This window comes from Canis lupus, chromosome 36 (assembly GCF_048164855.1).
Source record: "Canis lupus baileyi chromosome 36, mCanLup2.hap1, whole genome shotgun sequence".
Taxonomy (NCBI): Eukaryota; Metazoa; Chordata; class Mammalia; order Carnivora; family Canidae; genus Canis; species Canis lupus.
In genome coordinates, this window is record NC_132873.1 from 7133914 (window position 1) to 7205073 (window position 71160).

Sequence of the window (71160 nt, forward strand, 5' to 3'; positions counted from 1 at the left end):
CAGACCACTCATTGACCGTTCCATTTGACAATCATTAATTGTCTGCTGTGTGTGAAGCACTGTCCTCTGTTAGAGTCCCTGCTCTTGTGAAGATTGAATTTCACTAAGGGAGAGACTCAATACACAGCAAAATAGAACCCTAGGGGTGGAGGATGCTATGAGTAAATAAACTTGACTTTGGTGTAAGAACTTGACACAGAAGCTGATCCCTAGGAATACTGCACAGGTGTTTCCCCATGAAATGTAAGGCATGGTTATGCAAAGCAGAAGAGGTCTCTTTCATGCAGGACTTGTCAGAACCTTGGCTGTGCTTCTGGGGCTATGAGCCACCCTTCGGGGGTTACAAGTTGCAGCATTTGCCAGCTTGGCTTCATGGATGGAAGGGTAAAAAAGTAGGTGGGAGTCCTAGGGTGAAGACCCAAAGGTTCTGACGTCTGCATTATTGAGATAGAAGTAGAAAAAATCAGAGGCGTGGAAAGCCTAATCCAGAAAAGTAGCTGCTCTTCTTGGCTTAGCTCCTGCTTCTTTGCCCCATCAACTGTCACCTCCCCTTCCCCATCCCCACTGGAAATGAATCCACAGCCACCAGTGGGGCCTGCCTTAGGGAGGAGCTCCCACCTCTGTCCTTCTAGTAGCGGGCCCCACTCCTGGGCTATGGAGCAGCAGGCCTGGTGTGGCAAATAAACAGGCTTCTCAACAACTTGTTCTTGGCCAGACTCTTGAGGGAGTGGTTGGAGCCACCTGAGTGCTCCCGCTGAGACACAGGCCTTCAATTCACCTCATAATAATGTGGCATTAATTAGGCTTCCCCAGGGGTTTGTAAACTGTGTTCCATGGAACCCCAGGATTCTCCAAGGTGTCTTAGAAGTCACCTTGGTGACTCAGTGGAGAAGCTGAGGGGATGGGGCTCCAAGCCCCTCCCTGTCTCAACCACAGAAGACCTTTCTGCTCCACTGAGGCTCTGCAGAAAACTGATCTAAAAGCTAGAAAGAAAGACATATTTCCAGGGTTTGCCCCTGATCCCTACAACTAGCCAGCCAGCCACCTCCTAAACTCATCTTGCTCAGTAATAATGAGTAAATAGCAATTTAATAATTAAGTAATAATGGTATTCAACAGCCTTTGGCACAAATTAAGCGGTTGACCAGATGTCCCTCCTCCCACACTTGGATCCATCTACCTCCAGGTTCTGGAACAGGAAGGCAGAAAGTGGAGAAAACTCAGGTCCAGGAAGAAGCAGCAGAGTGAGGATGCCCCAGAAGAGCACCATCAGTCTCTCCGCAATCTGACAGCCCCTGTCCACCCCCTTGCTCCCAGCCACAGCCCCACCTCATCCCAGGGCTACTACCCATGATCTCATGGAAACCCCTCTCTGCTTTTTGGCCCTACTTCTTGGTTTCACTCACAGCTGACTTGGCCAAATTTTGAGCCAGCCCTGAATGACAACCATTTTCCCCAGGATTAAAAATCCCTTTAGTTGAGCCATCATGCCACACAGGCTGAGCCTGGGAGGAACATCTGGGAAGACATCTGGTCCATCAGCCGACCTCCCTCGCAGATGGGGCCTTCCTGGGCATTAGCCCTGGTTCCTGCCACAATACCAGGAATGGGGCTTTGGGTTCCAGCTTGAGCCAAGGACTTACTCAGTGCCCGAGGAGAGTCAACAAATGTCTCCAAGCCCTGTTTCCACCTCTTTGCAATGTGGGGAGACCCTGCCCTATCAATTTACTTAAGTATGCATTATAATAATAAGCAAAGCAGTGGCCTCAAAGATGGTCCATTTCCTCAATAAAGGCAGAGAATTAGCAGTAATTCAAAATGTCAGTTATCTTGCAATACTGGTGAGAGCTACAAAGACACATTGTTTTGCTCTGTGGCAGGCTGAGATAATTTCAGCCGGGTTCCTCTCTCTCCCCCCAGCAGCCACCCATAAGACAGCCTGACCTTGACAGAGAGGCTTTCGCCACTATGATTTTCACAGAAATTCTAGATAGGCACCCTTATCTCTCTGGGGAATAAAGTTGCTGAGGACTGTTTGGGAAAGAGGGAGAGCCGAGCCCAGGACTGGCGTTTCCTGGAGGAGAGATGGCGGTGGCGAGGGGGCCATGGTGTATGGGGGGGGGGGGGGTCAGCCACGTGAGCTGCTCCATTTCTGGCGGTGGCACCACCAGTAGACCTCCCTGGAGCCAGTCAGTCGAGTCAGACTGATTAGGCCAATTCACTCTTTATCTGGGACCAGTAGATAAGGCTTCGAGCCCAGAGGGGTGACTATGGGATGTGCCCAGTGGGAAGGAGATCTAAGGATCGCTGTAGCCAATGGGGAGGGCAGGGAAGAGCAGAGAGAGTGCTTGCAGGTTCCTCCTCTGCGGCCCCTCTGTGGGTCCCCAGCACTTTCCAGTCAAGATGGAGATGCTGGTCTTCCCTCCATGCGCCACCTGAAGACCTGAGGCCAGCGGCTCTCCATCTCTGGGGAACATCAGAGTCACCTGGAGGGCTTGTTAAAACACAGATGACTGGGGAGTTCCTGATTCCCTAGGCTGGGGAGGGACCGAGAACTTGAATGTCCAAGTTCACAGGTGACTGATGCCACAGGTCCAAGAACCACACTTCAAGAACCGTGGTTGAAACGTACAGCCTCAGGTCCATCTCCCTTCACCACCTCCCACACTACTCCTAGGAGACACAGATCACAGGAGACCCTGCACACAAGAAAGCCCCTAACAAGAGGAAGGACAGCCATCTCTCTCCCCACAATCCAGGGTGTTACTATAAATGACCTGCAGGCCTCATCTTCCCCGTTTATAATGTGAGGTGGGTGGACCAAGCCACGTTCAGGCAAGCCCCTTCCCGCACTAGAGTGTTCCAGGGCCCTGAGAGAGACAGAGGGCCTAGTTTCATCTGCACATGTGCCAGGGACCAGGCTCCGTCTCTCCATTAACCTGGACATCGTAAGAAACAAGTGGAGACACCTCATAACAATAAAAGAATATCCCCCATTCCTCCTCCCATCCCTTATAACATTGCTATCATTCATTTTTCTTATTCATAAACCATAATTACCAAATACATTGTGGGTACTATAATTTTGAACAAACTGCTCTCTGGTAGGTCAATTAAGAATAATAAAAATAAAAATTTGCTTTATTTCTTCTCTAATGCTCTAATGCTTCTTTTCTTTATTATTATTTTTAAAAAATTCTTTTGCTTCTTTTCTTTATGTAGCTCTGAGTTTCTGACCTATACAGTTTTCCTTCTCTCTGAAGAACTTTTAACATCTCTTGAAAGCCAGGTCACCTGGTGACAAACACCTTCCATGTTTGTTTGTCTAAAAATGTCTAGTCTTTACTTCTCCTTCCTTTTGAAGGATAATTTTGCTAGATACAGAATTCTAGGTTGGTGGAGTTTTCTTTCAACACTCCCCTCCCAAACTACTCATCCACTCACAACCATACCACCAAATGGCCTGTCTGAAGATGTTACTTGCTTTCAGCTTTCCCCTCACTTGCCTCTTCTCTGTGTCCTCCTTCTCTGGATTTAAGGTTTGAGCAAAATATTCATGCTGATGATGAAGGTGTTTGATCAACTTTTTAACATCTCATCTCACCACCTTTTACCTGGGGCCTTTCTCCCAGCCTTGGTGCCCGAGCACAGTAGGACCTTGTGTCTGTAGTCATCTGCCACAGTGGTCTGACAGATGCTCCCCCGCCACTGTCACCCAGGCACCCAGAGGCTCCCTGCTCCCCTGATCATCCCAACCCTGACCTGAATCACAGAGGGGAACCCTGGCCCCAAGCCCTGCCCTCTGGATTGCTAGCAAGATCTCTGGCATTCATGCTGAGGCCTTGCAAATCTCCAGAGATTGCTCAGAGGAGTGATGTTTCTGCAGCCAGACACCCTACATCCCAACCGCAGCTACTTTCAGATCACTGCCAAAGGGCAGAGGACTCCTTGCTCTTCTTCATCAAACCATATTTTCTCCTCTCTCTAATGCTGCACCCACTGTACCTCCTACATGAAATGTGGAAGGGAACTCAGAGGATGTGGGCTATAATTCTGAGCTTCAGTCCCCACAGGGCAGAGGTGGGCAGTGCCCACAGACCACCACCTGGGCTGGCATTCTGTGGCTTCGTGGGTCACCACACAAAGGTGGCTCGAGGACAATCCCTTCCATTCTTCAGGTATCCTGCCAGACACACGGGCTTCCTTTATTTGACCATCACCAACAAGTCATGAAGCTGGCCAAAGGCACATATCCTGGCCCTACAGGGGAGAAAAGCTGAGATCCCAAGAGGAAAAGATTTGCCCAACTTTGCATAGCTAATTATCAGTGGGACTGAGAAGAGAGCCCAAGTTTCTAATACTTGAACATGCTCTTTCCCTCACAGCAAGTTGGTCCTTGGGGATGTCACCTGATGGATCTAACTGCATGTGCCCACATGGGTGGTGCTGGGGCCAGGGAGGATCTCACTGCCCCAACGGACTATAATGAATGAGCTTTCCAAGCCCCTCAGCTGGGGAATAAGAAATACCCTATATCCCATTCTCAAGGGGCCTGCCACCCCATCCCAGGCTCTTGGGCCCCTCCCCATTTGCAAAGCACAAGGTCCCAAACCTCTTCCTACTATCCAGTCCCTTATTGCCCCTTCTTCCTGGCCAGAGGAGGCTGCTCAGTAAATAGGTGTGTCCTCCTGGGGTTCACGCTACTTGCTGCTGGAGACAGGGTTCAAACTCCAGACGAAAAGTAGATTCTCCAAAGTCAAAAGCAAAGCTGGCAGAAGATCCGTACAGAAAAATGTTTCTCCAAAGGCATTTCATAGAATACCAGCAATTTTCCTCAAAGCTAGAGTGCTACAGACAAACACGCTGGAATCTCCCAAGGTCTGGTTTGGGAGAGACATGGTTCCCATCTACAGAGGCCTGTGAAGTCCTTGTAGGAAGGGATCTGCTTCCCAAACTTATTAGATTGTGGCACCCTTTGTCAACACTCTGAGTGATCTTCTGTGGAATTAGGGCTCAGCACGACTCAATCTAGGCCCAGAATTAATTTTGGAGACATTTAAAACAGGTAACAGCCAGAGAGAGCATCTAGTCCGGGGGTCAACACACTGTGGCCAAATCTGGTCATGGCCTATTTTTGTACAGCCTCTTAACTAGCTTGGTTTTTTGTTTTGTTTTTGTTTTTGTTTTTTTTTTAGTTAACATTTTTAAAGAGCTGGGGGATCGGGGAAGGAAAGGAAAAGCATATGCACCCAAAACGTATGTGGCCCTGCAAAGCCTAAAATATTTACTGACTTTTCCTTTACAGAAAAACAAAAACAAACAAAAAAATACTTGCCAAGCCCTGACCTGCCTTCCCACCTCCCATAGGAGATGTGGCCACAGGCATCCTCCAACTAGAGAGGAGGAGGGAGCAGGGCAGCAAAGATGCGGGAAAGGAACGGAGCCCTCAGCCCCGGGTGGACGGGAGATCCCTCTGAGGCGGTGAGACCGCGTCCTCCGAGCATCCCCTCGGAGCCTGCACCCCCTAGTCCCCTGGTCCAGGGCTGGCTGGGGGGAAGCGAGCTATGTCTGGACCCAGGACCGACGGAAGGCGGCGGGAGCAGGGACAGGCCCGGTGACAGCTCCCCCCTCCCCCCAGGAGAGCCGGAGGCGGCTGCAGCTGGGGGTCCCGGCGGGGTGGGGGGTGGGGGTGAGGCCTGCGGGGGGCCAGGCTCGGCGGCGGGCAGAGGGGCCGCCCCGCTGCACCAAGGGAGTCGACGGGATTCGGTTACAAGCTGCACCAGCCACTTCCCGGAATCCGATGGGAGTGAGTTCTGAGAACTGGACGGGGGAGGAGAGCGAAGCTGGAGGAGGCCTGCGCGTGTGCGCGTGTGCGCGTGTGCGCGTGTGCCCTGCAGGTCGGCCACGGTCCCCGCGGGAGGCAGCCCAGGCCCTCCTCGAGCCCCCCCGCCCCCCCCCATGGTGCAGTCTCAGCCCAGCCTCCCTTGCCCCAGGAGGCCGAGAACTAGGGTCGCGGGCGCCTGCGGCCTTTCCCTCCATCCCGTCCTCCTCCGCCTCTGCGAGCCCTTCCTTCCTCCTCCTCTGCCCTGCCCTCCCTCTTCTGTTCCCTCCCTGGAACTTCTCTGCACCTGAGCCTCCCTCCCTGGGGCCGCAGGGACAAGGGCGCAGCTGGGCCTCAACACCGAGGGGAGACGGGAGGTCGGAGCAGAGGAACAGGGAAGCCTCACTTCGCGGTGCTTCTGGAGCCGCCCCTGCGCTCTCTCCAGCCAGACAGGAAATCAGAAGGAGCCCTAGAAGGTGACACACAGTAAAGGCTGGATTTCCCAGCCTGCTTCCTCCCAAGGCAGAGAGCCTGCTTCGGAGCCCAGCTGGTGGGCAACCCAACAACCCCATTTCTCCAAGCCACCCCACCACCACCAGACACACTTCATTTGCCTTTTTCCTCCCCTTTCCCTGTCACCCACCAAGACCAAGAAGGATGTTGGGACCACTCCCGTGCCTGGACCTCTGTGGTAGCCGCGTGCATCCACATGAAAACACCCCATGATAAGACAAGGTGGCTTCACCTGCTGTTAGCAAGCTTCCTGAGAGGACAATGTGTGGCTTGTGGCAGTGGGGTACAAGGCTACCGTGGCTGCACTCCCAAAGCAATGCATCTGCACCCGGGACCATCCTGGAGAATGTGTTACATGTGGGGATCGAGCACATGCCCCCAACCAGGTCTGGAAAAGATCTGGAGTAGTTTGAGCAAGGTGTGTCCAATTGCTTCATTGTTTAGCTAAGGAAATCAAGAGGACACGCTGTGAAAATCTGAAGGGACTCATTCCCCACATCATACATCACAAGCCTCCTGCTGTGTGACAGCCTATCATCAATTGCAGATGTACCTAAAAATATAAACTAAGTCAGGTGTCCCTTCCAGGAGGAGCCAGCAGACAGGGTGCCATCCCAGGTTCATCTAAAGTGAGTACAGGGAAGCCTGATCCCTTTCTTCAGCAAGCACATCTTCTTGTTTCCACCCCAACTTGCTCCGGGGACCTGCTCGGTGTGTGTACCGTGCCTGAGTCATGTATACAGATACGACTCCAACACACAGAAGCAAAGTAAAGACTCTGGCAAGTTCCTTGGATTCATGTAGGAGGCTTCCCTCAAGTCAAGTCTGTGTTCCTGGACTTGCCTCAACCACTCTTCTCTGGTTTTCCAGCCTGGAAAGCATGTCCGCCTCTTTCTGCCTACCTCTCCAGGAGATATTCTCATCTTCCTTGACTTGACTGATGTTTCCCTGCCACGAGCTCCTGGAACACCACTTGCCGGGATCACACATCTGGCCCCTAAGCCTCTGTGTGGGGTAAACTAGATTTTCCAATGTCCACATAGTGGAAACCACCAGGGTGCTGGGCAGGTCCCTTCAGATCCCTCTTACTGGTTCATTGCATGCTTTTCCAGCTCTACTGGGTTTCTTCTTCCCCAGTGCTTTGTACTGGCGTCCATTCTCCTCTGGAGGACTACCCTTGGCCTTGGACTACCCTTGGTGGAGCCACTTCACCTGCACACAAGTAGACAAACTGGCATGCCTAGGATTTTATGGCCTCATGGGATGACCTCTGTCTTCCTTGTTATGGGACCTATATCAGTCGGGATCTAGGCTTGGGAGACAGAAAACACACGAGTTATCTTCACGGAGAGAATTTAAGGAATAATTAACTTAGTACTAAGAACCGAAGAGGCCAAGGGGAATATGAAAGTGGCAAAGAGGTGACAATTATTAGAAGTACCTACGTCTCTCAGTGTGAGGGATCGAGAGGGAGTATTAGAATTCTGAAAACCTGAAGGCTTGAAGGAAGACACCTCCAGATCTGAAATTCAGCCCCCTCAGAGAGGCTGCTCCTTTGCTGGAGGAACCCAGAGCCCTGAGAAGGGACTGCCAGCCCACCAATAATGGCATTTTGGAAGGGAAGAAATGGGCCTCCTTTGGAAAGTGTTGGAAAAGCTGGAAGCTGCAAAACCAGCTGCTCCTGAAAGGAAATGTCAGTGTGGAACAGCACCACTAAGTCATGCCCACAGGAGCCGTGAACATAGGAGGCAAAAAGGGAGGAGCCCTGGCTACCCCAAACCAGGGGCTGCCTGGCAGAGGGGATTAAGTTTATCCCCCTAGGGACATTGGAATCACTTTATCTTCCATGTCGTTGAGTTCCAGGGGCCACTTGAAATGAACAGGGGTGGGGCCAGAGCTAAAAAAAGAGAGCTTGTGTCTTGTTTCAGCATGTGCATACTCACTCTGATGTGGGCTCAAGAATTGGACTGTTTCTCTTCCACGTATGGGTCAGTTTATTGTGGGAGGCAATAAAGACGACTCCTACTTCAGACACTTAACTACCCAGGTCCTTGAATATGGAAACTACAGAACATCCCAACTAGAGTGGACTCCAGTGACTAGCTAGTGAGATCTCCCTTTCTCCTCCCACCCACTAGTACCCAGATGGGGGGCCTGAGTCCCAGAGAGACCAGGGAGGGTCAGAGAGTGGCAAAACCAGCCCTGGAACTGGAGTCATTCCTCCGTTCAGCAAGTATTTATTAAGCACCTGCTGTTCCAGCCCTGGGTCTAAGCCCTTGGAAATATCAATTAATAAGACATTTTAGGAATGGGCAGACATGGAACGTAAGCTGTATAGTGGCAGCAATGTTTCTTCTCTATATCTCTTCCTTCTGGAATGCTATTAGTTTGGGATGGATTCTTCTTTTCACTTATTGTATCTGCAGACCTCATCAAGAATCAAAACATTTAGAGCAGGGATTGGGGTGAAAAAGGGGAAATCTAGGGAGGCAGCAGCTTACAGATACGATAGAAACTACATTTTCCTCCATGGACATTGGCCACCATAGTTCTGGAAACTCTAGGGCCATCCCAGTTTCAAATATTCTGCTTTCTGTGACTAGTATATCCTCCGTACTTGTGTCCTGTTGGTTTGCATATACCTACATCTATAGCCACACTCCCCTTAGAAACCATCTTGGTGCTGGCACTGGGCAGCACAACAGCTCCCCCTGGTGTTCTGGAGGAATGGCCTGTCTCAGACACTGGTGGGGACCTACAAGGGTTGGAAATCAGCTGTTTACCAAGTTCTTTCATGAAACTAACCAGCTATCGGTGTTGAGAGCTTTAAAAGATCTAGCAGGAAGCCTCAGAAGAACTGGGGAAGTCAGAATTTATTCTGGGTTTGAGAATCCTTAGATTCTGTTCCCCTTGGTTCCGGTGACACCCAAGCCCATTTCTTGTTGATGACAGATGTGAATGTGCCCTGAGCCTGTAAGATAAGAAAGGCAAGGAGGTCAAACACGAAGACAGAGGAGGTGCTGGAAAAAAACATAGATGTGGCTGCAACTCGTTCACCTGAGTTCTGATGGAGAACTATGGTCCCTGCTCACTAGTCCAAGGGCTGAATAGAAACCCAAGTTATCTAGATCTTTGTTTTGCCTCTTTTCTTGACCACCTTTTAAACAATTTTTCATTTATTTATTTATTTATTTATTTATTTATTTATTTATTTATTTAACAGAGAAAGAGCACAAGCAAGGGGAATGGCAGGCAGAGGGAGAGGGAGAAGCAGGCTCCCCACTGAGCAGGGAGCCGGATATAGGGCTCCATCCCAGGACTCTGAGATCATGACTTCAGCTGAAGGTAGACACTTAACTGAGCCACTCAGGTGCCCCATTTATCTCTTTCTTTGATTACCAGTCAACTCATGGGAAACAGAGGAGACAAAGGAAAATCAAGTCCTTCCCAATCCTGATGATCAATAGCTTGAGAATTTTCCTTGTCAGACTTTCCTCAAAGCATTTGGTAATGTATACTGAAATTCCAACAATCCTAACATATATCTGGTTTATGCTTTTCCACATAGTCATGGAGATTTGAACACAGACTACCTGGGAATTCATTTATTACATGGATCAACAGAAAATAAAATGGAACACATGATGGCACCTTTGAAAACTCAAATATCCCCAAACTGGGACTCTTTGCTAAGAATCTGCTCTCTGGGGGATCCCTGGGTGGCTCAGTGATTTAGCGCCTTCCTTCAGCCCAGGGTGTGATCCTGGAATCCTGGGATCGAGTCCCACCTCGGTGTCCCAGCATGTAGCCTGCTTCTCCCTCTGCCTATGTCTCTGCCTCTCCCTCTCTGTCTCTCTGTGTCTCTCATGAATAAATAAATAAAATCTTAAAAAAAAAAAAGAATATGTTCTCTGTGTTTAATGTGTGCAGATGGATGGGCATGTGCTCTTTCCAGCAGATATAATTTAAAAAAAAAAAAAAAAGCATGCTTGTCATAGAGAGATCGGTGAATCCAGAATGAGTATCATCCATCCCTTTTCTATTTAAGTAGAATAACCCCCTAACCTACCTTAACCTATCCTAAATAAGTAGATATCTCTACTATGCTAAAAGTTCTCTAAGCAATAAGATTTACAAACTGTCTTAATTACCCATTCCTGGTCATTGCCAAAGTTCACTGTAAGTACTCTCTCACACTGCTGTTGGGAGGATAAGTCAATGAAACCTCTAGAAAAAATGATTTTGAAAAAAAAATGTAATAAGAATCTTAAAGATGTCATCCTCTTTGACTCTGTAACTTCACTTCTATAGCTGTATCCTAAGAAAAATTTTAAAAATATTAACAATGCTGAATAAATATGTATATTTCATACGCATTTTTCAATAAAAGCAAATAATTAGAAATGCAGTAAGTTGGTTGGTTAATTATTTTATGTAAATCCAAATAACAGAGTATTAAGTAGATCCTGCACTACAGATATGTATCTAATAGACAATGTATCTAATATATAAATGCAGAAATTATATATGTGTGTATATAAAATGCAGATATAAATAGATTAATCATATATACACGACATTAAATCTTAAAATGATGCATTTTCCAGCTCATTTTTGGCTGAAGCCCAAAGAATAAAGAACAGAATAACAGGGAGAAAGTATTCCCACATACCAAAGACTGTAGACAGCTGGGGAAGGAAGCAGTTAACATTCCCTAGGGGAAGCCTTCAACTAGTAGGAGATGAAAATCAATCAATGGATAAATGTCCCAGCCTCCCATCATCAGGAGGGACAATTCTAAGGTACATCTTATATAGTTTCTACCTCCCTTGCCTATGACAGTCATCAGCCCCGTAACATACTCTATGCTCCCCCTTTCCAGGCCTACACTCTCAATTCCCACCATTCCTGCTTCCTAGAATCTACTTCATAATATAAAACCTGTATGTACTCAAGTCCTTGTCTCAGGCTCTACTGGAGGGTGAGAAAAGTCAAGTCACTCCCAAAATGTAATACCTTCTTGAGCACCGGTTTTTAGATATCGAAAACTCAGGAAGGAAGCAATCTTCAAAGAGCTTTTGTTTTGTCCCCCAGCCAAAGCAAGGAAACAATAGGAAAATGTGGCTCTAGGATTCAAACAAGGAAGAGGAAATGCTCAGAGGATTCACACAAACTGATAATTCAGTGAACTCTCCTGTCACAACATTATCATCAGTGCTGCCATTGTTACTGTCAAACACCAGAGATGCAGAAGTCAGACAGGGTCCCTGCTGGGCGGGCATTCAGGACAGTGGAAAAGACTCCTGGGGCTAGGACCTGTTTCAGGCAGTTCCTCTGCTTAACACAATTACCTGGCTGCTCCAGCTGTGTGGAAGGGGACTGTTTTAGAGACCACAGTGGGATACCCATCAAAATGTAGTGCTGAGTGTCAGGGATGGGAGGACTCTGATTTGTGACGAGTCTCTCATTCCCAATATAGAACCCGAGGCACATCTAGACAGCTGGCTCTCTTCTTTTTCCCCCATGGATTTCAAACTGTGCCTTAGAAACAAACAGGGATTCTGAGGCCAGGAATGAAATAGCCCCAATGATGTGTGGTCCTTGGGATCTGAATAGGAAGCCAAAAGAGAGCAAACTGTTGCGACTCAATCCCAGGCTCTTACCCTTAGCTCCCCTGCCTACAATACCGAACTGGCCCCTAAACTATTTGATAAATATGGGCAAGAGAGAAGTGGAACCAACAAAGTCAGTAGTTGTAGGTTCCAAAGGTTTAGGAGAGAGGTTACAAAGTCAATGTCTTCAGGGTTCAGGCCAGTAATATGTGAGTGAAACAAGCAGAGATTTGCAGAGACGATGGTGAAGAGTACATGCCCCATCTCAAAGGTACTTCTGAACTCAAGTGGGATGCAGCGTTGTAGAACAAATTTTTAAGAGCAACCAAGAAGTCAAAAAATCCAGATTGTATATGAAAGTCACTGACTTCAGTGGTGGCACCTAGTTCGAATATTTATTGCTCACCCCATGTTGGCCTGCATGGTCAAAACACATCTGTGGACTAAAGTTAGCTCCGAAGCCATCAGGTAAACATAATCATGGAAGTAAGATAATCTGCTGTAATTGGAGAGTATATTGAAATAGACATCAGATGGCATAGTAACAGACAACTATAAAATTTTTAAAAAGTGGAAAGAATGGAGAAAGTCTTTAGAAAATGGGTTGTAGACAGGCAGAAGGGATTGCACTTGAATTAATAAACTTACAAACTTCAATTTGGGGCCAGTTTCAACATCTGCTATTATGAGGTATAAGGATAATGGTGACTTTATAGAGCATTATGACCACATTGCATCACATAATGTCCTGACCCTGGGAATAGCCAGTTAGCTTTCTTCCTGTCACTGGCTTAACTGCCTCAGGACACCGGGTTCAGGACTAGTAGGTTCTGTGCTCTAGCCCCAATCGCCTAGTCCTACCCTCAACCCCCCAAATGACCTCTTTTACAAGAAGCCTGACTACCACCAAGACAAGCAGAAAGACGGCCCATTGCATGAAGACATCCAGACGGAGTTGAAGGTCCATAAATAGAAAGGATAAACTATCACAAAGGGTTTAGAAAAGGAAAAGTGAAGTTGACACTTACACAATACCCAAAGAAAGAAGATCCTGGTCCAGGCAGAGCCAGGATGAGTCCCAGGGGCTTAATGAAGCTCAGGGGACTGTGAGAGTAGAAAGGACACTCCATTACCTCTGCCTTTCAGTGATTTTTTTTCAAGTTAATCATTCACTGTGTTTGTTCAGTGTGTTTCAGTTGTAAATTTGATATCATTGTTACAAGATAAGTGAAATAATAGCACAAGTTCCAGATAAAGTCTTGTTGGAATGTGGCCATATAGCCACTCACTGTGGCAGCTTTTGCCTGCAAAAATTAAAACATGTACTATCCAGCCCTTTATTTTCCAGGTCCCTCCAAATGGCCCTGTCACCTGACATAACTCACAAAAGCTGCTGTGAGGTGTAACTTCAGTCATGATTTTTTCACTTCATACAGGACTTTCATCAAAAAATATTTAATGCCTTAGACACTATGATTCAAAGTTCTTGCACTTAATTTCAACCTTGGGGCACCTGCTAGGCAGGTGTCCCTGTGCTGTTACTTTGACTCTGTAGACTATAAGCCCTTCAATAACACATGCACGTGAACAAGGCCAAGTTCTATGTAAATCTGGCAAAAATGGTGAGCATGGTATAGGTGACTGGCACCAGAATGAAGCAGGAAAACCTAATGACCTCCTTTGCTTTCTCCTTCTCTCCCAGACTCCACCAGTGTGTGCAAAACATGTGACTACAGCACATTATTACAAGATACAGTAGAGCATTACAACATGGTACCACCTTAAGGCAGAACTATGGCATATTACTACAGGACACCACGGAAAATATATTTAGTTACAATGTTATAACTAACCTTTTACTGTGGGGTCCCACTGCAAGATCTGCTTCTATCTACTGTTATAACTAACATTTTATATTAAAGTACCATCATAAGATATACTTACATCTGGTAATGTAACTATAACATTATTGCAAGATGCCTCTGTTCCTGGGCCCAGGGACACCTGCCATAACACCTTGAAACTATAATCTCTCCCCACTCCCATGCTAAGACCTAATGCACCCACCAAGAGCAAATTGGCCATTAGAGAAACCCATGTTCCAGCAGGAACAAGTGGCTCATCAATATCTAGAAAGTAGGACAAAACACAGGGACCTACCTAAGTTGGCTCAACAATAGGTTCTGCATCTTTCAGGTTGCAAAGAAGATGGAAGAATTGGGTTTCGAGGCCTCAATCTTATAGATCAACTTTGGTCTGGCTGGCATATGATTTTTTAAAGATTGCAGAACTTTTACGATTTAAGGGTAAAATGCATTGGGGGTAGGAGATGATGTGGTACCTTCATGTGAATTATTTATACAAGTTTCAGGTTCAATGACACAAGGGATTCCACACAGATATCAGAATTACTTGACCCCAAGGGTCCCAAGACTGTATTATATCTAGGGTATACTGTCAGAAGATGCTTGGGGATGTCATCCTTTAAAAAAAAAAAGTTCTAAATACTCATATGCCATTCTAGGCCTCTGTTATGTTTTTGCCCTTCCTCATGTTCACAGTTCCTGGGCTCCATCTTGACAGGACCTGAACTAATTTCTAGAAAAACTGAGCATTTTCATTACTAATTACCAACAAGTGAAGCTAGAAGTATAAGCTGATGATCTGGTCATGGATTTTCTGGCTGTTGTACCCCAGACCAGGCAGCTTAGAAGATCTCTTTCAAACCAAGTTAAGTTCTTTTCACATCCAGAAAGCATCTCATCCTATCCCAAGCCAAAACCCAATCATACATTTCATTAGCAAACCTCTTAAGCAGGAAGTGTGTGTTTCCCCCTGACTCCCTTGTTTATCCCTCTATCTATTATACCTCACTTATCCTGTTAACATGAAAAAAAGGCCAGGGTACTCCAGGTTGTCACTCTCCAGCTAAGCAAAAACACACAAAACACCATTCCTCAGTGAAAGGAGACAGATTTTACTTAGAGACCTGGGGGCAGAGAAGTAAAATCAAAGATGATTATGGTGGTCTTGGGCCGGCCACATAATAGGCTTTTCTTTTTGCTGGCCGTGGAAGAAAACAGGACATGGAAAAGCATGACGTCAAGCAGTGTCTTCAACCAGAGCATTGGCGTATGCTGCTGACTAAGGAGACAAGAATGAGAAAGTGTAAGATTTATGCTCAGGAAACCCATGTATTTTTTTTATATAGGGAACTTCTCAGCTCAGTTTCTCAGATTTCGTGAGACATAGGCCAGAAAGTTTGAGAAATCAACCTTCAAAAAGGTAGGTCTAGTGGTTATGTCACCCTCTCTACTGAAAGGGAAGATTCATGGGAGGCTCTAGCATAAAGAAGACAAGTAATGAATGCAGAATGTTTAGGGTTTGCTTTTTTGTTTTCTTTTGTTTTTGTTTTGTTTTGTTTTTAGGACTGGTGGGAAAGTGGAAGAGAGCTGCAGTTTTGCAGGGAGCAGGGAGGCTGTCAAAGAGTTGGAGGCAGTCTCTGGAAGGCAAAAGGAGAGCTTTGCTTTGACAAAGGCATGACACTTTGGAACACCTGCAAGCTAGGATGGCAGCTCCTCAAGTCTGAGAGTCCCCTTTTGTTATCAGAAAATGTCATCAATACCTTGTCTTCCTGTTCTTTTTCTGGCATAATTTCCTTGCTTTTTTTCTCTGTAGTAAATCCTTCAGATGGCACGATGAACACTTATATCTACAAGCCTGCACCATCTTCTTACATTTCCCAATTCTGGCCAGCCCCAGGGGTCTTGTTGCAACAGCAGCCTCTGTCTGCTGTCCCCCTCCTTCACCCCAGGTCCATGTATCCAAAGCAGCCCACCCATCACTCCCTTTATATAGAGAGACAAGTGGCCATGACATGGGAGCTCCTGGTAAAAGGACCTGATGATTGGTGATGCCTTGTCACAATGGCTGAAAGTCAACAGAAGAGCTTGGTTGGGTGGTTGGGAAGCACTGAGACATTTGGATGAAATCAAGAGAGGACCTGTTAGGACTACTAGAATCAGCTGGCTGCCCATCACTGTAGCCCATACAAACCACCCTGTAGGCTACAAACCAAGTAAAATTGTACTAGTCTTTCAGACTCCGTAACTTCAAAGCCTTTATTGGCTGGCACATTTAGGTATGCATTCCTGGTCCCATCATCTTATTTATAGAAAGAACTTTTTTAGCAAGGATTTGAACAATATGGATATTTTTAAAGAATGTATTGAGGACAATTGACATACAATAAACTGCACATATTTAAATGTACAATTTGATGTTTTGATATAGGTATATGCCCATAAATCTATTTATATAAATCGATAATAAACATATCCTCCACTCCCAAAAGTTGCCCTGTGATCCTTTGTAATCTCTCCTTCCTGCCTCTCCCCACCCCCAACTCCAATCTCCAACAATGTAGAGTTCAAACCTGTAGCTCAATTTATCTTGATTATCTACTATCCCTGCCATGTCCCCCAGAGCCCCACAGAAATACGGCTTCAACCCCAAGAAACTGTAAGTCTGGGAAGAGAAGACATGCATACAAAAAAATTCTGGACAGAATATGATAAATGATGTAAAATGTGCCCAAAAGATGAAGAGTTTGTTGAGGAAGTAATTATAGAATTTGGTGCCTTTGTTTTGAGTTTTGAAGGACACATAAAAATTTAGTAAGTAAAGATGCTAAAAAATAAAAAATCAAGTAAGATACTGAATTTTTCATGAACACCTGTACTTTTTCTGTTTCAAATAACTCAACTTAGCTGGAACAGCAGAGATTACCTGAGGTGGAAAAAAGAAGACATGGCTAAAAAGCAAGGTTGAGGTTGAGAAGGCAGATATGAAACCTTGTAGGGTGGTAAAGAGTTTCCCAAACATTCTGAGCAAGAGTGACATGATTAGTCTTGCTTTTGAAAGTTTCACTGGACAACAGTTGGCAAGAAAATAGAGACCCAAGTAGCTTCCTCAATAGTATGTCCAAAATTAACAAGTAATGGTCAAGGGTTGCCACCCCAGAGCATGAAAATGTCAGGATCATGAAGGAAGATTCAACATGGACAAGAAAGGAGAGGGAAGAGTCCAGGAATACACTTGGATGGTTGCTAGGTAGTGCCAGAAGGCAAAGACCTGCAGGGAGGCCCCAGGGGACAAGTCATCTCCTCTCTTCCTTTAAAGCTTGGTTTCAAACACACTTCCTGAACAATGGCTCATCCTCTTCAAGAGGATCCACCTTTTGCAGGGGCAAGGGAGATGATAATCCAAGCGCCTCCCATAGTCCCTCTAGTTTCCTGCCTCTTGCAGACACTAGAAGGCAAGAAATTCTACAATACTCTTGTTCTTGGGCAGCCTGGGTGGCTCAGTGGTTTAGTGCCATCTTCAGCCCAGGGCGTGATCCTGGAGACCCGGGATCGAGTCCCACGTCAGGTTCCCTGCATGGAGCCCGCTTCTCCCTCTGCCTGTGTCTCTGCCTCATTCTCTCTCTCTCTCTCTCTCTCTCTCTCTCTGTCTCTCATGAATAAATAAATAAAATCTTTTAAAAAAATACTCTTGTTCTTTTAACGTAAGACCTGTGGTTTTAATACTAGGGAATGCAATAAAGGTTGAGAAGTTAGAGAAGAGAGATACATAGAATTGTTTTTTAACTACCTATGTACACATATGTGAAGTTGAGTTTAATTTATTCTATGTCCTCTTTCATCAAAAGTTACTAACAGTCCAGTTGTTTCCATACCTAAAAATTGAGATCTTTAAACTTAAAAGATTAGAGTGGATGATCATGATATGCCCTAGAGATGATTTGATAGAACAACTGATTTATTCATCCAAAATTGTATTGAAGATCTGCAGTGGCCTCTGGGCCTATATGTTTCTGTGCTCTTTCCTATGCATTCACGGTGGTGTGGGTCAGAGTGAGGAATGGATAGAAAGGAAGTGATGGAGCCATGTTTGTGAGATCCCAAATTATGACAAAAATCTACCTAAGAATTTACCAGCCTAAGTACATATCAACTTGGATCCCCCTCCCTTACACACACCAAATACCTGAATAAATCCTCACTTTGTAAATAAGATATCTTTGTTCAAGAACTTTGTTTTGACAAATAATAGTGATCCACCTCTCGATTAGCAGGGATTTCTTGAGAATTTCTTGAGTGCCTATCTTTATGCTTAGCATTTTTTTTTTTTTGCTTAGCATTTTTTTAATGTAAAATATGTATGAAACAGTCTTACATGAGAAATTATTCCAGTTTCTTATGCAAGAACAATTCAGCTCCTCCATTTATTAGCTGCAGAGTCTTGGACAAATAACCCAACCACCCTAGTCCTGTAATGCAGCAATAATAGTACCAACCTCACAGGGTTGATATAAGGATTAAATAAATAGGTAAATATCTCTAGAGTACTTACCAATTCCTGCCACTGCTCCAAGCACAAGCTATTATCTTGGCTCTGTACTCCCAGAATATAAGTTGCCTAAAGGAAGACACAGAGTGAAATAATAAGGACCAGTCAAGATTGGATGTCCATCCCAAACTACAGACTTATCTCTAAAGGAGGAGGTTGAGGGCAGGTAGAGGAAAAGGACACATGGGTAAAGTGAGTCTGGAAGAACCTTCTATGTCAGAGCAATAATGGTCGAATAAAGCCTCTTTAGAGAAGCTTGGCTGTAAAGCAAAGGAGAGAGAGGTTGCCACAGAGAGGGTTACCTTCTTCTGCTCCAAAACAACCTCCACTCTCCACTACCTCACCTCCTGTCTCTCCTCTACCCACTGCACTCCTGACCACACCCCCTCCTCCTCTGTCTTTGCAGGAACCTAACAGTCACGTGCTCCACAGGGTCAAATAAGGATTGGAAAGCAAGATGACCCTCCTCCAGTGCTCTGCACAGTGCTTAGCACTCAGTAGGTCCCCAGTGAGTAATATGAGCACCCCAGGTCTGGCGCTTCCACGTATGAACTTCATATTGTTACTTTGCAACCTCACTCTTTTTATTCTGCTGTCTCTTTCCAGCTACGTCCCCTAAAACGTCCAAAGGCTGATGACAAATCCTGTAATTTTGCCCCTAGACCATCTCTTCTACTCCTGTAGTTTCAACTACACAAAACTCTACTTTACCAATGTTCTACATCACCAGCCCCATTGCTCTTCTCAGCTAGTTATCTATATCTCATTTGTTCTCTGAGCACATGAGTGAACATTGGGTCTATTCAGTAGGCATCTCCATCTGTGCAAAACTAAAACCAGCGCTTTATATACAAATATAGGTGCTGCTTCAGTATCTACTGGTTATTCACTCAGGACAGAAGTCTAGGACTCAAACTTTCCCTTCATAGCTCTTCCCTTTACCTCCTCAGTGTTTTACAATCCATCCCTTCTTCTCCATCCCCATCACTGACTTGGATCAGTGTTCTCTGGGTTTTAATATTCAAGCCTTTTGTCCACATCTGTCCTCTTGATAAACATGAAGTGTGTGTCACTCCCTGGGTGATGGAACTCCCTGCCCCTATCCAGCATAGCAGAAAATACATGAGGAGACACTGTGCAGAAGCACTAAAATTAAGTAGACACAGATTTAATTCCCACCTCAGCTATTTAGTATTTATGTGTCCTTGAGCAATTTCCTGATGCCTTTAAGGAAGTAATTTCCAACTGGGCATTTAGTTCCCTCATTAGTAAAATAATAGGATTGTCATTAAGTCCCTGTCCTTCTGGCTTTAACTAAAAGAAGATTTTTAAGACCAGAGAAATGAAATAATCTGTCCACGTTTAGTAGATCAAGAGGCTTGGATCAAGAAAATCAATCTGAATAAATGCTGAAGGAGATCATCCCAGGTCCTACTGCTCAGCCCCTCTCCCATAGGTTTGGTCGCTGACCTCATGTGGACTTTGTGACATCCCAGAGTGGGGAAATCCAAGTCCACAGTGGCCTGGTTTCTTCCGATGATCCCCCTTTGCCCCATCTCAAGGCTCAGAAAATCATTTTCAGGTAAATAACCAGAAAACCCACATTGGGATTCTAACATCTACCATCACTGAGTGCAGCCACTCTAGGATATAGCATTGTTGCCCATTCCTTAGGACTCAGAGGGCTTTCTTCAGGAATGTAGAAAAATGTACCACCAAGGAAAGGGGGGGAGCAACTGTCAAGTTCTTGAGTATGTGGTCCTGAGGGAGTGTAGACATAAAGGGAGCAGTTGGGGAATGTTTTGTAAAAGGAGGAGAGAGAGGAAGTAGTGATGGAGGCATTACTGAAGAGGCTTCATTCATTTTCAGGCATGAGGCATTGCTTCAGTGAGAAGCAAGGCATTTGCAAATATTCATCAACCCCCCATTATGAATAAGACATCGATCAGCTCTCCTGGACTATAAAGATAATTAGATAGAGATTCTCTGGATCTGGATGTTTACCATTAGAAGCGCCTTAAGTGAAAAGGAGCTTCAGAGGCTTATAAACAGCCCTGTACTCAGGGGACCTGAGGCTTGGTTTATGCTCTCCTATCATCATCCGGAACATATCTTTTAACAAGAGGCCAGTATAATCATCTTGCACTGGATCCCACCCACAATGTAGCTTGTTCCGGGGACACATGGCCTATGAGGAACAGGCATCACAGGAAGTTTCAAGTAAGTCAGGCCAAACTATAGCTAAAAGGGTAACAAAACCATAAAGGAAAACCTGGAAAATGTCAAGTTGGCCTTATGTGCTCACCTAAAGAACCTTCTGAGACTCTCCTACCCTAATCAGGGAAGTTTATAACCTCCATTGTCTTTGCTTCCTTACAGCATGGCGAAACCACCCAGCACTATTGCAGGACAGTGGTCTATAGGACATACAAATATTTCCGCACGGTGATATAGTCCTTACCAGAACTCCAGAGCACCTCTGTGGCATTACCCTCCACGTTTCCTCCCAGAACAAAAATAAGACTGCCCATCATTGACAATTTTTTTGATCAATAAAATCTGGTCACTGCAACACACAAAGAATCTGCATCTTTGGGGTGGAGGACTGGGGGAAGGGGGTCATTATCGAAAGCAAAGCCTTTGTTTTGAAGATTTCCCTAGGCAGTCATCCCTGCTGTCCCAGGATAGGGTGCGAGGGGGACAGGGTCACCAGATCTTTGTGTTTTGGACCACAGAATTCTGAGATTTGTGAAAGAGTTACTTTGTTCTCCTTCTTTAGTATAAATACAGCTAAACTTACTTTTCAAAATATGAGCAATTCTGCCCAAAAGAACAATGAAGAAACCAAATAGGCAACAAGTCTATCAGGCAAGATTTCTTTGTCTCTTCCAATTTTCAAGATCATCAAGAGCCAAAGTAAAATTGTTCTTCCAGCATATCTTCTCTCCTTCACCCTTATTGCTCATCACTAAGAGTAGGAAGTGGAGTTTGGAGTTTCTTCACAGCAAGCCAAAGAGATATAATTGGATTATGATGTTCTTTCTTGACCAAATATTGGTCAGTGGAGTTATAAGAGACAATTATACAAAAGATAATCCCAGAAATACTGAGAGTCTCCTCTGGCCAATGTACCCTACCAATATGTTGGTCACAATGCCTTGCAATCAATTATAAAGGCATTGACCCTCAAGTGTGACAACACTCTGTCACTCTGATCCTTAGCCCCTTTGGGTGTCAACTCTTCTCCCTTTCACAAGGCAGGTACTCTCAAACTCAGTGACATGATAGTGCTTGGTGGGTGGGATAATATGAAGAGGGCAAAAGTTCATGGCTTGTGGCCTTCAGAACATGAAGGGTGAAAAGAAAAACAGAGAAAGAGCACAGGGGAAAAATTAAAAAAAAAAAAAAGGCCATAAATCTCAACAGTAGTACCTCATGGCACAGTGGCAAGAAGCCTGGCCTGGAGATGAGGAGATCTGGGCTTGAGATCTAAGTTTGCCTATAATTTGTGACTTTGGCCAAGTTACCCTTCATCCCCAGACCTATTTATTATGAAACTGTTCTCTAGCAACCCTACCAACTCAAAGTTCCTTACTCCGGTTGGTAGATGGATAAAACACATTTGTTCCTAAAGACCACATGAGGCCAATGATTGAATATGTGTGATATTTTCATACCATAACACCCCTTTTGTATTCTGAGGCCACAGCCCTGTTTTTGCCTTATTACTGAAGGGAACTGTATCCCCAGTGCATTCCAGCAAGAGACAGCTTTTTCTTCATTACGGTATAGACAGGGGTTAAGATCAGTGGGGTCAGGGGAGTAGCTAATGTGGAAACTTTATTTGGAAGCTTCTAAAGCCTAAAATTTAGAGTTACTCTGTGCACTATTACACCATGCAGCCTTATCGCTAATAGTTACAAAACGAATGGATGTATTCAAACAACATTTTGAAAGTCCAAAAATAACAAAAATAAAACTTTGAATTCTTTCCAAAAGGAGAATCTCAAATTTGTGCAGAAGACCTCCAAATTCTCACACCCTACCTCTAAGAATTCACTATCTTCCCCCACCCAGTCTTCCATCTTCCTTCAGTATTAGATTCCTTCACTATGGCCCTAGTGGTACCTGTAAAAGAGAAAAGGCAAGCAGATGGAAAGTGAAGGCCACATCTACTCCTGTCTAGCAAGGAGGGTAGTAGGGAGCAGTAGGCAGTCTCTGGCATGGGAATCAACAATCCCCAGTCCAGCCATAGCTCTTGCACTGCCAGGGTGCAGCCCTTGGACAAGCCTCTTGACCTCCAGAAGGAGGGGGGAGGGTCCAGGTGACTCCTGAGGAACTTCCCAGGGCCACTGGTCTTGTGATGTGTCTCCTCCCTTTTAGCAGCCCAAACTCTCTCTTCCTGGAAAACAGAAATTGTTTATGGAAAAACAGTTTTGGGAAAGCAATTCAAATTCAAAAAGGTTGGGAAAGGAGCCTGGAGGACAAATGGGAAAGAATCCCAGCAAACCTTCAGGCAGAACCCAGTCATCCTCAGAACCAAGATGCTTCCTTGTTTCCCAGAACTAGATGGGAAGAGGCAAGTGGAGTTGAGATCCCTTCTTCTTTAGCTTTGGGCTCTGGGTTCTCTTTATTCCCTACAGGAGACAGCAGATGAGTCTTGAGCTCAGAGACCTCTGCCCCTGGTGGGACCACTCTCCAGCAGCTTTCCCATCCCATTGCCTGCCCCTAAGCCCCCTTCGCCTGCCCAAACAGCAGCAGCAGCAGCAAAAGCAAAGGAGACAGGGCGTGCATGTGAACAGGGTAGAAGGTCCCCACTTCCCAGCTGAGGTCAACATCTGGAGAGACTTAGGTTTTAGAGAGGGATTCAGACTGAGTCATCAACATGTGTAAGGACTGTCAGCAACTTTTCCATTTTCCTTCTCAATAAGCCCCAATTCCCTGCCTGCTGGGGAGATCTAGCCCTGGGAAGACATCTATTGGACTAACCAGGAAAATTATGGAATGAGTTGGAATTGGAGAAGTGAGATGGGACCCCACCAGAGATCTGACTTCTAAAACAATGATGCTTAAAGCCCCTGCCCCTTCCTAATCTAAGAAAAGGGCCGTTGGGAGTACTGACCTCCAACCCCTTCCCCACAGCACCACTTTGGCCATCCCTCCAAGAGATAAAAGACTACTATTCTGTTTATCCACCTGTTTTCAGGCAAGATAACACTCAGCCCAAAGACAGAGGGAGCTGATAGCTCCTCTTCTAAAAAGACAAGAAATTTAGTTCTCTCTCCATGTCCCCTTAGCAATACCAGAAAATATCCATTTCTATTCAAGAGAAACAAAACTAAGACTCACCAGGGGTCAAGCCAAAGTATGGAACAAATAGTTTTACTGGGCATCTCTGCTATTCCTGTGCTGGATTATTTGAAGGAGCTCATGGAACCACTCTGTGCCTCAGTTTCTACATCCAAGAAAGAAGAGGAATTGGGCAGCCCAGGTGGCTCAGCGGTTTGGTGCCTGTCTTCAGCCCAGGGCCTGATCCTGGAGACCTGGGATCGAGTCCCACATCGGGCTCCCTGCATGGAGCCTGCTTCTCCTTCTGCCTGTGTCACTGCCTCTGTGTGTATGTGTGTGTGTGTGTGTGTGTCTGTGTCTCTCATGAATAAATAAATAAAATCTTTAAAAAAAAAAAAGAGGAGTTAAAAAACAGAATTAGAGATAAGAAGACAGTCAGCAGACTGGATTCACAAACACTCTGCAAAGGTTAGCTCCAGTTCCCCTAAGGGTCAGGAGTGAACTCCTTGTGCTCTATCTAAATCTCCCTTGGCTCACGCAACACTGAGGCAGAAATGGAAAGAGAAACAGAGACGGGCAGCAGTGCCTAATGCTCAGCTCCACTCTGTCCTCACTCCAGGAGGCCTGACCCAGAAGCCAACCCAAACACCCACAGCCCCAGCCCCGACTGGCCTGCAAGCACCTCCCCCCACACTGGACTCTGCTGCTGGAGTTTCTCAGCATGAGTGTCTGAAATCAGAACTTCTCCTCAATCCTAGGCAAAAGGAGACTCCTCTTTGTTCATCAGTTCTCAAGTGTGACTGCCTTATTCCCTGTGATGTCAGCTTCCCGTTGGCAGAGTGGGTCTTTGGGGATGGGATGGACTTAGGGCACTGGGGAGAGAAATATTATCCAGTCTCCAGGACCATCCAGAAAATGTATTTCCAACTAACGAGGCCAGTTCCTCTGCAAATGCTTCAGCCAGCAGGCTCAGGAATAATGGGGCCTATGATGGAGACAACATCTTTTTCACCCTTCCCTGTCTAGAAATGCTCTTGTGTGGTATCCAGAGTCACTTTGTGTCTTACTGTCTGTCTTCATAATGCCCAAGAGGCAGGAATGAATGAATGTTCATTGACCACCTATCGTGGACTCTGTCAGTACCCATGGAAAACACAGTAGAAACTTAAAAACACAGCCCCTAACTACAAGCAGCCTACTACAAAAGTCTGAAAATGTCAGGGATCACCTAACCCAACCAGTTTATTTACAAAAGAAAGGACCTGAAGTCCAGAGAAGTGATGCTTATGGTGTACTCAGGACTGGAACCAAGACACTGCCTCCTCTTGAGATCACACTCGCGCACACTACACGGCAACATGGGCATGGATCAGGGTGCCACACACTTAGATTTGGTTGACTTTGAGAACAGTATTAAAGGACCATGGGCCCTGGACAAATTACCAAGAAAAATGAGAATTTGAAAAGTCAGGAGCACCTTCCCTGGAGAGGTGGGACAAAATGGAGAGGAATGAGGCAGTTGGAAAAATAGAAGGACTTTTTATTTATTCAACAAATATCCTACACATCCTTATCAGGCTCCTGCTCTGTGGCAGGAATGTTCAAGGCCTCAGGAACATATAGCAGCAAACATAATTTTTAAATGTGTGCTTTCACGGAGCTTGCTTGTAGGAGGAACAAGGCAGGGGTGCACAGGAAAGTCCCAAGATACAAAATGACAAGGCTGCAGCCTGTTTCCTGGAGCTCCTCCTTCTTTGAGCAAATCAAGGTCTCCAACAGAACCCTCCTGGAAATAGGATAATAGAAAGTATCATTTCTGATGGCTTTACAAGGAATCTAGGTTTCAAAACATGACGTGTACTTTTACCTATAGACATCAGAAATGCCAAGAGTAGAACTTGAATGAGTTCTCTTTTCTATTCAAACCACTTTTGCTAAGAGCCTGCTGCATGGAAGGTGCTTGGTTCTTGAACGAGAATGATAGCAGTGGAGAGAGAAGGGGGAACAGAAAGAGGGAATTCTTTTGAAATGTTTTTCCAAAAGACTGAATATAAGGTATGAAGGAGGAAGAAGAGAAGGTTGGATATTGAATCCATTACTGGGAAAGTTGGAGATGGTGGTGATCTCTAACTCACACTACCTGGAGCTCCACGCCCATGTACCCAGCAATCATGCAATATCTCTATTTGGAAATATCAAAGGCACCTCAAACCTAAAATGTTTTCAACCAAAATGCATGATGACCACTAGCCTTTAAGCCGGTGTGTGGCACCAGCATCCAGCTAGCTCTATTACACAGGAACAAAAGCCACACTTTGTACACCTTCTGCTCTCATCAACCAAAACCAGTCCATCCATCACCAAGTCTGTGTCTGTTGCCCACATCTCTACATCCTAATCAACACCCCTTCTGGCTCAGGCCTGAGCCACAATCAAATATGCCTCTCTCCTGAACCACAGCAATTGGCACTAGACTCTCCCTTTATTCATTCTACATCCCCATCAATCCACCTTCTACCCAGCAACCTCTAATCTCATCACATTACCCTCTTAAACAATTTTCTGTAGCTTCCCAATGCACATGAGCCTAGTCTGGTCTCTGCCTCTCCAACCTCATCCTGCACCCTGTCAAGATGTAATTATCCTGCACCATGTTGGGAAGTTATTGTTTACTGATTTGTGCAGATTTCTGATGACTTTTTCCCTCCCTGATGAGGCTGAGGGCCACCATGAAACCAGGGTCTATGTCTGGTTTTATCCACAATGATTTTTCTAACACCTAGGTGCATAATGCATACTATGTGATCAATAAATATTAGACGACTGAATTTTTTTAAATGGTGAAGCCAATGGTTCTCAACAGAGGGTGATTGTGCCCCTCCCCCAAGGCAATGTTTAGAAACATTTTTGGTTGTCACAGCTACTGGCATCTACGGGTAGAGGGTCAGGGATGCTGCCAAATATCCTACAATACATAGGACAGTCACAAAATTAGCCCATAGTGTCAGAGTTAGATGAAAGAGAAAGAATATTTATATTTTGCTCATATTGAATTGGGTTTCCTAGAGTCACATCCTTGCAGAAATACATTTGTGATCTCCCAGTGGTGTAAGAGAGATTTAAACACACATGCACGTACACACACTCAACAGTCATTAAACTTCCTACAGGCAGGAGATACCTATTTTAATGGTCTCTTGTACTCCCCCAGAGGCCTGACACAGAGCAGAAATTGAGTTGTTCAATAACACCTGTCTGGAAGTCCTCATTTAACATAAAAAGGGCCTCAAAATTGAGGATAGCCTTGAGCTGCACTCAAGGGGCCAGCTTATTTCTCCTATATGACAAGTGTAACAAAGCTCAGTGACATCACAGTGGAGCCCCACCCACCTGCTAAGCCACACCCCTTCACAGTCACAATGGCTAAGGCCTTAAATACCCAGACTCCTGGCCTCCCGGCCCTGCAAAGCCCCTCATTTTGGCAGAAATTACAATGTCTACCAGCCGCAAATTAAAGAGCCATGGCATGAGGAGGGGCAAGAACCGAGCTCCTCACAAGGGAGTCAAGAGAGGTGGCAGCAAAAGAAAATACCGGAAGGGCAGCGTGAAGAGTAGGAAACGGGGCGATGATGGTAAGGATGAGCAGGCGAGCAATCAAACAGGAGCCCTCCCTCGTGGAGAATTTCCTGTTTAATTTCTACTGGGGCAGGAAGAGGAGAATGGGGACGTTCCAACTGCTGTCCCTGTTGCAAACCTGTCCTTCCCCTACAGCCAATCGCAATTACCGCTCCCACTTGTGATGCCACCCGTGGGCTCTGTCCTGGTGGACTTCACACAGCACCAGGCAGCAAAGAGAGGATGACGGCCAGAGAAGAGCCTATCGTGTGGGTTAAATGCCAATCGTGACGAAATGAGGAATGTATATGTTGGCTGTTTCTTCTTAACATCTCAATAAAACTGTGAAAACTGAACATGTTTTCTTTTTGATCTGTTGGCTGGAAAATGGGCTTGGGCAGACTTGGGAGAGAATTGGCAGGTATGAAACCATCCAACAGGTTGGGAGAGAATTGGCAGGTATGAAATCACAGGACTTGGAAAATATCAAGAGTCGTTTGTCGTTGACTCTCTCCCCATGCGCCCCAGCACTGGCTGGACACCATCACCATACTCAGGTCATGCGCCCCAGCACTGGCTGGACACCATCACCATACTCAGGTCTTTGTTTCCATGTGTGATCTCCCTCCCCACCATAGAAAGGGACCAGTGCTAAGAGACCACCTGGAAGAAATGCAGGGCCAGTTCTGAGCTGTAAAATATAAAGAGAGACCTCGAAACTAGGGCTAAAAGTAAAGCTAAGAGACAGGTCCCAGGTGTGGAGACACTCTGGCCATATGGGTGACCATATGGGTAGGACTAGCAGACTGTTGGCCTTCCGGATTGTCTCCCCATCTCTAACAGTCTGCTAGTCCTACCCATATGGTCACCCATATGGTCAGAGTGTCTCCACACCTGGGACCTGTCTCTTAGCTTTACTTTTAGCCCTAGTTTCGAGGTCTTTACACTCTGGGTAGCCAACATGGTGTTCACCCTATGTCAGCAGGGATATTGCCTGTGTGATCCACTGGTGCACCTGTGATGTCATAAATGAACCTCAGCCAGGTGTGTTTATATCACACCTTGGTTATATCTCCAGCCAATATCTCTGGCCAGGGATCCAGCACCTGTGCTCAACATCCCCCCACTAAGGGGATATTTTGCTTGAGTTACCTCCAAGGTAGCAGCCAGTACCAGGGTGGCTCCAGGTGGCATTGAGACTCCCCTTTAAACCAAGCCATGCCTTTGGGATCCTGAAGGGGAAGCAATCAGGAAAAGGGAGAAGAGGGAATGAGAGGACCGTGGGTATAAAGTTTTCACCAGCGAGGGAGCAGGTGGCAAAACCACTAGTTAGGAGCCACATGGCGATACAGGGGTGGTCAGATGTGGCGACACAAGCCACAGAAAACGTCTAGGTCATGGAGCAAAGATTTTTTTCCTGTTTCCTAACCCTAGTGAATGCACACTGTTTCAGAGCAAAATCTCACCTGATGTTAAGACAGACACTTCTGGATGCGACACTTCTGGATGCTTCTAACTCCTCAAACTTGTGTTTCCCTCCAGTTTCTACTTTTGTAAAGAGAAAAAAAATACTAAAAATATATATAAAATGTACTCCCTCATCTTCCACGGTTTTACTGACACTTCTGGACTCTCCTAACTCTTCAAACTTGTGTTTCCCTCCAGTTTCTACTTTCGTAAAGAGAAAAAAATATCTAAAAAATATAAAATGTACTCCCTCATCTTCCACGGTTTTACCTCCTCTAATATCCCTTTTGTTTGTTTTGTTTTGAACCCTCCGGGTTTGCACAAAGCCCTGCCGTCCCTAATCAGAAATGACAGGCTTTCCCTACATGGAGGCAGAGCTCCCAGGGGGCACGAGAGAATGTGAGGGCCGTCAGCTGCCTTCCCGGAGTTCTCTTTCCTCCATGTAAAGAAAGCTTGAGGGATCCTTGCGACATGTCAACCTTCTGCTGCTCTGGATATAAATAGACGAATTTATTGGGTTCTGAGGACACAGTAAGATGGAGTTTGGGTGCCAGATGTTTGATAGAGACCAATACTCAAGAGTCAGGGCAGTGCGGGACCCAGGGCTCAGAAAGGAGGTGAACAAAGCATCGTCCATCAGGGACCCAGCTCAGGTTCCCACATGGGACCGAAGCCCTCATATTCCCCAGCCACCCAGTCAGGCTGCTCTGGTTAAGAGAGGAGCTTGGGCAGAACTTGCAGGCCCCCCACCCCCGGCCTGCTTTTCCTTTTCCCCTGCCCAGTGCCCAGCTCACCGCCCACCACTCCAATGCCTCAACTCAAGACCCTTGACTTCTGCCTTGACCCTTGACCAAAGTTGCTCCAGAAAAGGTGGAGCAGTGGGCAGGTGCAAAGGGGTGAAGTCAGGAGTCAGGAACAAGCGAGAACAGCAACAATGCTGGCAAGGGCAGCTCTGAAGGAGCGGAGGAGCAAAACAGTGTCCCAGGAGCCCCACGAGAGCCCCAACTGTGTGTGTGATGCAGGAACGGGGAGGCCGCAGCTGCCTCCAAGTGGGAACAGACTGGAAAAATCCCAACATACCTCTCCCTCAGCCCACGGGTCTCCACCTGGTGCCTCCACTGGCCAAACTCGGCGGGAAGCCCTCAGGTCAGGGGTCCCCGGTGATACAGAACCCAAGGCCCAGCCTCGCAGGGCGTCAGGAGTGGTAGCTAATGCAACTCTGAAGGAAACTCTCTTCGTTAGCCGTCCTGTTTGTCTGATGCTTCGTCACAGACCAAGGTCTCTTCAGGAAGTGACCAGCGGAGAGGCCCCAGACCAAGTTACCTCAGGGCTCCAGAACCCTCGGCTTCAAAAGCCTGTTTGCCCATCATTTGCCAGACTCATGTTCTCCCCAGACAGAATGTTCGAATACACTGTTGTATTTCAATAATTCTCTCAGCATTGAAACAATCGAACTAATTGGGGAACAGCCCCAGGCTAGTCAGGGCAGCCAGACCCTCGCCTAGTGACTTCAGTCAGGTTGTGAAAGGAATAGCAGCCGCCCGGAAAACTCTGTTTTGCTGCAAGAACATTTTCCAGGCCCACATGCTGGAGCTTTTCCAGCACGAGTGTTGATTTAGTCCCTGCCCTCCAGGAACATTCATTCTGCCTCTCTGTTGACAGCTCCTTGCAAGCTCAGCACCCACCAGGCAGGCCCTGGGAGCTGAACCAGCACAGGGGTCCTCTGACCACGTGATGCTCAAAGATCTCGCCCTCTCGGTACTTGGTACTTTTGCTACATCTCCCCGAGCAAGGGGGACTCTGTTCCTCCCTCCAGTTGTTTCTGGAACGCCATGTCCTGAAGTCATCACTTACTTGGCCTTTGTGGAAAGTCAAAAAATAAATAAATAAAAAATAGAAAAGTAAAGGATCTTGGCCAGAAGCCCTTCTGGGTCACCTTGACCTTCTTGGGAGCTGACTTGGATACAGGGCCTCTGCTCCCCTGGCCTTAGGGTGCAATGAGAGTGGTCCCAGAGGACCCGGCTGTGTGGGTGGACGGAACCCAGAGGAGCAGTGGGGAGAACACGGCTGACCCCCATCTCTCACTTGGGGCTGCACCAGATGACCCTGGGTAGGACCCGTGCGACTCTGCAGCGCAGGCAAACAGGAAGTTCTGGAGAAACACTCAGGCCTGTGCTGAAGAGAAGGTCCGGCATCGGCAGCTGGGAGGGGACTCCGCATGCCCTGGGGGCAGTCAGGGCAAGTCAGACATGGCCTGGGGCTCGGCTGTCGGGGCACCCAATGGTTCTGTCCTTCAAGACTAGAGGAGAGCAGCAGTCTGGCTCTGGAATCTGAGCCCTCGCTCCCCAGGTGTGTCCTGGACAAGAACCCAACAGAGCAAGGTCTTCATGGCCAGCCCCCAGGAGCACAGGTCTTGGTCACTCGCCTTGTGATGAGTGGGGAAGCAGGTTACTCCTCTTCAAGAGAGCCTCTCCTCACTCTTGGACCCCCCCAAGCCACTCTCCGTCTCCAAACTTTCATGAGTCCAACCTTAGAGACCTCACCCTCAGCTGAGCCCTGCAGCCAACCCACTCCTGCACTTGGCTAGCTCAGTGTCCCCGAGGCTGGACAGGTGACAGTTCTCACTGTGCAGCATTATACCAGGGAGAAGGGTCCAGCACGTGGATTCCTTCAGCACCAATCCTCCCTCTTTGTGACTTGATGTCTCTTAGTCCTGCTGTAGTCGGAGCCTGGCACGCCTCCTCTCCGGCAGCTGGAGCCACTTCATCTCTACCTCCAGCCTTGTGCCACCAACACTGTAACCCAGCTGGACTCGGGCGGAAGCTCAAGTGACCCACCTCCGGGCCGGCAGCAGGGTAAGGCAACGCACCTGGGCACTGCCTTTACCCGACATGGGATCTTGGCTGAATTTTGCATCCTCCGCTAGCCTCATCTTCCTCATCTGTAAAACGTCAGTCACAAGATCCACCTCACAGGGGCTTGTAAGAATATAAGCTGCTATGAATCACAGCCCTGAGTAAGTTGGACTGTGTCTTTCGGTATCATTGTGCCTGTCCGGCCCTGACTCGGGACCCTGCCCCCTGCCTCAGCCTCAGGATGCCCCACAGCTGAGGCTGGGCCCTGCACCCATAGGCAGGCTTTCCCTTGCTCTTCAGAAAGCTCCAGACTCCCACTGTGACCTCCTCTCAGTCTCTCCTGGCCCTTTGGCCTAGGCCAGGTCTCACAACTTTTAGTGGTTTGTCTTGCTCTCCTGTAAAATGTAGCAGTTGAGAACAATTTTTTCTCTCCCATTAGAACTATACACTATAAACTCCAGACTATAAACTCCTGGGAGCAAGGGCCACACCATCCACGAGGGCGGGATGGAAGGGTCACATCAGGACATACGAACGCCATTGTTTCTTGGGAAACAAATCAGGGAATCCGTCTCTTAACCTCATAGGCTGTGAAGAATAAAATCTGAGCATGGATGTCAGTCAAAAGGATCAGGGATAGATTAATAAACTCACCGATTAGGATCATGTTAAGTTTTTCCATTTGCAACAGGCAAGTATCTCTGTAATTAATTAGCTATAAAGTCCTCAGGCCTAACACACAGGTGGCTTTTATTGAAAAGACAAAGAGATTGAATTTCACAATTTGCAGGGATCCTCCTCAAAAGTGACTCCAAATGGAAGCTTTCAAGAAGAGGGAACTCCTCACAGGACTAGACACCAGACCCTGATGTATTGACTTACTGTTTCCTTCAGGAACACAAAGCACTAATATCTCACCGGGTATATAAAAAGCTTCTGAAACTTTCACATGCGTAGAACCACCTGGCATCAGATAAAAATGCAGATTCAGATTCTGTAACTCATTCTGTAGGCCAGGTAGGGGGTCGGGGCTGGCACAGATTCTGCATTTCTAAGAAGCTCCCAGGTGATGCTCTTGCTTCTGGTCCAGGGACCACACTGTGAGTAGGGAGGAGCCCAGAACACTCCACTGGAAGCTCGGAGAGTAGGTTCCAGCTCATCTCCATCCAGACTTACCGTGGCAATAAGGGCCTCTCTCTGTGCCTCTCTCCAAGAGTCCCTTCCAATTCTTAAAATGGTAAGAAGTCCTACAATTCTAAAGAATACAATTAAGGAAATGTCACCCAGTAGTGGCCATCTCTCTGATTTTTTCTGTCCTAGGAACAGAAAGCAGTGGCAAGCATCACACGTAGAGTCTGGATCAAGGTCTTTCTGTGCCACCTCTGAGCCATTGGGCAGGCCGCCTCACTTAACGTGCAGATCACACTTCCCAGGGATATCGTAAGAAGTGAGCGAGGGGAGGAGAAAAAGCTCTGGAAACAGAGAGCCCCCTCCCACCCTTGCCACCACTGGAGGCCAGCAAAGCAATCTCTGGTTTGATGACTTAATCCCCCTTCTTTTCCTTTTCTATTTATTTGCTCTTCTTGGCTACAGAGCCTGAGCCAGACCACAAGTCCACCTGCTGCTCAAAGTGGGCATCTGTTTGTGTTTGGTCGAGAGCAACAGACATAGATCCCAGCTAAATTAAAAGAGGGGAGAAATGGAATCTACTGGAAGGATGTGGGATTGCTAGGAGAATAGAAGGTAAGACTGGGCAGCTGGGCCTCATGATGGGAGCCAGGCCAAAAGCAGAAGAAAGTCAAACCGCTCTCTTTGCCTTGCAGTGGCTCCAATTGTTTTCCATTCTTACATCACTCCCCTACAAAAGTCAAGGTCCCAGGAGACAGAAAATGATGGTCAAGTTTGGGTTTGCAGCAGGGCAGGGTTGGTCCTGAAAGGCAAATGGAGGAACAGTCACCAAAGAAGGGCAGATGTGTGCCAGGCAGCCGGGTACAGCGATGCTCACTGCGGAGTGTAGACCGTGACTTCCCTACGATGCATACAGTTCCAGGGGTCCCGCCTAGTGGGGAAAACAGCCATGTGTGAGCGCACCACAGCCACCTCTCGAATCCCTTCCTCCATGAACCCTTCTACCATATGCAGCCAGGCGAAACTGCCATCTACACACAGAATTAACTTGGAACCCACAGATTACATTTTATTTTCGCTGCCAGAACCAGAGGTGGGCTTTATTCTCAACTCCACTTTCCCCCCACAAAGAACATTTTCGCTCTATTGAACGAATTAGCAGCAAACAGGAGAGCAAGGACAGAGTCACGGAGCTACATCTAGGGCTGCTGCTAGGGGGACTCTGATGCCTCAGCAAAAGTAAATGGTGCCTGGGAGTCACGGATTGTAGGGAAGTGTTGGGAGGGAGACTGTGAGCTCTTTGAAAGTTAAGACCACAGGGATGCCAATTTGGGCACCAAGGAGGCCCTTCTTCCCTTGCCTGGCTCCTAAGAAGAATGATTTCTTTCCTTCCACTCCAAATACTCAGGCAGCAAGACATGTTCTGGAAGATTTAGCAGATAGAAGCTTCTGAGAGGGGTTGGTCTATGCAGTCCAGTCTAGGAGCCACTGGGCACACACAGCTACCGAGCACCTCAAGCATGGCTTAGGTCACATTGAGAGGTGTGCTGGCTGTCACATACACACTGGCTTTCAAAGACTTACTATGAACAAAAGAATGTAAGTGTAAAATATCTCATTAATAATTTTGACATAAGTTGTACATTGAAATAATATTTTAGATGGCTCCAATTAAATAAAAGAACCAAGATTAATTTACTTTTGTTTTTTGTTTTGTTTTGTTTTTTTTTTTTTTTGCTTTTAAAATGTGGCTACTAGAAAATTGAAAGTCACAAACGCAACGGTCATTATATTTGAATTGGACAGGGTTAGCCTAGGTTCTCCCGTCTGTAATTCCTCATTCCCCCATACTCTCTGTTCTTTTCATTTAGTGCAGAGCCTACTAAGCCAGGGCCTGATCCAAGCAAGCACCACAGAGGAGTGAACATTACCAACCTTCACCTTTCCCAGCTCTTTATCACACTCACACACACAAAGATGAAAATCAAAGAAAGTGGTGGCACCCAGATTTAAGTATGTGTTTCCCATATGTTTGTTTTAAATTAATAGAATTTTGGAAAGTTTCACACCCAGGAATAATAATAATAATAATAATAATAATAATAATAATAATAGCTTTGTACATATTAGCTTCACCCTTACCACAACCTCATGAAGTTGGCAGTTATCTTATGACCTGTGTTTCAGAGTTAAGAAACAGACCCGAGAAGATCAGGCAATCTGTCCAATCAACCACCTTTCTCTCACAGGGGGAAGAACGGGGTCCTCCAGACTGGAAAAAACACGCTTCTGGTGGCAGGCCCAGCACTCTATTCTGTGCGGCCTCCTTCACCGTCACAGTCTCTGGCTCCTGCCACCAGACCATGTCAGTCCAAGGCGAAGGGGTATTTTGATAGGAGTAGCCTAGGATCCTTGGGGGTGGGAGATGGGGAGAAGTAGGCGCAGACATTTCTCATCTCTCCTGACCTGGTAAAATCCAGGCTGTTCATTTCAAACCCTAAGCAACGAACTCTAACAGGAAAAAACAAAGGCTTTGGCATCAACCAGTTCTAGACTCAAGTCTTGCTACAACCACATTAACAGTTATAGGACCTTGAACAAATTGTGCAACATCTCTGAGTGTCTGTCGCTTGCTGAGTAAAATTGGGTTAAGAACACCTCCTTCTGGGATCACCAGGAGGCTCTTCAGAGGATCCATATGCAAAACAAGCTGTACCATTCCCAATGTATCCTGAGCAAGTGTTTTATAAATTCTCTTCCTCTCCAGACTACCCCTGCCCTCAACTTCAGCTGGAGCCAAACAGGGACCCCTGGTATTTCTGCGTAAGGTCTATACTGGAGTGGAGTAGGCGTGTAGGTCTGGAGCAGTGGCCCCAGGGACTGAGGAATGGAAACATCCATGCTGTTTGTAACATAGCAAGTCAGGCCAGGGTTGCCTCCTCAAGATGCTCCCCACAACCTCACCCTGTTGCTGGAAAGAAAGAGGAGGGTTGTGAGCTCTAGCTTGAGTCACAGAAGCCCTTTGTGTCTCCCAGGAGAGGGGTGGGCCTCAGCCGGGGGAAGTGTGGTGGGCGGGGTGACCTGGCAGCCTGGATTTCGTCTAAGAAAGGCTGGCCTGATGCCCAGCCCCCGGTGTTGCAAGGGCTGGCGGAGGCGCCCCTGTGAGCTGGGGGCAGGTGCAGACAAAGAGCAAAGATGGAAAAAGAGAGATGTCTCTTCCCCCATTTCTTTCAGCTTACAGTTTCATTAATTAAAATTCGTTTTTAAAGCTTTTGGTCTTAAAGAGGTCCTGCTTTGCATGCCTTGGTTTCTTTAACTAATAGACTTTCAAAACATCAGAGAGCTCTCAGAAGTTCCTCTTGGGGCCATCTGCTCCTTTTCTCTGCCTGCAGCACAGACTGCACCTCATCTCTACCGAACAGCTGGGGAGCAAATGAGCAAGACCCCAAAGGTCCTAGAGACAAGAGGGCATCTTCTCTCCTAGGTCTACTTGACTTTCCTTGGTTTCAACTGCAAGGTAATCAAGCCAGAGACTGAGGGAAGGCTCCCTTCCAGAAGGAGAGAAGGAGACCTCTTTCATTTTTCACTATCACCTCTCTAACATTCCTCCCATATTTTAAAACACAGCTCCCAGGATTTTTTCCTAATCAACCTGGCTAGAAATGAATGGGCTTTATCACCTCTCCGTTTCCAGCTCACTGTGTTTGCCCTTCTAGCAGACCTCCCTGAATACAGTAATAATATAGCCACTGAGATGTGGTCTCAGGGCCCTAATGGAGCATAATTTCCCTGAAGACAGACCAGCATCAGCTCGGATCACTCGGGTTGGAACAATGTCCTCCCCACTAAAGGGGGTTTTATTGAATGTCTACTCTGTACCCAGAACTGTCTTTATACGTTTCCACAGCCATCCAAGACAGCAGCCAGTGTTCCATAAATATCTATGGAGTAAAAGGCCATTATGTTATGCCAGTACTTATGTTGAAAGAGTGGTCCTTGGTACCATTTGCCAAGAATGTGTTAAGTACCTGAAAGATGCAGACTATTGTCTTGGGCCCTTCAGGTACCCACCAGAAGTTCCCCATTTTGCTGAGTCCATAACATCTACATTCTAAATGTGTCCATTTGGCTAAAGAAGGAAAGGGAGGGCTCCATGAACCCAAACTGGTAGTTGAGACCTGGACACTGCCATGAGGGCAGGTAGCATGAGGTTTTGTCCATCACTGTGTGTCCCGCCCCTTGTCTAGTGCCTGGTATGTCATGGTTGCTTAACAATCATGTTGAATAGATGGACACATGGATGAGATAAACGCTGCTGACAAGTGACCACAGATGTCTCCCATAAGATAGAAGCAAAGAGAGAAGAATATGGCAGTTAGAAGGGATTGTAGAACAGCCTCTTCTGTTTACATAAGAACCTGAGGGCCAAGGCCGTATGGTGGAGTGGAAAGGAGCAATGAAAGGGTCTTGGAGCCCGGAATGCTTTTGTTCTGACAAAAGGAAAAAAGACCTGTAAGTAGCAGGTGCTGTTAGGGTAGCCCTCCTGGCCGCTCCTCCATCACTGGCTAGCTCACACCCACTTTTATACTCTCAACACACACGCGTAGTCTTTGATATGTCTTTTCATATTCATGATTTTATTCTACTATAATTCTCCGTAAGCTTCCTGAAGCTGGAGGTCATGGTTCTGAGTTTTTGTTGTTGTTGTTTTAAGATTTGTTTATTTACCTGAGAGAAAGAGAGAGAGCACACCAGCAGGGGGAGGGGCAGTGGGAAAGGGAGAGAGAGAATCCCAAGCAGACTCCCCACCAAGGATAGAGCCCAAAGAGGGGCTCAATCCCATGACTGAGATCACGACCTGAGCCAAAATTAAGAGTCAGATGTTTAACCAACTGAGCCACCCAGACATCCCTGTTTCTTTCTCACTGCCCATAGAATCCCTTACATCCACCTGAATCACATAAAAAATAATTATCACATACATGAATTTATTAACTATACATCCCTTCTCAGTTATGTTAAATTTCTCATGGAGGCCCGAGGGCTCTCATTGCAAAGGCAGTCACTTTACAACCATTAATTAGTGTTTGAGAAAACTGATTAGATCTGAAGAGGATTGAGTCGGGAGCTGGAGAGGAGATGTAGAAAGCTGTATGGCTGTCAGAGCAAAATAATGTGGTTCTGCCTTAGAAGATGGGGCAGAGGAGGGGTGTCTTTCAAAGCTCAGACTCACACTAATCTGAGTGGAAAGAACAAACTGGAGGGAGTTGCTCTAGAATGCAGGCCTGGGGAAGACCGGAATGCCGAAAATTCTGCTAGAGGAACTAAGAGTGGCCAAAGTGGCAGCTGGGAGAAAAGTTTGGACCTGAATTTGGGAAGGTCCAAACCACCAGAAAGACCATCACCTAGCATCCTCCAGACTCAAGACTAAGAGAGGTGGTGAAGTCAGCCAGACAATGAAACATAAGCCTGACATTTTTATTCTGATTGTGTTAAGTTGTACCAAGCCGTGTGCCTATAAATCATCCTCCAGTGTACAGAGTGTATACTGAGATTTTGAGCTTTAAGCAGAAAAGTGAGACCAGTCTCATGAGGCTGATTTCTCTGCAGGGAAAGCTTTCAATTTAGAACATGAGTAAGGAGCCAGTTCCTGGTTCTAAGGTCTAGTCTGAGAAGAATATTGTGACCGACCAAGCAATGCAGCCAAATCATATAGGAACCTGTAAACTGTGAGAGGAGACACAGGGCTACATCTGGGTTGTTCAGGATGACTCAGGCCTTTAAGATTTTTCAGACTCTGAAAGGTAAAAGAAGTAGAAACCAAAAAGAAAAAAAGAGAAAAAGAAAAAAAGAGTTTAAAAGCCTATCCATCAAAAATGCAAATGGCCAAACTCTTAGACCTACCTGTAGACATCTATCTATTCTAGAGAAATCTTTCTATCTCTACACAAGGGGGTGTTCAATAATATTCATGGCAACATTTAAAGTTAATAAGACTCTTTTGCAGAGTGACTTAACTAATAAAAGTGAGCCTGCTGTAAAGTCTGACAGGGGACTCAGCAAATAAAGTAAATGACATCTACACCGTGATACATTCCGTAGCAGTTAAAATGTACATATAAGGGATGCCTGGGTGGTTCAGTGGTTGAGCATCTGCCTTCGGCTCAGGGCATGATCCCGGAGTCCCAGGATTGAATTCCACATCAGGCTCCCTGCATGGAGCCTGCTTCTCTCTCTGCCTGTCTCTGCCTCTCTCCCTGTGTGTCTCTCATAAATAAATAAATAAATAAATAAATAAATAAATAAAATCTTTTTCTAAAATGTAGATATAAATGCATATGTGCATAAATCCACATATACATACCAGTGTTGCTGTGGAGAGATCTCCAAGACACATTATTAGATGGGGAAAAGAAGCAAATAGTGATAGTACCTACAGAAGGATCCCCTTTAAGAGGCTAGAACTTTTTATATGTAAAAATAGGGTATGTGCATGTGTGTGTGTGTGTGGATAAACACACACATATATATGCCTATGCATATTTATATATTTACATACACACACACACGCACACACACAACTTTGTACATTTTTAAAATATTTGCACCAAGCTGTTGACAGTGATCATCTCTGGGGAGAAGAATGAAATTAAGTGGTGAACAAAGAAGACTTTTGATTTATCTATATTGTTTGAATTTTATTACATATTACTTCTGTAATTAACTTTTTTTTTTAATTTCTTCAAGCTGCAAGCAATTTCTGTCTGGCACAAGATGGAAACATCAACAGCCCTTTAGTATAGAGAGTCTCTTTGTTCTGAGGAAATTGTTCAAATGAAGGTTTTAATAATATAAATGGAAAGTAAAGACTGGCTTCTGCACTCAGAATGTGGTTGCCAGGAGAAAAAGTTCTTGGCAGGGGTGGGGGTGGTTTAATATTTCCCGTGTAATATGTCCCTGTATTGGAGCAGAGCGAATTGGACTGGGAGATTTGTGAGGACATGTGTCCTACCTATAAGAAAATAGAGGACCCAGAAGGATGGTGGGGCATTTATGTCTCATCCAGCAGCAGCATGCTCTGGGTTAGAAGTTTGAGGACAAGAGGTTTGGAATATTTTTATAAGATCTTTCATGAGACCTGGCTGCAAGCTATGTTCTTTCTATGTCCAGGTGACAAAGTGAAGCCCTGAGTCACAAAGATGCTCTTCCTTGCTGCCATATGTGAAAATGCTCCTGGACTGAAGATGAGTAACAACTGTGAATGGAGTCTCTTTTTCATTTTATTTTCTAATAGGTATTACTGGTATGCAATAAAGCTCTCTATATATTTGGATATTTATTTCATATCTGACTGCCCTATTGATCTCTTATTAGTTCTCATAAGTTTTTTTTTAATATTTTATTTATTTATTCATGAGAGATAGAGAGAGAGAGAGAGAGAGTGAGAGAGAGAGAGGCAGAGACATAGGCAGAGGGAGAAGCAGGCTCCATGCAGGGAGCCCGACGTGGGACTCCATCCCAGGTCTCCAGGATCAGGCCCTGGGCTGAAGGCGGCACTAAACCGCTGAGCTACCGGGCTGCCCAAGTTTTTAGTTCAGTTTCTCAATTTTTTGATACTTCATCTATCACGGCTGAACTGTAGTCCTCCCAAAATTCATATATTGAAGCCCTGGCCCCTTATACTTCAGAATGTGGCTGTTTTTGGAGGTAATGCCTTTTAAAAGGTGATTAATTTACAATGAGACCTTCAGGGTGGCCTTAATCCAATCTGACTGGTAACCTCATATGAAGAGGGAATTTGGACACACAGGATGTGTGTGCACAGAGAGGCAACCATATAAAAAAAGGTAGCAAGAGGGTGGCCATTGGCAAGCTAAGGAGGGAAGTCTCAGAAGAAACCAAACATGCCAACACCTTGATCTTGGACTTTTAGCCTCTACAACTGTAGGAAAATAAATTCCTGTTGTTCAAGTTAAGCAGTCCGTGGTATTTTAGGTCAGCCTTAGCAAATGAATGCATCATCACATAAACAGAAAATAATAACAATTTTGGCTGCTCCCTCCCCCATAATCCTGCTACTTATTTCTATTTCCTGCACTATTGCATTGGCTACCACACACATTCTTTTAGACCTAGGTGCACCAGGAAAGTAAATCCACATTCAACTTTCTAACACACACATTGCTATTAAGTCATTTTATCTGAAAGCATTTTGTTGACTTTGGAGGGTATTACATTTCATTCAATTAATTCTGTGAAGTTGGCATGCTATCCTAGTGATTAGATGAGCAGATGAGATTCCGTTAGGATAAACGACTTATGTCTGGGGTTACAGAGCATAACTGGACTAAAGTTTTCAGATTCTAAATCAAATCCTGTGCTTTTTTTTCTATCTTACTCACCAAACAACTAACCAACAATAAAAAAATGTTATATTAGGGGAAAATAAGTATTTACCATTATTATGGTTTTGTCTTTCTGCGGTTTAAAGCGTCCTTTCTGCCTCTAACTCTTGTTCTACCTTCCTTGAGGAGAAGAATGTTTTCTCCAACTCAAAAGCAGAGAAGAATGGAACACCCACCTCCTAGATTTCTGCTTTCCCAACACTTTCTGCCATATTGCTGAAGGAGGCAGCAAATAATAGTGGAAAGTATTCGGTATGTTAGGCAGCTTCTAAGATGGCTCCTAAAGATCCCTTCCTCCTGCTATTCAGGAGTATGGTCTGCATGTAGTGACTTGTCACAGTGAAGGAGATAGAGCAAAAGTAAGAATATATGTCACTTTCAAGATTAGGTTAGAAAAGGTCTCTGGCTGCTGTCTTGCTCACCTCTTTTGCTTTCTTACTTATACAGACTGATGGAAGTCAGCTGCCATGCAGAGAATGATATATGGCAAGGAACTTATGGAGGTCCCTGGCCAATAGTCAGTGGAGAACTGAAGTGCTTGGTTTCACTGCCTGTGAAAACCAGAATCCTGACAAGTGAGCTTAGAAGTAGATCCTTCCCCAGGAAAGCCTTCAGATGAGGATGCAGCCTTTCCTAACACCATGATTGCAGGACTATGAGAGATTCTGAGCCAAAGGACCCAGTTAAGACCCATAGAAACTATGAAATAATGTGTTCATGGTTTTGTGTCACTAAGTTTTCGGGTAATTCCTTACACAGTAATAGATAATGAATACACTCAGTCTGGAAGTAAAGAGGCCTGGGTCCTTGTCTCTATCAGTAGCTTACATCGAACTCTTGGGCAAGTACTTCCTTCTCTGGAAGTCAATCAGCATCCTCTCCCATGAAATGAGGAGTATAGGAGAGATGATCTCTAAAAATGCTTTTCAACTCTCAAACTTTATTCATCTGTGACTATTCCTGGCACAATCTCCCAAGTCGTTTCCTATGCCCCACCCCCTCCACCCTATAGTCTTGTCATACCCAACCCCCTTCCAAGCCCCAGTTCTTTCTAAGGGCTCTGTTAACCCTGTCTTTTCAATAAATAAAAGACAAGAAATCTTACTGGGGCAAAAATCCCAGTCCCTATAAAGTAGCCAAAACCTTTATTAGAACTCCAAGAGCTGAAGCAAGAGGAGACAATGCTGCTATATACACCATTCATTAATTGCTCCTATCTTTTAGACTCCTACTGATTGCTACTGACTGCCAGGCCCAGCCCTCAGTCTCCTTTCAACTTTATGATAATTCATGTCACATCTGCCTCTGTGCTCTTCAGAAGGGAACTCCCAGAGGTCCTAAAACCCTGTCACCTGACTTTTAAAAGCACCTGGAGCCAGAGTCAGCTCAGAACAGTGAACTGAGGAAATGGCATCTCAGGGGATCAGGCCTTTCCGCCTAGACTGCTGGCATAGTGCTTTCTCTAGAACATCTGGTTTGGTTCTAGGGGAAGCAATGAACAAGACAGGAGGAAGCAAAGAGGTCATCTAGAAAGAGAAGACTGATGGGGGAGTTCAGACTCTGGAGCTCAAACCTCTATAATGCTACTGGGTTGTCTGAGTGTTATAGGAAAGGGATCCAAATCTAAGCCTCAGTTTATCTTCCTATGAAACAGAGAGACAACCCTGAGAGATATCTCTGGGGGTTATATTAAAATCTTTCCTCCTACCCACACTCTACAACCGCTCTCCTCACACCTTCCCCTTTAAACTCCACCCTACCCCACAAACCTCTCAATCTCGAAGAAAAAGGATGAGGGAGAGACAGTCTGTTTTCCTAAAGATAGTAAGCATGGAAAGAAAAGCTGCTAGTGAAATGTAAATACAGAATCTCTACCTCTACTGCCTTCTGCTCTATTTTTTTAAGAACACTTGTCCATGCAGCCCAATATAATAACCAATAGGTTCTGGCAGCCATGCAGGTGGCATTTGTGTTCTCCAGAAGAGGAAATGATATACAGAAAAAGAATTAACTTTTTAAAAGTTTTAAAAATTTTAATTATTTTTTACTCCACCTGCACCCATGAAAGTAATTAAAGAGGCTAAGTTGTTTGTTCATGTTTAGAATACTGTGTGCCAGAAGAGCCAATGCATCCTCCTGCTGTGTCTTTTGACTTCATGTAGAAGAAAACCTGACCCAAATAGCTTAAACTTTAAAGGGAATTTATTGGCTCCTCCAATTAAAAAGATGACAGATATACTGGCTTTAATAGTTTCACTTAGAACCTCTTCTCTTTCTATGTCTCTGACCTAACTTCAACTTCACCTTAACACTGGTTCCCCTACTGTTCTTCAGACGGCTGCCAGCAGCTCCCAAAATCATGAGCTTCCTCACTCACATCTAGAAGAAATGCAGGAGCATCTTTGTCCCAACATTCACAACAAAAGCCCTGAAACTCACTCAGACTTGACTACTTTAATACATATGCCACTTCAGAAATGATCATTGCCAAGACACCTGAATGGCTCAGTCAGTTAAACATCTGACTCTTGATTTAGGCCCAGGTCATGATCTCAGGGTTGTGAGATCAAGCTGTGCTCAGTGGGGAGTTCTGCTTGAGATTCCCTCTCTCCCTCTTCTTCTGCCCCTCCCTCTCATGCTGTCTCTCTCTCTCAAATTAAAAAAACAAAATCTTTTTTTTAAAAAGGGGAAGAATTATTATTAGCAGCAAGTAGGATAGCCTATCTGATTAAGCTCCTACTGAGTCAATAGCAAAGTATCATCCTCCAAACCAATTGAATTCCCAAATAAAATTGGACAATTGGGTAAAGAAGGGAAAACAGATGCTGGGAAGATAACCAATTAGTATCTGTTATAGATACAAAGTATTTTTTTCAAGTTCAGAGTCCCAGGGTGGGCAGATTGATTGGTTGGCTTTAAGGCTTTATTTTTTTAGAGCAATTTTAGGTTAACACTAAATTAAGAAGAAGGTATGGAAATTTCCCATACACCCCCTGCTTCTACATGTATGCCCTCCCCCTTTATCAATACGCCCTCTCCCTTTATCAATATTCCCCATCAAGGTAGTGCATTTCTTACATTTGATAAACCTACACCAACACATTGTAATAGCCCAAGTCCACAGTTTATATTACAATTCACTCTTGGGGGTGTACACTCTATGGGTTTGGACAAATGTATAATGATAGGCATCCATTATTATAGTATCATACAGAATATTTTCACTGAACTTTAAGTCCTCTGTGTTATGCCTATTAATCTCTTTCCCCAACCCCCAAGCCCCTGGAAATCACTGATCTTTTTACTGTCTCTATAATTTTACCTTTTCTAGAATGTCATATAATCGGAATGCACTTGTGTGGTCTTTTCATGTTGACTTCTTTCACTTTGTAGCATATATTTAAGGTTCCTCCATGTCTTTACATGACTTAATAGCTCTTTTTTTTTTTTTTTCAGAAGAGAGCGAGCAAAAAATGGGGGGCAGAGGAAGAGGGAGAGATAGAGTCTCAAGCAGGCTCCATGCTTAGTGTGGAGCCTGACGTGGGGCTTGATCTCATAACCCTGAGGTCATGACACTTAACCAATTGAGCCACCCAGGTGCCCTTTAATAGCTCATTTATTTTTAGCACTGAATAATATTCCATTGTCTGGATGAACACAATTTATTTATCCATTCACCTACTGAAGGTCATCTTGGTTTCTTTCAAGCCATGGCAATTTTAAGTAAAGCTGCTATAAACTTCCAGGTGCAAGTCTCTTGTAGACCTAAGTTTTTGGTTCCTTTGAGTAAATACCAAGAATCATATTTGCTGAATTGTATGGTAAAAGTATGTTTAGTTTTGTAAGAAACTACCAAACTGTCTTCCAAAGAGGCTGCACTATTTTGCATTCCCACTAGAGATGAATGAGAGTTTCTGTTGCTCCACATCCTCGTCAGCACTTGGTGTTGTCAATGTTCTGGATTTTGGCCACTGAAGGAGGTATGGAGTGGTACTACACTGTTGTTTATGCATTTCTCTGATAACTTTTGATGTAGAGCATCTATTCATATGCTTACTTGCCATCTGTGTATCTTCTTTGGTGAGGTGTCAGTTAAGGTAATTGGCCCATTTTTAAATCAAGTTGTTTGTTCTCCTATTGTTGAGCTTCAGAAGTTCTTAGCACATTTTGGGTAATAGTCTTTTATCAGATGCACCTTTGCAAATATTTTCCCCCAGTCTATGGCTTGTCTTCATTGTCTTTTATAGAGCAGGAGTTTTAAATTAAATGAAATCAGATTATAATCCAGATTATTATTATACTTATTAATAATTATCATTTTTTCATGGATCATGTCTTTGGTTTTGTATCTAAAAAGTCATCACCATACCCAAGGTCATGTAGGTTTTTTGTATGCTGTCTTAGAGGAGTTTTACAGTTTTGAGTTCTACATTTAGGTCTATGATCCATTTTGAGTTAATTTTTATGAAAGATGTAAGGTCTATGTCTAGATTCATTTTTTTCCATGTGGGGTCCAGTTGTTCCAGTACAATTGGTTGAAAAAAAATCTCTGCTCTCTGGTACTACCTTTACTCCTTTGTCAAAAAGCAGTCATCTATATTTGTATGGATCTATTTCTGGGCTCTCTATTTTGTTCCATTGATCTATTTTTCTATACTTTCACCAATGCAACTGTTTTTGATTACTGTAGTTTTATAATAAGTCTTGAAGTCTGGTAGTGTTAATGTGAGGCATTCTAGGCTCCAGGAGACCAGTGAAACATGCCACATTTAGTGCTTCACAGAGTATTAAATGACCCAAAAGACTATGTAGACAGATACAGTTGGCTTCTCAGGTTTACTTGTAAGTATATATACACACAAACCCACAGCTTGAAGGTAAAGACCACATCTATTTCATTCCATTTCTCTCTTTTCCATTCATGATTCTCGTGCCCATATGGTGTCTTACAAACAGAAGACATATCAAAGTTTAATGAATGAATGAAGGGAAGAAGAAATGAATCATTTGGTTACTTAGTGAATTCCCAGGCCATGAGTTTGAGCCAAGAGAAACAGGTTGCTCTTGGATACATCAGGAAATCCCTTTGCTAATCTACCATTCCAAATAGGTGCAAAACACTAGCCTGAGAATCATAAATCTGTGGGAAAGACAGAATTTGAACCAAATTGAATTACCTGTGCTGAGAACTGGTTCAGACTTGTCCAAGTTCTTGCCCACAACCCTCAGTGTACTTGTTTCCAGTGTACTTGGGTATGTAAGGACTAAGTGATTCTGTTAGGTTATTTAAACGTCTTCATTTGATGAGCTGTTAAGGCAGCATTGTAAGTGGTTAGACACAGTCTGGAGCCAGCCTTCCTGGACTCACATCCCAGCTGTGCCACTCATCATTGGAAGAATTTTAGGCTAGGTGTGTTAATGTCTCTCTGCCTTGGTTCCCTCATCTGTAAAACCAGGATAATAATAGTACTACTTCATAGGGTTTTTGAGAGGTTTACATGAGTTACTATTTTAAAACTGCCTAATATAGAGGCTGGCCTAGAAGAAGCACTATATAAATATTTGCTGTTATTATTCCTCCTTTTTACGTGCAGGTGTAGCCTGCCTGATGGACAAACCCAGAACCCACAGAGCTTGACTCTTGGCCACATAGTACTTCAGTGTCAGAAGGACTCAAGAATCTGTAGACATGAATTCAAGCCAGGAAGCCATGCCCATTTTCTTGTCCCATTGACAAGCTTTTGCCATATCCACTGCCCATGCCCTGGCCCTCCTTTCACCCATGATAACCTGCCAAGAAAGTCTGAGGAACTAATACTACAGGCTGAGGAGAGAGGAGAGAACAGTAGAGGCAGGAAGAATGTCCTCCATTCTCCAATATAGACAGAAATATTGTAGGAAGCCCTGCTGGCTTTATATCAGATGGCTTCTTTGCTTTGCAACAGCCCTCAACTCCTTTTCTTTCCTTCTTTTTTGAGCGGAGAACACTGTCATTTTGTGAAAAGAATAACAAAGATGCATATATGCCTATAAATGGAAGATGAAGTGGTGGCTGAGGGCTTCCTCCTGCCAAAGAAAACAAGTGCAAGGCAGCTGGAATAGAGGAGCCAGGGGGCCTGCAGAATCAGAAGCTCTCCATCTCCTTGGGAGCCGGCACTAGCCGGTGTAGGCCAGGCTGTCTGGGAAATGGCAGTTCCTCAGTCCTGCGGGAAAGCCCTGCCAGGAACCTTGAGGCCATGGACCAGGGGTTGCCGGGAGCTGAATGCTGAAATTTGCCATGGGAAAGGAAGAGACAATTGGAGGCTGGTGTCCCAGAGAAACCACGGTTTAATTCGACAGGCATCAACTAAATGACTGCTGTGCTCAAGGCATGGGGTTGTGGGGCAGAAGAAGCAAGGGAGTCATGTTTTCTGTCCACAGAGACCTATTGTCAATGGGGATGGGCTCGTGAAAGTGAGGGCAAGATGCACATAGTTGTAACAATACCTTCCAATCAACAAGATTGGATACAAAGTTCCGGGACGCCTGGGTGGCTCATGGTTGAGCATCTGCTTTTGGCTCAGGTCATGATCCTGGGGTCCTGGGATCGAGTGCCACATCAGGCTCCCCACAGGGAGCCTGCTTCTCCCTCTCCTATGTCTCTGCCTCCCTCTATATGCCTCTCTTGACTGAAAAAATAAAATCTACAAAAAAAAAAAAAAGAAGTAGGAGGTTTCAAGGAACAAGGGGTTCCATTCAATATGAGGAAGTGATATTTGAGGTTAGTTTTAAAGGAAAGGTAGGATTTTGACATATGGAGAGATGGGGTCATGGGTGTTATGAGCAAAGTGACTAATGCAACCAGGCACAGAGGTAAGGAGACAAAGTCACCTCTCAGGGGAAAGATGGGGTCCCAAATGACAGGCTGAGCAAAAACATGAGAACAATGTATAAGTGCACAATGTGGCAGAGGACTGTGAAAGCCCAGGTTGGAAAACCAGTGCCTGTTTCAGGAGGTACTGGGAACTCGCTGAAAGTTTGGGATCTGTGGAAGCACATGACAATACTGGACTTTCAGACAACCTAATGGCTGAGAGTGGGGATGGATTAGAAGAAGGAAGAAAAGAGACTCTTTATGATCATCATCCCTTGGAGAACAAGATATTAAGGTTATCGTGACACTTTTTAAAAATCTAAATTCCTGTGATGCCTGGGTGGCTCAGTGGTTGGGTGTTTGCCTTCAGCCCAGGGTGTGATCTCGGAGTCCCAGGATTAAGTCCCCACATCAGGCTTCCTGTATGGAGCCTGCTTCTCCCTCTGCCTGTGTCTCTGCCTCTCTTGGGATCTCTCATGGATAAATAAATAAAATCTTTTTTAAAAAAATCTAAATTCCTCACCAGAGCTTAGCTATAAGTATCCTGCTCTGCCTCTCATTCCTGCCTCATCTTGAATGCCCTGTCACTATAGTCTAGCAGTACGGGCTGTCTTTCTAGTCCACTAAGATACCAAGCCTTTTATATCTCAAAGCCTCAGCTTGTTTCTAAAATGACCACCATCAATCCTTTCCCTCCTTGAATAAACCAGTCATTCTCCTTTTTACCAGGGGAGTCAAATCCTCCAAGTCCTAGAATCTTGGCTGTTCTGTGACAACCTTGATGTATAGGTTACTACAGAAGTGACACTAGACCAGATCTAAGTCTAGTCTTTAACAAGGTGGGAAGTTTCCTCCTTCCCATTCATAGGAGTAAGCTATCCTCCATATAAGAAGCCCAGTTATCCTGATCCCTCCGTGCTGTGAGGAAGCCCAAGCTAACCATATTGGAGAAGTCACATGAAGAGGGAACCTTGATAGTCAACCTCCAGTTATTCCAGCCAGCCCAACCCACACACCAGACAAATCAGCAAAGAAGCTCTTGAATATCCAGCCCATTCGAGCCTTCAGATGACTCCAGTCCCAACTACCATTTGACTACAACTGCAAGGGAGACCCCCAGTGAGAACTGACACCCGGCAAAGCCCAATCAACCCACAGAGCTGTCATAGACAATAATAAATTGCCACTTAAGCCACTACATTTTGGAGTAGTTTGTCATGTAGCTATACACACCTGAAGAACTCGTTGTCTTTCTCTGGACCCTCTTTCCCTTTCCATCATCCTGTCCCATGTTCCTCATCATTGATCATTGTTTAACTCCAGGCCCCATCCTCACTGTAGGACATTTCTTATCCACCCCATCCTATTATCCTGGGTTCTACACCACTCTGAACATTATTATGCTGCCTCAGTTGTCTTTGCTCCCTCCCCAGCATTTCTCATAATTGAGTTATTCTGTTCTTGGCTTTGGTCTCTCTCCTTTCACTAGAGGTGGGCTCTGAGAAATCAGAGGCCATGAACACTTTGACCACTATTTCATTCCCATTTCTAGCAAGTAGCATGTGATCAATAAATATTTGTCAAATGGATGGATAAGTTGTAACCTATCCATACAACACAGAGCCACTGGAAGGTTGATGATGGGTGGGGGACATATTTTCAGAACCTCCATAATCTACCAAGAGCAGCTACGTGAATAATTACATATAGTGTTGGCATTAATCTTGATCCAAGAGGTTCATACACTTGCTGAAAAGTCTTAGTAGTGTTTTTTCCTTATCCCCCAAATCAGCTGATTGAAGAATGGCCTCAGAGAAGCTGTCATTACATATTCGCTGATTGATTAATAGAAAATTGTTTTTAAAAACTGATGATTTTATGGATGGGTAATAATAGATACAGTTCTGGAAATGACTCCTGCCACAAGGATCTCCAAAAACCTGGGAGACAGAAGTCAACAGAGAAATCCTGAGATTTTGTCCTTTTTTGCCAATTCTCCTTGACATAGAACTTCACCTGCACCAACAGAATTCCAGGAGCATGTCTGTCACATGCCTGCAGTTGCCAGTTCCCAGGGGGAGAGGGGTTGGTGGGAAAGAATCTGATGAGAAGTCAAGAGTAAAGTTAGGTAGTTTCGCTCTTCACATCACTGGACCCTAGGGAACCAAATCACAGGCAGGGTTTGTCACACCCATGATTATCAGAGGCCCAAGCCACTTTGTGTGTGCCATCTCCTCCCTTACCACAACACTTGTTTTGATTTATACAAACTATTCCAATTTTTATGTGGGAGGCTGTCACAACATCGGCAAGGTCCATGCTCCTGATTTGATTCTCCTTAGGGCATGCCTCTTTCTTCTCCAGTCTCACCAGTGCCCCTTACCTCTCTCAGTGCTCCTGATCTTTCCTAAATTTTCTTTGCCTCTGCCCTCATGGTCTCTGAGTTCCTGCCTCTTTCCTACATTCTGATAGAACTGGGCATAACTGCTAAGACTTCTCAGGGTTTCTTCTCAGTCCTCTTCAACCAGAGGTGGCCAGGGAGCCACAGAGGAGAGACGAGGGTGGCTGGCTGGTACAAGTGTAAATTTTGGTGTTATGGGCACGTGATTGAAAGTCAGAAGAGCCCCGCTCTGCTACCTCTAGTCGGATGACCTTTATTAAATTCTTAACCTCTTGAGCCTCAGTTTATTCATCTGAAGAAATGAATAACCATGTGGAGGCTATATATAATATACAGAGAGAAATTATTATGCCTGTCCCCTCCCACAGGGAGATGGAAATCAGACATGCTGTGTATATTTCTAATGCTACGTAAATGTATTAAAATATAGTTTCTGCTGTCTGGTTGTAAGGGGGTCTGGTTTCACATAGGCTGTTTCTACGTTCTTATCCTAGTTCTGCCCTTAACTCATGTCACTTTAGATGAGTCATGGCCACAAAATCCTCAACCATAAAATAAGGGAGTCAGAGTAGATGATCTTCTAGAGTAGAAGATGCCATCTGAGACTGGTATTCTGGGACTACTTTACCCAATCTTCTATCCCCAACATTGTACGTGGTGTGTAGAGGGAATTTAACAAATAATTGCTGAATGAGTGATATGTAACATGTACAGTCAAGCCATGAAAACAGCCATCCATCCATTAGAATTACTAAAAGAAATCTGGGAGGGAGGCTGGGCAGTAGATAGAGGAGGATCCTAATGAAAATCCAGCAGGCCAGGGGCCACATCCCACCTCTTCTTCCTCATTTTCACATCCTCTGCCCTGGTTTCCTTAGAACCTGGCCCAGGATGCACTTTGGGCAAAGACTGACCATCTCTAAGCCAGATCAGAGTAGAAGAGGCAAAGGAAAAAAAAAAAAAAGAAGAAGAGGCAAAGGTAGTAGAAGACAGATGGGATGGATGCACAGAAGATGAGAGCCCCAGAGAAGAAGGTAGGAGGTTTCAAACTTTAGACTCTGACATCATGAAAACCCCTTTTCCAACTATGTAATCATATAATAAAGTTCCTCACTCGATCCTGGAGGAAACTGAGAGACATCAAGGTCTCATGTAAGTTCCCACCTAGCCAGATCATATGGACCTTGGAAGCAGGGACAAAGTCATACCACATCCCCTGTCTTTCAGCTCTCTTCTCTCCAGACTCAATTCCCTACCCCTTCCTCAAAGCACGCAGCAAAGGGGCTTGGATGTGGAGCAGATGGCCTGTTAATCATGAAGACCCATGGGCTGGGAGCAATTTTCGACTCACTGTATAGCCACTCTCTGTCTTAATGCCATCATATCATCCATATCATCCCCCCACCACCACCATCATGGAGGGGACCTTTGATCTCAGAGAAGGAATTCGAAGAGTTTCTCAAACACCTACCTGAGAATGGGTGGCAGCCAGAGGACAAGGGACATTGTCAGAGCCCATGTGAGCACTGGCCTTGCAGCCCTGGCAGCGGAGGTAGCTGCAGAGCTTTCACCATGACCCAGTCCTGGGGGAACATCTGCAGAGCCGTGGTTGTCTTGGAATAGGCCATGGGAAAGTCCAAGAGAAGCCACGGCTCTTGAAAACCATCCCAGAATCCCACTGGAATGCTTTGCCAGAGTACTCTGAGCCTGAAAGGTCTTGGGTTTTAAGCTATTTTATTCATTTTTATTTTGGGGCTGGACTTTTAAGTTGGAAATTCAGAACACTAAAGCTCTCCCAGGCTATTGGTTCCAAACTGATCACTAGGGGATCTATGCTCAGGCTGTTCAGCTCACTGTTGTAAATGTACCTTGTCCCCAAGCCTGTGACCGAGAGATCCAAGACCACGAGGCAAGAACTGAGTCCAAGACCCAAATCCTTGCCTCCAGGCTGTAACTCTTCCCTGATGGCTAGGGAAATGTAAGCTACCTAAAGCAGGCACTTTGCCTTATTCATTTCTGAAAGCCCGGAACCCACAACAGCCCCCAGCACATAGTAGGTCCTCAATAAGCATTTGACTGAATAAATGGACAAATTGTCAGACTATACAAGGAAAACCTCCAAGCAAAGTAACCTCATCTAACCTCTGTACTTCTCTTCTTAGGCTGTGATAGAAGTGATGGCTTAGCCGACTGTAGCCTGTGGGCCAAATTCAACTTGTGTACAGCCCATGAGCTGAGATTTCTTTTATGTTTTCAAAAATCTAAATAAATGCAAAGAGACATATTTTGTGATTTAGGAAATATATGCAAGATCCACATTTCAGTGTCCATAAAGAAAGTTTTATCGGAGCACACAACCACACCCATTCACTTACTGGTATTCTCCATGGCTGCTTTTGCAGAGCGACAGCAAAGCTGAGTAGTTAACAATGGAGACCACAGGACCCGCAAAGTGGAAAACATGTGCTATCTCTAGACCTTTATGAAGAAGTTTGCTGACCCCCAACCTAAATAATTTTCTCAGTAAAGTAAATAAATGTCTAAATCGCCAATATTTGTGGTTTGGATCAAGCATCTCTCTTGCTCTCAATATCTATCTCTATCTCTCTTTCTCTGCCCTTCTTTTTATTTTTTTAAAAGATTTTATTTATTTATTTATTTATTTATTTATTTATTTATTTATTTGAGAGAGACAGAAAGCAAGCACACAAGCAGGGTGAGAGGGTGAAGTGGACTGCTTGCTGAGCAGCGAGCCAGATGCAGGATTCCATCCATCCCAGGACCCTGGGATCATGACCTGAGGTGAATGAAGGCAGACACTCAATCATCTGAGCCATCCAGGTGCCCCCCTGCCCTTCTTTTTAAATAGAATCTTTCTAGAAGTGCTTTAAGTTACCTTTAGTGGTATAATTTATTTGTTTGACAGTTTTTCTCTGTCACAAAAAAGACGCCCTGTTCAAAGACAAAGGGTTCTAGGGAAGAATTTCTAAAAGACCTAGAAGATTCAAAACAGAAGACCACCAAGAAAAACTTGATCTATTTTATATATTGCTAGAGCCTTCCACCAACTTCTCTGAGCTCACCGAAGGACCCACTGGCTTCCCCTGAAACAGCTATGCCCTCTATCTGGTCCTGCTTTCCCCATCTTGCCTCCCCGGACTCCTCAGCCATCATGGGGCAGCATGAATGACACTCTTTGTGAAGGTCTTCCCTGGGCCAGGCCACAGTGCACACGCGGCTCCCTTGAGCAACAGGATCATGGTATGGTTTATCTTGATTCAGACATAGCACAGACACACATAGTTGTGGCAGGCACAATCAATCACAACAATCTAGTCAGCAAACAAAATTATAATCCCTTGTCATCTCTGGTCACATTGATGTAGAAAAGACATTAGGGTTCAGGACTGACAGCCAAGAAAGAATTCTTAAGATATCTTCGGTGCAAAAAGGTGGTTTTATTAAAGCACGGGGACAGGACCCATGGGTAGAAAGAGCTGTACCAGGGTAATGAGGAGTGGCTCATTATATACTCTCAAGTTGGAAGGGGGTTAGGGAGAGCATAAGTCTCTGAGGAGTTTTGGGAGCAAGGTTTCCAGGACCTGGAGGGGCTAGCTATCTTTGGAAAAAGTCATTTATGACTGTCTAGTAAAACCTGAGTCATGAGACCCTTCGGATGTATATCAGTGGGCCATATGCTTGGGGGACGATCGCCAACATTTATCTTGGTTGGGGAGGGGGGTAGAGATAAAAGAAGTTTCCAAAGGAATTTTTATATGTTTAAAGTAGACTTAGAGGGGATATTGATGGGCTGAGATTGCCTTTTGCTCTTAGCAAAGTATTAACAGTGAGGCAGCTGAGTCCCTAAAGAAATGTCCCTCTGCTTGTTTCTAGGACGTGTCAATGGGCTGTAAGTGGGAAGGAAATTTAGTTTTTCTTTTGCCTTTGTTTTCCACACCAACATGAGCCTCCTCGCATTTAGAAACTTTGTCGTATTGATTTTTATTTCCCTGCACCTAACACAATGCTGAGGTCGAGGTAGGTATTCAACCCATAGCAAGTCCTCTCCTCCTTTCCTCCCACTGCCTTATGATGCCACCGGAAGGTGCAGAAGGGAAGCGATGCTCTTGCCACTGAAGTGCTGCTACCCACCTCCCCAGAGTCCCTGTAAGGGAAGCAAGTCTTCCCAGATGAGAGAGGACTAGAACCTCAGCCCAGGAGTTTGGCTCAGCCTGATGTCAATACCCATTCAGGGTCACCCGGTGTGGCTTTTGTCGCCTTGGATAATGCCACCTGTGCTTCAACTTGCAGAAGGAAGAGCCTTCGTTTGTGTTTCCTCTCTGATCTTCTGATGAGCTAGGAAGGTTCCCCATCCCATCTGAGTCCTCTTCTTTCACTTGGGCAGCAAGAGAAAGCAACAGTCACCTCTACATACACAACTTAAACCCCTGGATCTTTCCACACCAGAGGAAAGTAACTTCCAACCTTTTCTCAACTAAGAAAACCCTCCTCTTTTATATATATATATATATATATATATATATATATATATATATATATATATAAAAATTTATTTTTTATTGGAGTTCAATTTGCCAACATATAGATTAACACCCAGTGCTCATCCCATCAAGTGCCACCCTCAGTGCCCGTCACCCAGTCACCCCCACCCCCCGCCTACCTCCCTTTCCACCACCCCTAGTCCGTTTCCCAGAGTTAGGAGTCTCTCATGTTCTGTCTCCCTCTCTGATATTTCCCACACATTTTTCCTCCTTTCCCCTTTATTCCCTTTCACTATTTTTTATAGCTCCCAAATGAATGAGACCATATAATGTTTGTCCTTCTGCGATTGACTTATTTCACTCAGCATCATGCCCTCCAGTTCCATCCACGTCGAAGCAAATGGTGGGTATTTGTCGTTTCTAATGGCTGAGGAACATTCCATTGTATACATAGACCACAGCTTCTTTATCCATTCATCTTTTGATGGACACCGAGGCTCCTTCCACAGTGTGGCTATTGTGGACATTGCTGCTAGAAACATCGGGGTGCAGGTGTCCCAGCATTCATTTCAATTCTCCTCTTTCAACAGGTATTTTCAGAGGCTAGCAAGGGAGCTTCAAGATATTTAAATATAATGGCCTGTCCCCTGGCAGCTGCAGTTACCCTGGCAACCTCTAACTTTTCCGAATTGCCTTGGATACCGAGGACCTTGGTGACAGACTTCTTAAGCAACCGAATTCCTCAGAACTGACTCCTCTGGGGACTTTTACAACTCTTGCAGAGCAGAACCATCCAAAACTTCTACAGAAAGAGAAAACTTAAAATCCCCATTTGCAAAAATAACAGAAACCCCACTAGGTGTTTTCATGTCACAAACCCACAATGCTATGGACACGGAAAATTTAGAATTTAGGTTTCACAAGTCACAAAAATCATGACCAAGTGAGAACTGAGAACGGGAGCTGGAAATCAGGTGGACCAGCAAATGGAAGGAGAATGTTGGGGGTACCGATTCCCAAACCCAGACTGGAATAGACTTACCTGGGGAATGTGCTCCCATACAGAGTCCCCAGCCCTGTTTTCCCCCTGAGTCTCTGATTCTCTTGGTCTGGAATGAAACCTGGATCATTTTTAAAGGCACTCTCGGTGATTCTGATAAACATTCAAATTTGGGAGCCAAGAACCTGAAGAATACTCCTTCCTGCCCCCCACCCCCCACACACACACACCATCTCCCAAGGGTCTCCTAGGCCTCAGATCCCTCAGTTGCTGCCAGCCTGAATTTCTAGAAGAACAGAAATTCATTTTCTTTAAAGTGAAAAGAAGCAGCAGCCACTAAGTGCTGTGCTCGGCCCTATGCCAAGGAAACCTGGGAGCTTGAAGCTGCATCTGGCCCTGGGCTGTTGCAAGGCTGTGTGGTTTCTTTTGGGCTTGCCGCCTGGTTTATTTTAGGTGCTGGGTCTGCAGACTGGTAGGCTGACCTTCCTTGGCTATTCCCCAGGGAGCAGGCTAGCAGGCCCCTGCTGTCCCTGCAGCTCCAAGGCAGCATTTCCATGGCATCCAGGTAACGGGAGCTGACTGGCAACATGGCTGGGACCCATATTAAACCTGGAGAGACACCCTGCTGGAGACAAAGGCTCCTACGGTGAGGCTTTACAGGCAATGTCTACACTGCTTCTCACAAGCTGGGTGATTTGGAGCTACTTACTTCCCTTCTCTGGATCCCACTTCCCCCAGCTATGAAACAAGGGGTTAAACTAGGTAGGCACAGAATGGAGTAGTAGAAGGAATGTAGGTTTTGTGGCCAGACTTCCTCATGAAATTGTTCTGCAACCTTGGGCAAGTGATTGAATCTCATTGTGCATCAATTTTTTTTCACCTGTAGACTGTTGAAAAAAACCTTCAACTTCCTTCAACTGTACTTCCTTCAAAACATGGAAGTGCCAATTTAAGGAGATAATACGTGTCAAGTGCTTGACTTCAACTTCACTTGAGATCCAAGAGACACGCACATATACCCACACACATGCACACTTCTCACCCCTTAACCTGTGATCTGGTTAAAGTAGGTTCCATAATCCAGTAGAAATGGTGAGGTTGAAGGGAGTTGAGGAGAGAGACAGATCTCTACACACACAATGGATAGGGAGGAAGGGACATGTGACCTTCTGAAGAAAGCAAGGTTTCAGTCAGGATTTGAACAAATGACCAGAATTTGAATGAGCAACTGAAGGAAGAAACACTGAAGTGTAGAAAGAAGATCAGTAAATTTAGATTTTAATGTCAGCCCTCTCACTGCCTCTCACTTCTCAGGTTTGTGGTCTTACTGATTCTCTGCTTCTTAATCTATAAAATGGAGTTGTGGTGAGAATGGATAAGACGACATAGGGGAAAACACCTTGTGTGGTGCCTGGAACGTGGTAGGTATTAGATGGGTGGATGGATGGATGCAAAGAAGAAGGCTCAACCACCTTTATAGGTCAGTGAGTATATTAGTAGAGCTCAGCAATTTCCAGAGTATTCATGGAACACTAGAATCCCAAAACACTCCTGAGCGAGAGGAGGTGTTCCCTGGTCAATTAAATTTAAAAATGGCAGCATGATCTATTCCTCTCTTAAAGATTTGCAATTTAATGTCAACACATTAACGATTCTGCAAAGTCTTTTCTAACTTTATGTACACCCAGTAGTTCCCAAATCTAGTTCTCTTCTAAACCGATTTTCCACAGTAAGCCTATGAGCCTCCCAGTGAACTTGACGGGGGTCTTTCTAGGGTGGACATAAGAGGATGGTGGCAGAGAAAATTAGAAAAATTGCTTTTCCTTTGTGTTTCCACTGTGTGCAGCTTGAGGGATGATCTGTGCAGTGGTGTGGAGGAGGGCAGCCCTGAGGAACAAGCACGTACGTTTGGAAACAGAGAACCCCATGCTTAAATGCATCCCTCTGCTTGTCAGCCATGTTGCCTTGAGCAAGTTCCTTAGCCTCTCTTTCCCTCTAACTCCTTTTCTATAAAGTTGCAGCACTTGCCTCCTAAGATCATTGAGACTCAGTTGAACTAATGTACTTGAAGAGGTTAGCATCGTGCTCGGCACAGAGCGGGCACTCAGGAAGCAGAAAATGGTGTCGTTATTGTCACACCCCCATCTGAACATTGTCTACCAGTCATTTTACAATACCCAGCGTGACTCGGACATCGAGCCCTGGGAGCAGGAATTACGTTAATCTCTGCCTTCCTTTCCTGTGTGCGGGCCAGCCAAGAGCCCCATCGAAAGGGGATAAGAGAGGCCATTTTAAAGGAGATGGTGGTGGTGGTGTCTGCTTTGTGCTTTTTCTGAATACAAGCAAAGGAAGGGGGCTCTTTCAGAAGGAGGGCATGTCCTCTCAAACCAGTCTGAGCTGGCAGTGTCAACCCACAGGCTGGCAGCTGGCCACTGGGAGATGGAGAATCTGCTTAGTCATTTCTCAGCAGCAAGAGCAAGTGGCTTGAAGAAGAAGCCAAATATGCCCTTTGGGAGGCCAGCCAAGTGCCTCCTAAAAAGAGAAAAGGAGGGGCAGTGCAGAACTCTAGGCACCAGGATCCGATCAGGGCCACAAGGCAGAGACAGCTGGCCAATGTCAGAGACCTGTGTCCTGCTCAAGGGCCACCATCCTGGGCTGGGGGAGTTTGGCTGGGGTTCACCCTTGGCCATCAAATCCAAATACCCAGCCCTACTCACTTTGCTAAAAAAAAATGTTAGCCACCAGGAGCTGTGGTCTCTGCAGAGGTCCTATGGTCAGTTTATCTTCATTCACCCGTTCATGCAGCTGACACTTCCTGAATGGTGACTACATTTGCCAAGAGGCACGTAATTGTACAAAAGATAGACAAAGTCCCAGCACTTATGGAGTCAACGTTCTAGTGGAGAGAGAAAAATACACAAGTGACCAAGTAAGAGAATAATCTCGAGGAATGTGAAGCACTTGAAGGAGAAATGAGACGGTGAGGGGAAGTCGGTGGACTGGGAGATAGAAAAGGTTGGAGAAGGTGGACACTCAGGCCCCCTCAAAGAAAAGACATATGGGCTAAGACCTCCATGGAGCCAGGGAAGGAGCCAGAGAGGTTTGAAAGGAGAGTGCCCCAAGCAGAAGGGACAGTAAGCACCATGGCCCTGTGACAGAAGTGAGCCCGGGGTTTTGAAGAAGGGTCAAAATGGGGGCAACCAAGTTAGGAAGTGGACAGGAGGGTGGGGGGAAAGGTTGAGATGAGGTCAGAAATCTCAGCAGGCCAAGGCAAGGAGTTTGATTTTTTTTTTCCAAAGGTGATGAGAAGTCATTGGAAGATTTCCAGTGGAGGGGAGAAAAACAAACTGTCCTGACTATTGTGTGAAAACCAGATGGAAGAAGGCAGGAGCAGGAGCAGGGAGCGTGGTTGGCCCAGTACAGGGGAGAGGCGATGGCGGCTAAACAAAATGTTGGCAGGTGGGGTAAGATCTGGAATGGATTTTGCAGGTAGAGTGATAGGACCTGCTGGTCAGTGGGATGTGGGCTGTGATTGAAAGTAAGAGGTCAAGGAACAGCTGCCATTTTACTGACAAGTGGAAGGCCTCAAGAAGAGAGGTTCCAGGATAGAACATGGCCATAATGCCTACGATGGACATGCAAGGCTCCAGACATCTATTGGGCCTCCACAATGAAGTGTTCACCTGGATGTGGTGGGAGCCCACCTGTAAGCACTTGGTCATCAGCATGGCTGTTTTAGGCCCTCGGAATCCCTGCACTCTGACAAGATTAACGTCTTTAGAGGTATACTCTTTGGGAATGGGACTTGAGCAAAATTTAGTTGGTTCAATCCCTTTGTTTTATAAGAGGGACACTGAAGCCCAGACGGGGGAAGCAGCTCACTCACTCAAGATCAAATAGTAGTTTGCTTGTAGAGGCAGGACCCGCCTCCATGTCTCATGTTCTCCCTTCCTTCTACAAACCATTCTCCAGGTCTGAGTTCTTTTTCTGCTGATCTCAAAACTGTTTCACCATAATTTCTTGAAGTTATTTGCACATTCCTTAAAACCTTCCCTTGTTCCACCGTGGAGGAAGTTATATGTCATCTAACTTAATTTTCTCTGCCTCTAATTAAAGCTTATTCTCTATTGTTATCGTTCTTGTATTTTTTCTCAAAATGTACGTGGGGTTGCAATACCTGACTCTTAAGACGGTGGTGTCGAGTAATTAAGTGCTTTGGTTTCCATTTACATCTGAAGAAATTGGAGCATAATAGTTAAGTAAATTCTATTCAGGTAAAGAAGATACTCCCAAAACTGGAAACTGGGGTGTCTTGAGTCTCACTTACTTACTTACAAGTCTTTGTGGGGCAGGAAATCTTTTTCGGCCCAGGCCCTGCCATTCTTCATCAGACTGTTCCAAGTTCCTTACAAACAGGAGGATAATTAGCATCACTCCCACCTTACTCTTTCCCACTCCAAAACACACCTTTTTCTCTTTAGCTTTCTTCTCTGTGGCACAGATCGGTTCCTACTGACCAAACCCACTTCCTCTTTTTCCTGGGCACACAGGTAAACTGCCTTTCCCAGGCTTCCTTGTAGGTAAGTACCTCCATGTGACTCATTTCTAGTCAACATAATTTGAGCAGAATTAACACACACCTTCCCAGTCCAGCCCATAAAAATATCCCTAGCTCCATTGTCCATGTTTTTCCCCCTTCTATCAGCATGGTGTAGTTGAGCATTGCTGCCCTAGAGCATGGATTCAAAATGGCAGAACCTGAAGATGGAAAGATCTGGACCCCTGATCACTACTTGGGGGAAAGTGGCCTGCCAATCAGGAAAACACATTTTACACTTTTTATGAACCACAAACGTCTACCGTGTATGAGCCATTATAGTTTTGGGGTTTGTTTGCTACAGCAGCCAGTATATTGACCTGGATTAGAGACAACTTGCACTGAGCCAGGAAAACACTTTCCAACACTTAGACTCTTAACATGAGACTCATGATTGAAGAAGAAGCTCAGAGACCAGAGACCATGGACCATGCCCTTCTTTATCCAAGAGAGGAAATGAGATCCAGAAAAGGACAAATCTGGCATCGTCTAAGGTCATGGAGATCAAAAGGTCTCTGCAGGACTAGAACGTTCATTTCCTGGCTCCTTTTCAGGACACGATGTTGCCATTCTACTGACAGATGTCAAGTACAGTGTCCAAGACAGGCTTTAGGACAGGACTCAGACAAAGCTCGCTGTCAGAAATGTCTTCTGTACTTGTAACCTGAATCTCCCTATTAGCAGTTTATGTCCTCCTGTTTGTGCTCTGTCCTCAGGGAAGTTGATGAGTGTCTAGTCACCTGCCTTCCTATAATAACCTTCCCGACACTGAAGGTCAGCTTTGGATTACCCTTCAGTCTCCATTTCTCCAGCACAGCTACAGTCCCCCAAACATGGCTCCTTTTCTAAATAAAAACAACCATGACCACAACAGCCCCACACCCTTGACTAGGGTGGCTGAAATGCTGGTCTAGCCTGAACCGGCCCCATCACGCAATTGTTTCTTCCATCACTCATTGAGGCCTGTGGTTGTCCCGTAACTCATAGGATTTGCTTTGGCAGAAGGACCAGAAGAGGGTTTGGGTTGAGTCAACCTGCCCACCCCCGCATTCCCTGAAGCCCTCTGAGCACTAAGCTAGAGACTATAGCTTTGGTCCTGTTTCAGGCCGGGTGGTACAAATATCTGCTTTTAAGGACTATCCCAGCAGTCTGGAGCCTTTTCTGATCCACATTTCTATCAATAGGATATTTTGATCACAAATCCCCAATATACACAAATAATATCATTTAAATATGAGTGAGAATGTATATGTGCTATGTGAGCTAGCTATGTACCTACTACAGCATTTGCAAAAATAGGAATTTTTAAAGCACAAGATAACAAAAATATACGAATAAAAATGCTAGGAGTTTCTTCCCTGGCCCTAGTGGGCCCATCTGCACAGGCCCCTCTTTGGGGAACACTTGGTCCATCAAAATCTTTGAACTGAAGTCACAAACTGGCAGCCTACAGGCCAAATTTAGCCCACAGATGTGTTTTGCTTGGCCTGGACAATGTTTTCTAAATTTTCTATTAGTTCCCAAAACTTAAAAATTGGACAAGATCACATAAAAAGCCAGAGATTTTTTTATCCATTTTATTTGCTGCTTTATCCCTGAAACATGATGCATAAGTAGGCACTCAAATATCTGTCTAATTGAGTTTCCAGCTTCTCTCAAAAAAAAGCCACGCTGACATTTCTTCCCAGGAATAATCACCTGGAGCTGAGCAGTGTTTAACCCCCACCCTCCTCGTTAGCAGGGCATGGATTTGCCAGTCCTGGACCACAGTCCCCACCACTCCCTGCTGTCCCATATCTAACCAGCTTCACTCATGCCTGTTACCAGCCTGGCCTCCATTAGTATTTGAACACTTGCTTCTACCTTAAGAGTTTCTGGTTACATGATGGCCTCAGTCGCCTTTCATGTCCCCAAACAAAACCAATAGTTTCTCTGGAATCCAAAAACAGAGATTTGAGCCTGATTCTGCTGGTTACCATCTTTGGGGAATTTGCTCTCTGAGCCATTATCTCCTAATCTGGAAACGGGAATAACAATACCTTCCTCACAAGGTAGTTGAGAAAAAAAAAAATCAGATAATATCTGTGGGCCATTTTGTAACTTGTAAAATGTCATGGAAATTAGAAAACATGGTTATTATAGCTATATTCATCCTCCAGAGGGACTAGTTGAGGTAATGGGGATAAAGACTCCAAGTATCATTCCCCAGAGCTGACCATACTCCCCTACATTAACCATGTCCTTCTATACCACCCTCCCCCCACACTCACCTACCCACCTAACCTACCCAGGTTACCCTAAGCACATCCAACACTTTGGATGTGGACAGACAAATGTAGAAACAGGCCCAAGAGTGAGGAAGAATCCACCACCCTAAAGCTTGGGTTAATTTCTCTTGATAATATTAACTCCTTTATTTCACTCATTTTTTTTTTTTTTTTTTAGATTTTATTTATTTGTGAGAGAGACAGAGAAAGAGAGAGCATCCAAGCAGGGCAGAAGCAGAAGCAAACTCCCAACTGAGCAGGGAGCCCAATGCAGGGCTCGATCCTACGACCCCAGGATCATGACCTGAACCAAAGGCAGATGCTTAACTGACTGAGCCACCCAGGTGCCCTTATTTCACTCTTTCTCCTGCCCCAGTCACTTAAGGCTGGTGACTTAATTCACCATCCAATCTAGGTCTCAAAGCTCCCTGCCCAGAGACCAGTGGTGTGCCCATTCTCCACACACCTAATCCTAAGGGCGGGTCCCTACAGTCTCCTTCATCCCCGTAAGTCAAGACCTGTCATGGATTTCTAATCTTGTTATTCACCCCTTGGAAATATGCCTAAGGGAGCATTCCTCTTCCACCATTTTACCAGCAGGGAGACTATTTCTGCTACATATAAGCCTGGCTTTCCAGAGACACACCCCTACACACACACACTCACTCCCTCTTCTCTCCTCTGGCTTTCCCATAAATATGTGCCAACTACAGGCTGAAATATACAAATTTACCAATATTCAACCATTTCTGACCTAAGAAAAGGGGCAATTTTATACAGTTCAACTTCATACATGTAATACAGAGGCCTAGCCTTGGGGGGGTGGGTTTCCGTGATCTCCAAATCTTGCTGTTTTTAAGTCAAAGTGAGTCGTTCTTGTCCATTTCTCACAGTGAATGACACTGAAAAAAGCCTGAGAAAAATACTTCAGCCTCTCAGATGTGTTGGGGGGACTTCCTCACAACCCTGAGCTACAGTTGCAGACAGTTCCATGAACTAGGAAACCCAAGTAAAAATATATATTCTAAGATGCAACTGATTCTTGCCTCTTCTGTCTCTCTCCTACTCCCTGGGGGAAACGAAGGACAACATATTCATGCTGGCTCAGGGCTGGCGAAGGGAAAGCCCTTTTAAGGAAGAAGGGCATCGCCTCAAGGTCTTCCAATGCCCACCATCTCAGAAGTTCCACATTTCCCCTCCCCTTGCTCTTTCAGGGCTTTATGAAAGAGGTTCCTGAGTCCCTATCTCTGACTTCTTTTGTTCTGTTGGTTGGCAGGTACCCCCTCCCCCACCTCTCCCCTCTCCTGGAGCCCTTTCCCTTAACATCACTCACTCTCCAGCAGAAGAGGAGAGTGGAGACCCCAGGAATGCTGGGACAATTCTCCCAACTGCCCCCGCAACCAACACCTGAAATGTTAGCAGAAATCCTATAGCATTAAACATTGTTTTCTCTCTTTCATAGGGTCCCCTTTAAAAGGCGAATTCACCGCATATTAAGCATTTCTCTTTTTTTAAAAATATTTTATTTATTTATTTGAGAGAGAGTGTGAGCAAGAGAGATGACAAGCCAGGGAGGAGGAGAGAGACAGAGGACAAGGGAGAAGCAGACTCCCTGCTGAGCCAGGAGCCTAGTAAGGGCTCCATCCAGGGACCCTGAGACACTTACCAACTGAGCCACCCAGGAGCCGCCTATTAAACATTTCTGAAACTACTCCCCAGGACGCTAATGTTCCAAGAGATATTCTTGGGTGTTCGTCAGAAAGGGTTCTTCGGTCCGATAAGTCTGGGAATCGCTGTATGCCCTCGCTAGCCCCGTGTAGGAATTTTGAAATACAGCATCACATGAAAGACTTAGAGACCTCGTGGCAAAGGACCCTATTTAACTGTGTTTAATCTAGTGTAGCCTACATTTATTCAGCCAAGGAACCCTTTTATTGTCAATGCCTGGGCCTTTATGTTCCATAGAAAACACTCTGCTCTAACTTTTGAGGGTGAACGGGTGGGTTTAACAGTCCATCTTCCCCCTGGGTGTTTAGAGAGCACAGAGCTGGGGAGGACACTGGACCTCTTATCAGCCCCACCGCCCCTGCAATGGAACACCACTCACCCAGGCTCGCAAATGGCTCTGCCCCTCTGCCCTGGACACACACAATTTCTGTAAAGAGCAGAGAACTCCCCAGTGCCTATTACCCTTCATCAATCTGGGCCCTGAGAAGCTCAAAACCAGCCTGCAACAGACACAATGAAGACAAAGAGATCCAAGAGGACTCCACCCAAAAGGGAGGATATGGGAAGTCCAAGTATGATACATTCTGTGTCGTCCCATTGCCCAGTTTTGATTAGGCACATCCTGGCCTCCGAATGTGTGCGTCAGGGCTTGAACCTGGTCCCACCCAGGTGGGAGCCCCTGCAGCGCCCTGCAGAAACCACAGACTTGGATGCGGTGCCTCCTTCATCAAATTCCTGGTGATTCATCTGGATCCCCCCACTGTAGTATTTGAATTCCTTCTACTTTCCATTACTCTGCTTCATCTCTGTGGCTTATCTCTCCACCTAGAATGTAAACTCCAGGAGGCTTGAGGTCATACCATCTCCCTCCTCTTTTTCTCCCCACAGCATCTGGTTCTCTGTAACAGGCATAGAGGAGGTACTTAATGAACAATCCCAAATTGTATTCGCAGAATCTCTTCTGCTTCCTAGCCACCCCAGGAAGGAAGGGAGCTAAAATAGGAAAGCTCTTTTAACCCAGCTCCTCGCAGACTCACAGACTCAACTGACACCCTCCATTTCGGAATAAACCAGAAAAACCCACGGCACCCTGATGGCCCACAGCCACTGGGCCACACTCTCATGCCCTCATACATGTCTGTTCTCTGGAACTGAGCTATTTGCTAATCAAGAAGAGTCTGTTGTGCCCCAAGTTGTCCGTGCCAGTTGCATATATCCCTATAGTCATGTATTTCAAGTAACGCTACTGGGACAGACGCTTGTTCCCACCTAGACTAGATATTCTCCACCTGGCCCTTCAGATCCATTCTGCCAAAACCACAGCACCTGCCGGCATCTAGCTCCTATAGCTACCTGACGACACCGCCCTGGTGACGGGAGCGGCCCCCCACTGCTTCTGTCACTGTGCACTCCCTTATCCTTCTTGGTTTCGCCCAACCTTGTTTACATTGTGTCATTCCTGTGCTGAACTCTTCAACCATTCCTTCTGAGCGTCCCATCTCTTTTCCTGCCCCCAGGACCCTGATGGATTCACATCCCAGCAACCATCTGTCCCTCTCTCCTTTTCTAACACAGCCCCATGTTGTTCTAATTCCAGGATTCTGAGTGCTTTGAGGAGCATCTTCCCCATGCTCCGGGGAGGAGGAGGAGGACAAGACCTAAGGATCTCCCAGCTCCAAAGTAGCAAACCTGGGAGTCTCAGCCTGGGCTGCCTAGAGAAAGCAGAGCCCCAGAGGAAGGCTTAGCTGTGAGGAGTTTATTCAGGAATGTGGTCCGAGGATCAAGAGGAAGGGAGAGGGGAATTGAAACAGGGAAGGTAGAGGAGCCAAAGCTAGGATGCGTTATCAAATTGGCCACTGGTAGGGGAACTGTCGCTAGCTCCTGTGACCAGTTGAAAAACCTTATGAATTGTATCTCAGGAGAAGAGAGTAGAATTTACCCATCAGCAGGCAGTCCCCTCTGTGTGAGGGATATCCTCGGCCCCAGAGCATTAATTGCACTGCGCTTCTGGCCTGCATAAACAGAGGTGCCTTGCAGATTCCCATGTGTATCCTATATTGTGCCATCAGAACACCCAGGGTCTATGAGAGGCACACAACAGGGACAAGAGGTAAGGCACAAACAGATTATATCTCTGGAGTGGATCCAAGTCTCTGTGAGTGTGGTCACTGTGCAGGGGATAAAGAGCGGTGCTCCAAAGGCGACCAATACAGTCCACCCCCGTTACCACTCAGATCTGCTCATGTGCTCTCTCCCCTAAATCTGATCTAACACAAGGCCTCCTTCAGAGTTGTGGCCAACCACACTCTCCTCAAAGACGTGATGAAGTAAGGTTAGTGTAATCAGCTAGGATCCCTACTGCCCCGGCTGTCTGGAAGCCATAATTAATACTCCTCATCGCCTTCCTCCACCACCCTTGCTGGATCCCCTCCGTCTCAGTCAGCACTTGGACTGGTCCGGGTTGCTTTCCTGGTGGGACATCACAGGTCCCACAGAGAAGGATCTGCGTTGTTAGTCGCCTTGCCTCTGTGAGGTCACAGATGGTGAAATTGCTCATTCACTCAGAGCAAAGGAGATGGCCGACGACTCCATGAATTTCAGATATGAAAATTCCCTGTCCTTCGTTGCATAGAAGCCACCATAGCTCCTCATATAAGTCAGGGTCTATGACCACCACCAGTATAGTAACTCCTTTCTTTGCCTGGCAGTCTCTTGGCTTAAGGACCCCAAGTGAGGTAGTGATGGTAGTAAGTGTACAGGGCCCAAGGTTTACCTTAGGTTACCCATAATGTTTGGGTATGCTCCAAATGTCCTTTAAAATGTAGTAGATCTTCGAATCTATGTGGAGTTTATCTCCCTACTTTCTGGTGTACATGTGTCTTAGGAAGGCCACTTCCTGTGAAAAGGTCCATTAGCATGATTCTATCTACCACGTGCAGAGAGAAAGAGAGATTGTTCTGGTCACAGGGAAAACACTTAACCCATACAGACTTTCTTCCCTCTTGTGTGTCATTTACTTTGTGTTTTCCTCAATGCAGGTGCTTTCTTAATGGCTGTGGGTCACCCAACCAGGAATTTGGTGTACTTAATTTGCCGCATGCCTTCCTTCTCAGGAGGCCTGGCTTCATAATCCACAGGACCATGAGCTCCCTGGAGCATATAGGTCAGTCGTATTGGTTAATATGAATTCTTCCAACTTTTAGGCAGTTCCTGGCACAAAAATCCATGGAGCTGGACTAAATTATTGGAGTTTGGGATGACCCATGGAGGCTCCAAGCAATTCCCAGGGGGATAATGGCTTCCTCTGTCCACATTCTCTGCCCCTGGTGCAGAAAAATGAAGAATAAGGGTTTCCACTAAGATTTTTCACTGGGTCCCTCTTCCCTAAGGGCTACCCTTCTTGGGATGTTTTTAATCGTATAGAGTTTCCTTGGCATTATCTGTGCAAATCAGAGCAGAGAGGAGCAGCAACAGGTGGAGAGAGTTGTGCTCCTGGAGGCAGAGACTTGCCACAGAGACATATGGAAATATTTTACACACTGTCATGGCACACTTTCATTCACTCCTCTCCCCCATGTTATGCATACCATGCACCTGCTGTACATTAAGCACTGTGCTTTTGTATAGATTAGTTCGCCTCAGGAAGAGCAGAAATTCGAGATTATCCCTGCGCTGGTAGGGTTGGAGGATGGTCTTAGGTAGTCAGTCTCTGGCCTATTTCCAGATCCGTAAATGGAGTGGGTGCGCTATGCGATCTCTCAGGAGTTTTCCAGTCCAAATTTGCTAACATTTTCTGTAGCTCTAGGATCTAGTTTCTCCTTCTAGCAGACACCCCAGTCAGGCTCCTAAGCCTCTCTCAACCTGAGCTTCCTCTCCACAAGTTGAGACTCAAGCCAAGAGCCTGAGTGCAGGGACTTAGTTTTTGAAGTGATCCTGGGAAACAGGGGTAGGGTAAGAGGAGGCAGGAAGGGAGGAAAGATGGAAGGAAGGAAGAAAAGAAGGAAAGAGGGATGGAAGGAAAGAAGGAAGGAAGAAGGAAGGAAGGAAGCAAGGAAGGAAGGAAGAAAGGAAGGAAGGGAGGGAGGGAGGAAGGAAGAGGAAGAAAGGAGGAGAGGAAGGAAGTCAAGCAGGCAGGCTAACACAAGGTACAATATGGAGCTGGGCTTTACTGTAGCAAACGGAAGCCGTCAATATTCTCTGAAGAGCCATGTAGAATGTACCTCATAAGTCCATGTGCCGGCAGGATGGAAAGAGAGGAAGCTTTATCTACTGGCTCCCATCCGCTGCTGGCCAGAGGATGTCCCATGGGGTTAACCAGCTCACCCTTCCTGGTTTGCACCCATGCCAGTGCCCAGGAGCTTTACACAGTTACATCAGAGAAGACCCAGAGAGAAGCAAGAGATACACGGGCACAGCTGAGAGGACGGTCCAGGGGCTCTGAGCTGGTTGCCATGACTACGGAGTAAAAGGCGGACCAAGAGGATATTTGATTAGGGCTTGCCAGGTTTAGCAAAAAATATATTATTCTCGGCTAAATTTAAATTTTTAGATAAGCAGCGAATAAGCATATGCCCCCATGCAATATTGGGGACATGCTTATATTAAATAAATTATTCACTGTTTACTTGAAATTCATATTTGACTGAGCATCCTGTGTTTTGTCTGGCCACCCTATCCATGTGCAGTGCACAATGGGGCACAGGAGCTGTGCTATACTAAGCCCCGGTGCCCCCTCCTCTGACTCCTTTAAGATTATATCTCTCTGCCTTGAGGATCCTGGATACAGAAGCGGCTCAGTGATGGGTGATGACCTGTGGGTCCTCTGTGTAAGGACAAGAGAGGCAAGCTGGAGAAAATAGCTTGGTGATATGAAATGGGGCTCAAAGCCCAGGGAAGGACTCTCGTGCTTGATGCTGCAAGACCCCAAGCCTGAGCAAATCCAGGCTGGTGCTGGCCCCTGCCACACCCCTCAATGGTGGGAGCATCCCCAGCAATGTCAAATTGAAGGCCTACAGAAAATGGAAGAACAGAAATACTTGTTTTCATTAAAAATTAGAATGCAAATGTCAAAAGCCAATGGGGTCTTTTTTTTTTTTCCCAAAAAATCCATCTGTTGTTTTGGGGCAGACTCCTCATCTCAAAATATACCAAATGTGATTGTTTTAAGGACACTGAAGAGTTAGTAGGTGTTTCCTATTCTAAGTTTAAGCATTAAAAAAAATTAAACATGGTGAAAAAATAATACTATCTATATATTTTTTCCTCGTAGCTTCAACATTTCCAGAATTTTGACCTCTGTCTGGTAGTGAGGTCTCCTCCACCCCTTGCACCATCGCTAGCTTCTCTCCTGCTCGGATCCTTAGCCTCGGCAGAGTGACAATTGCACTGGAATCCCTGGATTTCATCCCTCATCCCTGGTGAAGATAAAGCTAATTATACAAAGCTGCATTTGCCCTGCCGGAACCTCACACCCTGCACCTCTGGAAAAGACACGGAAGCTGCTCATCACCTTCGCCTGAGATCAGCCCCATCAGCACCTGTCTGAGCTATAAGAATCCCAGAGCATAGCTCCTACTGAGTCTAATTCCCAAAGTGGGGTAGAAAGGACCATCGTGTTATCTCGTCCAGCCTCCCGGTCCCATCGATGAAGACGCTTCCTCCCACAGGTGGGAAGTGACAGGTGCAAGGTCCTCACTGGGTTTTGCCATTTGACAAAGTCAAGAGAAAAACCCCATGACCCCAGTGATAGCCTCACCCCACTCCCCAACCTCCTCTGATTGTATGACCTCCTTCCTATTGGTACTGCTCCACTGCGGAAGGAGGTGGGATGTGATGATAGACTGAGCTCCCACGCATAACCCGGAGGGCCCTGTCTTCAAAGACTACTACTGTGAACATCTATTCTTCGTGACTCAGAGGGCAGGTCGGAGCCTTACGTTACTCAAGGCATTAGCCATGAATGGCTTGTTGGAGACGAAATCCGTATGCAAACCCCCCCTTTCCTGTCATTTAATACTCACGTAACTTTGTACAGATCGCGTAATCTTCCAGAAGCCCAGCCTTCCTGAGGAATGGACAGGTGATCTCTGCCAGACTCGGAGAGTCATTGTGAGCACGGACTTCCCACATGAGACGCCGCAGAGAGGTGTACGTGTTAGCTGCTATTGTGGTGGAAGGTATCGTGGGAAAATGCTGGGTTAGGAAACTTCTTGTCTAGATTCCGTATGGTCGACATGATATACCCTACAAGACCAGTTATGGGTTATAGGCTTTCTCCCAAGTCCACTACCCTCCTGTATCCCCACCCCGTACGTAAACTGCTCTCTATGGCTTATAGATGTGTCGCCCCATAAAATAGCCACTAGCTACATACTTAAGTGGAGAATAATAAATAAGGCCAAGTAAAGTAAAAATTTAGTTCCATAGCCACACAAGCCACATTTCCGGAGATCAATAGGCACATGTGGCTAGTGGCTACCATAAAGGATGGTGCAGATAGAGATCATTTACCCCATTACAGAAAATTCTAATCCCCAGTGCCATGGGAAGATAGTCAAAACTCACATAAGCCACAGGATCTTCTGTGGTTTAGTCCCAACCTACCCGTCCGGGTTCATCTCCTGCCTCACCTGCCCATCTGCACCCTTTACTCCACACCAACCACATGTTCTTCTTGGCCTGGACTTCCATGGGTCT

The 71160-nt window shown here is 45.6% G+C and overlaps 1 protein-coding gene and 6 long non-coding RNA genes across 8 annotated transcripts; 4 read left to right on the forward strand and 3 right to left on the reverse strand.

Annotated features, from left to right (window-relative positions):
• Nucleotides 1–6444: 6444 nt before the first annotated feature.
• Nucleotides 6445–27024, reverse strand: LOC140625892 (uncharacterized). 2 transcript variants are annotated; one of them, XR_012025164.1, is made up of 4 exons: nucleotides 26828–27024; nucleotides 18361–18426; nucleotides 9140–9305; nucleotides 6445–7641 (listed from the first exon to the last, which is right to left on the reverse strand). It is a non-coding gene; the product is annotated as an uncharacterized lncRNA (long non-coding RNA). The 2 variants fall into 2 exon arrangements; XR_012025163.1 differs by having other exon boundaries at nucleotides 6449–7646; nucleotides 26828–27023.
• On the forward strand, nucleotides 14666–15701 carry LOC140625895 (uncharacterized). The gene is made up of 2 exons (XR_012025167.1): nucleotides 14666–15231; nucleotides 15375–15701. It is a non-coding gene; the product is annotated as an uncharacterized lncRNA (long non-coding RNA).
• LOC140625891 (uncharacterized) lies at nucleotides 14904–18347 on the reverse strand. Its single transcript, XR_012025162.1, has 2 exons — nucleotides 15572–18347; nucleotides 14904–15090 (listed from the first exon to the last, which is right to left on the reverse strand). It is a non-coding gene; the product is annotated as an uncharacterized lncRNA (long non-coding RNA).
• Nucleotides 19806–20928, forward strand: LOC140625893 (uncharacterized). The gene is made up of 3 exons (XR_012025165.1): nucleotides 19806–19939; nucleotides 20227–20577; nucleotides 20737–20928. It is a non-coding gene; the product is annotated as an uncharacterized lncRNA (long non-coding RNA).
• A 48-nt stretch (nucleotides 27025–27072) lies between the features above and the next one.
• On the forward strand, nucleotides 27073–27617 carry TNP1 (transition protein 1). The gene is made up of 2 exons (XM_072813574.1): nucleotides 27073–27278; nucleotides 27418–27617. The coding sequence occupies exons 1-2, from the start codon at nucleotides 27140–27142 to the stop codon at nucleotides 27444–27446; spliced, it is 168 nt and encodes a 55-aa protein (XP_072669675.1). The 5' UTR covers nucleotides 27073–27139; the 3' UTR covers nucleotides 27447–27617.
• Nucleotides 27618–28412: 795 nt separating this feature from the next.
• LOC140625896 (uncharacterized) lies at nucleotides 28413–31866 on the reverse strand. The gene is made up of 3 exons (XR_012025168.1): nucleotides 29809–31866; nucleotides 28728–28809; nucleotides 28413–28493 (listed from the first exon to the last, which is right to left on the reverse strand). It is a non-coding gene; the product is annotated as an uncharacterized lncRNA (long non-coding RNA).
• On the forward strand, nucleotides 31838–34551 carry LOC140625894 (uncharacterized). Its single transcript, XR_012025166.1, has 4 exons — nucleotides 31838–32820; nucleotides 32904–33030; nucleotides 33177–33326; nucleotides 33407–34551. It is a non-coding gene; the product is annotated as an uncharacterized lncRNA (long non-coding RNA).
• Nucleotides 34552–71160: the final 36609 nt, after the last annotated feature.

Coding starts and splice junctions, on each gene's coding strand:
- TNP1 (XM_072813574.1), top strand. CDS start 27,140: ATGTCTACCAGCCGCAAATTAAAGAGCCATGGCATGAGGAGGGGCAAG. Junction 27,279..27,417: donor TAGGAAACGGGGCGATGATG/GTAAGGATGAGC, acceptor CTTCCCCTACAG/CCAATCGCAATTACCGCTCC.